The following is a 69,877-nucleotide window of genomic DNA, read 5'->3' on the forward strand; positions in this document are numbered from 1 at the left end:
ATATACATATATACATACATACACTATATACTCTATATCTACATATACATACATACATACATACACATACATACATACATACACACGCATACCTACACATATACACACATATACATACACTCATATGTGTGTGTGTATATAATATATGTGTATGTGTGTGTATGTATATATATGATATACACACACACATACATATACTAGGCAGCTAAGTAGCTCAGTGGATAGACCACTGGGCCTTGAGTCAGGAAGACAAGTTCAAATGTAGCCTCAGATACTTACTAGCTACGTGACCCTGAGCAAGTTATTGCACCAGATTGCCTCACTTTCCCAAACATAAAATGGTGATATTAATAGCACCCACCTCCTAGGGTCATTTGCATTAGCACAGTGTCTGGTACACAATAAGTGCTATGGAGATGCTAGCTATTATTACTATGACTTTATGAGCCTACGATCGAAGGTTCCTTCCTGGAAAGACAAGGGAAATGACTGGATGCAGTACACACTAAGTTCCTTCGAGGCACATGCTCTGGGTGCTGATGAATCCCCAGCGCAATCATGTCACAGTAGCGGGTGGCGAGACTACTTCCTGTTGTTGGGTTCCTTCTAGAAGAAGCTGCCCAGAGGGCCCTAGAGCTCCCAGCTGACTTCCCCTGGGTTCTGTGTTAACAGTTTGTACTTTGGCACCTGCCAGCTACCCACTAGAAGGGAGGAGGAAGGGGAGACAGGGAGGCTGACTGTACCTCCCTAGAGGAAGGGCAGGGGAAGGAGGGAGAAAACCAGATAGCCTCAGTGGGACAATGGAAAGTGTTGGAGCTGTGTGACCTTGAGTAAAATCTCTTTACCTCAGTGAGACTCAGTTTTCTCATCTGTAAAAAAGGGGTTTAAGGACAAGATGACCTCTAGGTCTAAACCAGCCCTGAGTTTATGATCTCTCCTGTCAGAGGACTTGGAACTATAGTACATTTCTATAATATATACACGAGGACAGATGGTGCTGCATATAGAATGCTGGGCCCAGAATCAGGAAGACTCCTCTTCCTGAGACCAAATCTGACCTCAGACACTAACTAAGTGATCCTGGACAAAATCACTTAACTCTGTTTTCCTTAGTTTCCTCATGAACTGGAGAAGAAATGGCAAACCACTCCAGTACCTTTGCCAAGAAAACCCCAGATGGGGTCACAGAGACCTGGACGTGACTGAAAACAACCAAATAACAACTAATATGCGTGTCTGCCTGTGTTCGTCCTCCGTTTTTGAAGAAGGCCATGACATTAGAGACATGATGACGTGACGCACTTGACTTGGTTTTGAGTGAGGGCTCCGTGTGAGTATATGTACATTACATGTGTGTGTGTGTGTGTGCGTGCTCGTGAGACACACCTATGCACATGCACTTGTTGACTTAAAAGTATATGCTTTTATTGGCACTTGTCGTCAAACCCCATTAGAATATAAATTCCCTTTTGAGCTGGGATTGTTACAGGTCTTTGTTCTTGTGTCCCAGGGACCTAGCACCCTGTCAGGCGTGCAGTGGGTACACAGCAGGTACTTGCTGAATGATTCATTTAACCTAAATTTGGCTTTCATGAAGGGAAGAGAAAACCTCATGTCAAAAGAGGAAGAAGACAATGGAATGAGGAAGAGACGTAGCGTCCAGACTGAGTGAGGTAATGAAGAGCCTGCACTGTCCTGCGCAGGCCTCAGCAGAAATGCTGTATCCAGTTCTTCTCAGCTTCTTCTAAAGACTTTGCTAAGCTGGCGAGCCTCCGGAGGAGGGTGAGCAGGCTGGTAAAGGGCCTTGATCTACATTTTCTACTTCCATTTTTCATCTCTCAATGACGTTCAACCTCTTGGAATCTTTCTTCTCAGCTTTCCCTATCCCCCATCCTACTATGGTCCCTCCCTCTAAGATCATCAGTGACCTTTTCTACTCACCAAACAGGCTTGAGCCCTCTCTGCAGCTTTGATAAGTGTGAATGAATATTCTCCCCACCATTGGCTTCAGAGCTATGGTCCTTCTCCTCACTCTTGGGTATGAATTTCCCTCAAAGCCTTGCCCCAGGTGCTGTGGTATGCATTATCCTTTACTCTCTTCAGGAGGATCAAGATTTCAGGAAGATGATGCCACGACTTGCAAGTGAATTGGATTTAAGTGAGGGAAGGCTGTGCAGGTCACCAGCCTCACTTTCTCCTCCGGAGCCATCTGGGCCTGGGATCAGGATGAGTGGAGATGGCCCAGCTCCCACGTGCTACACTGTCTGTGTGACCCTGGGAGAGGTTCTTCTCTACATCTTTAGTTTCCTTATCTGTCAATAGTCTTTGTGTGTGCGTGTTTGTCCTTCTTCCTGCCGAAGAAGACCATGACATCAGAGAAATGATGACAAGACTTGCACTTGACTTTGTTTTGAGTGAGGGAGGGCTGTGCAGGTCACCAGCCTCCCTTCTCCTCCAGAGTCATCTGGGTCCAGTGACATCAGGATGACTGGAGGTGACCCAGGATGAGGCAATTGGGGTTAAGTGACTTGCCCAAGGTCACACAGCTGGTGAGTGTCCAGTGTCTGAGGTGAGATTTGAACTCAGGTCCTCCTGACTCCTGCACTGGTGCTCTATCCACTGCACCACCTAGCTGCCCTCAATAGTCTTTGTATTTCATATCTTAATAATCTTCTTGTGGGGAAACTACTTTATCAGCAATCTAGTGCTCTAGCCAGAGTGTGTGAGAGAAGCTGAGGTGGGGGAAGGGGAAGAGGAGACCTTGATCCCGGGATCTCCATGCCGGACGTTGGCGCTCTCTTTTTAGCGTGTGAGCATTGATGGGTGCTCAGGAAAGGGGATTAAAAAGAAACAAAAGTATTTATTCACTTGTGGATCACATTCTCATTTTTAACAGAACTAGAGTCAAACCATTCCTTAGAAAACTAAGAGGGATGCGGTGTTTTTCCAAACCACCGTGTCAGGCTTAATACACAGCAGTGAATCTGAAAAGGATGTCATTTCGGACACGAACCCTCCGAAGTTTTCGCTGGGATTCAGGCAAGCTTCGGGAAAGTCTCTTGCTCGGTAACCAGGGCCTTCAGGAGGCCAGACTGTAAACATAACCCAAATCTATTGCCCGCTTCCTAGATGAGGAACCGCAGGCAGAATGGCAGGTACACCCTCCGCATTTGGAGCCCCTGGCCTCCTGTTCTGTGACCCTGGGGGATTCATCTCCTCTAGATCCTTCCTGGGGACTGCGGCTTCTTCTCCTGCTGCCCCTGGGGCTGCCCTGGCCCAGTCTGGGTCCGAGATCTAGGCCTGGAAGGACCCCGAGAGGGCACTGGGCGCCTCCTTAACAAGCGGGAAAAGGCTTTGGGTGGCTCAGCAGCGCCCCAGGGCTCACCCAGCTGATCGGGGTTAAAGCAGGATTTCAGCCCGGGGCCTCCTGACTCCAGGCAGTTCTCTCCACTCTGGGGGCAGACACAACTCTCACCCACGTGCCCCTTATTTAGGGTGTGATGTCACTCAGGGGGCCGCACATCCCCTCCAGTCACCGGCCTGGTCCCTCCGTGGATGTCCCCTTCCGTCCCCTTCCTGCCATCCCCTGCTTTGGGCACAGCAAGCACCCCGGGAAGGGGCGTCAGTCAGTCCCCAGAGCCTCTCCAGGCCCTAGTGACCCCAGCCCTACGTCATCTCCTCCTCCCTGGCACGTGGTTCTTCATAAGTGCCTTTTTGTTCATTCATTCACTCCTTCAGTCCTTCCTCCGCCCGTCCAGCCCTCGGTACACTCCAGGACGGTCCGGAGGCGGGCCCGGCAAGGCTCAGGGGGTTGGGCGGGGCGGCCGGGCGGCTCCGGGCGGGGGGCGGGGCAGGACGGGCGGGGCCTGGAGGGGCGGCTCCGGGGGGGCGGGGCGATGGAGCTCCGCCCAGAGGGGCGGGGCAGGACGGCGGGGCCTGGAGGGCGGCTCCGGGGGGCGGGGCGCCGGAGCTCCGCCCCGAGGGGCGGGGCAGGACGGGCGGGGCCTGGAGGCGGGGCGGGGCGGGAGTTCCTGCGGCGCCACATCCTCCGGCCGGTCCTGCCGCCTGCAGCCTCGGAGCGGCCGGAGCCTGACGGGCGGGCGGCCATGGCCCACCAGACGGGCATCCACGGTGAGCGCGCGTGGGGCCGGGGCGGGGCTGGGGGGGTCCTGGGGGGGTCCGGAGGCTGCCCCACCCCCACCCCCGCCCGCGCAGCCGGCGCCCCTCCCCCGCCCCGGGCCCTTCCATCTCTCCCCCCAGCACTTCCTTCCCCGCGGGGGGCCCACGCCCCGGAAGCCCGGCTCACCCCGCGGGCCCGGCGCTGGGCGCCCACGCAGCCCCCGCACATGTGTGCGTGCCTGCCCCCACCCCCCACGTCTCGAGCCCGACAAAGACGCCCACCCCTGGAGGTGCGTGGGTGTGCGTGCGTGGGTGCGTGGGTGTGCGTGTGCGCGTGTGCATGTGTGTCTGTCTGTGTCTCTGTGTGGCGTGTGCGCCCTCTGCGTCACTGGGGGCATTTGCACACGTCGTGCGTGGGGCCGTGGGTGTGCGGTGATGTCCAGGCGCGCTGGGACCACCACAGCCTACACTTTGCGCCCGTGGGTGGACCCAGGGCTCCCGGACCCACCCTTAGTCTGGGAGACTGAGGGACCCACGAGAGGAGGGGGAAGGACCCTGGGCCACGAGAGCCTCTCTAGGGCTGAGAGCTCCCAGGACAAGTGGGAAGGCAGACTCCCGTGGGCGTGGGGACGCCCCACCCGAGGGCCGGGTCCTGACTGAACCCCTTGCTTTTCCATAAAAGCCGGGGTCAAACTGGGGCAGGCCCTGGGATTTGGAGGGAGCGTGGGTTGGGGAAGAGCAGGAGCTCCTCGCGTGTTCTTGCGTGTTTTATCCACTTACATGCTGTGTTCAGGAGGGGTCCGCCCACGGCCCCCAGCACGAGAAAGGATCGAGTCTCCAGGCAGCACTCTTGACCACTGTGTGAGGGAAGGGCCCTTAGATGTGGTCTGAGGCCTTGTTTGAGTCCAGGTTCTGGCCCGTTCCTTCGGTCCCGGCTCTGGCCCGTTCCTTCGGTCCCGGCTCTGGCCCATCCTTCGGTCCCGGTTCTGGCCCATTCCTTCAGTCTGGCTCTGGCCCATCCTTCAGTCCCAGCTCTGGCCCATCCTTCAGTCCCGGTTCCGGCCTGTTCCTTTGGTCCCAGAGCGTTCCTTCGGTCCGGCTCTGGCCCATCCTTCGGTCCCAGTTCTGGCCCATTCCTTCGGTCCTGGCTCTGGCCCATCCTTCGGTCCCAGCTCTGGCCCATTCCTTCATCCCGGCTCTGGCCCATCTTTCGGTCTCGGCGCTGGCCCATTCCTTCTGTCCCGGTTCTGGCCCATTCCTTCGGTCCCGGCTCTGGCCCATCCTTCGGTCCCGGTTCTGGCCCATTCCTTCAGTCTGGCTCTGGCCCATCCTTCAGTCCCAGCTCTGGCCCATCCTTCAGTCCCGGTTCCGGCCTGTTCCTTTGGTCCCAGAGCGTTCCTTCGGTCCGGCTCTGGCCCATCCTTCGGTCCCAGTTCTGGCCCATTCCTTCGGTCCTGGCTCTGGCCCATCCTTCGGTCCCAGCTCTGGCCCATTCCTTCATCCCGGCTCTGGCCCATCTTTCGGTCTCGGCGCTGGCCCATTCCTTCTGTCCCGGTTCTGGCCCATTCCTTCGGTCCCGGTTCTGGCCCATTCCTTCGGTCCCGGTTCTGGCCCATCCTTCAGTCCCTGGACGTCTCTGGTTTCCGTCTTCATCTGTGAAAGGAGAGCCCTGCAGTAGACCCCCCTGGAGGGTCCTTCCAGCTTTGAACCCAGAACTTGGAGATCGTTCTCTGCACCTCAGTTTCCTTCCGTGTCCAGTGAGGGGCTGGACCAGCTCGTCTCTAAGGTCCACTCCAAGGTGGTTTTTCCTCCTGGGATCTATACCCTTGGTATCCCCCAGATTGAGACCTGAATCTCGTGGGAGTCATTTCAGTGGCTACTGGGCTGAGGGGTGGCTGGGCCAGTGGAGGCCTCTTAGCACACTGACCGCTTTGGCTTCCTACTGGGGGCCTGGGATCTCTAGGAATGGTAAAGGAGGTCCTTCTGGGGGGAGTCTCGGGGATGGTGCAGCTGGAGGCTAGGAGCCCAGAGTGTTTAACAAAGCCTCCTTCAGCTATCGGACTTCCAAATCTAGGTCAGGTCATGCCTGCCTCCAAGGGCTTCCTGGGGGGGTTCCCACCATTGACCCCTGAGCTGGGCTGTCAGACTGTATAAGGTTCAGGGTAAGGCTGCATCATTTGGGCCCAGCCTCACTGGCTCCTCTGGGCAGCACGCTTGGGGTCTCTGAGAAAGACAGGGAGGGAGAGCGGGCCTTTCATCCAGGAGGGGTGGCTATCTTCATGCCTTCTTTAAGTAGAGCACCTTTTGTTCTCTGGCTCCCTAGGCGGACTGCTCAGCCCTCTGCCCACGCGGTTCAGGCCTCAGGACCTCCTCTGGCCACCCCTCCTTGGAAGGGTGATCGGAGGGTGTGACAGGCTTCCCAGGCAAACTTTAGTCTCCTAAACCCAGCTATCTCCAGCTGAGGACGACTCAGGTCCCTCTGCACGAGGTCCTGGGTCCCCCTCAGACCCCTTCCTGTAGTCCTGCTGGCTGACACCCTGAGGGTTGGGACTGCAACTTGGTGGGGAATGTCCCTGCTCTCCAGCCCTCCCTCTGTCCTTTGCCGTGGCTCAGAACTGAGGAAGGTGGCAACAGCCCTCGCAGTCTGTTCTCTTCTGGCTTCAAGCTGGGGAAAGGGGGTGGGTGATTCAGGCGTTTGGAGCTGCCATCGCCTCCAGATGGGACCAGGGAGGCAGAGACGTGGAGAGGTGCCCATATCCCAGCAGCCTCAGGGGCATCCTTTCCTTTCCTCCTCCCCCTCTTCCCATTTCTTCTTTCTTCAGAAAGTTGGCCTTCCCTGCTGTGGTACAGTCTGCTCTTGCCCTAGTTGCCTCCTGATTCAAATCTTGGACCTTCCTCTCTTTCCCTCCTCCCCTTCCTTTCTCCATCCTCACCCCCACCCTCATTCCTTCACAAATACATCAGTGACTGAGAGAGGATCTGTCCATTCTTGGACTGGAGGCAGATTCAGGCCTCCCAGCCTGGGGTCTTAGCTCCCAAACTTATCCTCATCAAGGAGAACAAGTCATAGATGCCACAGAAGATCAGAGCTTGGAAAGGAATTGTAGAGACAGTCCAATCCAACTTCCCCCTCCGCCATCTTATATAGGAGGAAATTGAAGTCTAGAGAGGGGAAGGATTACAGTGAGTTAGTATCAGGAAAGACCTGGGACCTAGATCTCCTGGGCCAGGGCTTTGCCCAGTACAATAAACTTCCTCTTCTTGGGACTTTGGAGAGAGGAAATAATGTGGGTTGTGGAGATGAGGAAATCATGTTAGCTTGGCTATCTCTGGGTTTCCTCCCCTTCCCCCCCCCCCATTCTGGGCTTGTCTTCCCAACTCTTTGCCCAACCTGAATCTACATCTTAATATTTCTCTCCCTTCCCAGTCTCCAGCCCCTTCCTCCATCATTCCCCCCTGATTAGGCCCACCAGCCTCTGAGCTGCCTTCAGGCTGATCCATTGTGGGTCCAGCTCCCTGTGGAGGGAGTTGAGCCTGTAACCCAAGGAAGCTGTGCTGGGGCCTGGGGAGGGGCCCCATGAAACATTTATGGGAAAGGCTTGGAGCAGCTCAGCTCCGGTGTCCTAGGCTGGGCCTGGATTATTGATGGGGACTGACTGACTGGTGGGACAGGCCAGTAGGGGGAAGGGAACGAGATCAGTAAGCTAGGAGTGGAGGAGGGTTAGGGAGGCCAAGAGAAAAGGAGACGCTGAAAAGGCAATGGGTTGGAAATTAATGTCTATGAACAAACATTTATTAAAATGCTTTATGTACAAGTCAGGATCTGGTGGATAGAAATTAGCCATCCAAAGAAAGTGGAGGAAAGGATTGGGGGGGCGGCAGGTTAGGGGTGGGAAGGCACGAGGACCTGAGGAAAGGATGATGATGTCAGTGGAATGAGGATTGGAGAGGGGGGATTTCATGGAGATAGAGATTGAGAAGTCTGTCAGTCAAGAGATTGAGCCAGAGTGGGATCTGGGAGGCTGGGAGGTCAGGAGATCGAGGAGCCTCGTGGAATGGATTTGGAGTCTGGAAGGAGGCAGGGTCTGTAAATTTGGGATGGGTTGCTGAGGAGGCTAGGGGAGAGGGAGGGGCTATGGACCAGGGATGGGGACAGAAGCAGAAAGACTTTGCCAATCCGTCACTGAGCTAATGAGCAGGATGAGGCTTCAGGTTAGTAGGTAGAGGATCAGGGAGTCCACAGGGAAGGGATATTGGCAGGACATCAGTTCTTGTTCTTAGTGACAGGGACTTTTCCCTTCACTCTTCAGGCTACTTCCCGTCAGCCTCTTACTATTCTCTTTTCCCCCAAAGTTTGCTTGTTCTGCTCTGATTATGACAGCGAATGATTTATCCCAGGGATCGTCTAGTCCAATTCACTAAATTTACAGATGAGGAAACTGAGACCCAGAGAAGGGAAGTGAGACAGGGGTTTGAACTCAGATCCTCTGACTGAACATTCTGTACTCTTTCCACAAGATAGTAGGAGCAGCCTCCCCCTGCCTGATGGATGGGAAGAGTGGAGCCATTTCTCAGCTTTCTTCTGTCGCACCAGAGAATCTCTAGACAGACTATGGAGAATGGGGTTGGCTAGGACCCTTATAGGTGGGGTTACTATAAACCGGTCTGGAGGCGTTCCAGTGCCCTCCCCCCACACACTTTGGAATGGGATTGGGGGTCAAGGACCTGGGGGTGTGACCCTGCTTGTTTACAGCCCAGAGGGCTGGCTTCTTGCCTAAGTATAAAAATACCTGTTGACCTCAGCCCAAAAATGTGTGTACAGGATCACACAGCCTGTTAGGTTCTCATACCATGCCAAGGACCCAAGGTCAAGAGATCGCTGATCCAGACTTGAGGAAACACAGACCTCTGTGGTGTTCTTTAGGGAGGTCATTCAGGTCATCTCATTTATCCCCCTGCTTCCAGGAAGTACAGCCCTTCCCTCCATCCCTTCCATCCTCTGCCCTGCCTCCCCCCTTCATGCCCCCCACTCACTGTTTTTCCAGGATGAGAAGTCCTTGCTCAGTTTACCTGAGTCCTCCCACTGTGCTCTCTCATGGGCTCCTCACAGCTGGCTGTCTGCTGTCCAGGGCCTGGCATCAGCCAGTCTTCCTGAAGCTGCTGTGGCACATGGCACATTTTCTGAAAGACCATGGAAGGCCTTCCTTGTACCCTCCTCTCAGTTCCCCAGACCACCCTGCCTTCCCTAGCACAGCTGCTGAAGTGCTCCCCTCTTCCAGGTAGCCAGCCCTGACTACCTGGACAGAGAAAGCAGCTCTCTCTCCTCTGTGGGACACTGGAGCTCCTTTGGGGCTGGGCCACTTCTCTGAGCCTCTGGCTTGGTGTGGGCAGCCTTCGACATCCTGGCCATGCCCAGAGGCCAGGCACCTTGGCCAACAGGCTCTGTGTGCTGCCAGCTTCAAGGATGTCCTCCGTTGGTGATGAAGCTGGACAGACTTGAAAGGCTATGAGCCTGCATGGGATGTACCTGCACACACGTTATTACAATGGATGTCTGCACACATAGGTAGCTGCACAAGTATGTGTTCATGCTTGTCCTCTATCATACATACAATATCATGCATGTGTAATGCACATATGAGTACATGTAGACCTACTTGTGCAGTCCAGACAGACAAGAGCACAAAGCATATACACGTACGTGTACGCACATCACATGTATCTGCTCTGGATTGTAGAATGACTGACCTCTTTCCCCTCTTCTGGGAAGGGGGCTACAGGGATAAGAAGATGGTGGGCCAGGGGTCTGGGTGTGGACAGGAGGCATATCACCGGTTCATGTTCTGTTGTTTGGGGGGCCAAGGAGTCACGTGCCAACTCTGGGGAGCCTAGATTACGTGTAGGCAGGTGGAGGGGGACAGTGGCTCCCAGACTCTCAAGGAAGCTGACTGGGGTCACAGGCCACCTCTTTGGGAGGGTTGGGGAAACTATAGTGGTGGCCATGAGGTGGATACAACCCGAGACACAGGGCAGGAGCGTCTCCTCTGGCCTCTTTTCTTTGAGCTGTGATAGTTGTGGATAGAGGGGATCAGGGTTGGGGGGGGAGGGTAAGCCTCCTCCTCCTCCCGCTGGGTTCCTTGTCACCCGAGCTGGCCCCTGGTCTTGCCCGAGACACCATCAGCTAAATTTGGGCGATTATGTTCAACTGGCCCCGGGATCAGGTTGCCTGAATCACATGGTGGGGCTCTATTTAACTCGAGGCCTCCAGGCCCCCCCCTCCCCAACTCTGTTATGCCCTGCTCTGGCCGACTGTTCTCTTAGACTTGAACCTGCGTCTCCGTACCCCTTCCCCCTGGTCCTCGCCTGACCTGTGCCTCTGACCATCATGTTTTTGGTTCTTGTAGCCACACCTGAGCTGAAGGATTTCTTTGCCAAGGCTCGGAATGGATCTGTTAGGCTCATCAAAGTCGTCATTGAGGATGGTGAGTATCTCCATAGGGGGCAGGTCATAGGTTGTTGTCCTACGGAGAGTTGGAGGATAGCTTGGAGAGGGCTCAGCTCCCCCTTCCCCTCTCTGCTAGTTTTAAAGATGAGGAAACCAAAATCCAGAGAGGGGAAGGTGCTGGGCCAGAATTATACAGCTGGAAGATGTGGGATTCAGATCCAAGCCCCCTTGAGTCCCAAGCCAGATGCTTTCCTCCCTAACTTTTTGTAGGGTTGATAGCTGTGGGATGAGGGGGAAGCAGGGTTCTCTTCCTGGCCATTTTGAGTGAAATATGATGTGTCTCAGTGTGTGTGTGTGTGTGTGTGTGTGTGTGTGTGTGTGTCTCTGTGTGTGTGTCTCTGTGTGTGTCTGTCTGTGTGCGTGTGTGTCTCAGTGTGCGTGTGTGTCTGTCTGTGTGTCTCTGTGCGTGTGTGTCTCTGTGTGTGTGTCTCTGTGTGTCTGTGTGTGTGTGTCTCGGGAGGCCCATGTGTGTTCAACCTGCTCCTGGCCTGGTGAATTTGGATTCTCTTGTGCCCATACACCTTAGTGGTCCCTGCTTGGGTGTAGAGGCAGTGGAGACTCAGGGTCTTAGGAACCTCAAAGCCTGAGCCACAAAGAAGACCAGATCTGGGCCCTGCCCTCAGGGAGCTGACCATCTCAGGGAAGACAGGGGAACAGCTAGAGGAGAAATAAAAAGGGGTAGGATCCAGCCCCAGAGCCTCTACCTGTAGAAGAACTATAGTCTCTTTAGGTAGTCATGGAAGGCTTTGATCTGGCCTTAAAGGTTGGGTTTGCTTTAGAGATGCAGAGAGATAGGGACATGTTGCAGTGATCCTAGTTTGTGAAAAGCAGGAGTCTATGAGTTTAGAGATGAGGCTACCGAGGACAGTCAGGATCACATCAAGATGTGTCTTAAATGTCAGACTGAGGGTTTAGGACTTAATCTGGTGGGTGATAGGGAGCATTGAAGGTTCTTTAGTAGGGGAGTGACTGGATCAAAGTCGGACTTTGGGAGAGTTCCTATGTGTTACCCAAGGTCCTTAGGTTCCGGTGGAACCCCTTCCCTCCACCTTCCTACCCTGAGGTAGAGGTATTCTCTGGTATCAGGCCAGAGATGCAGGGCCAAGGGAGGGGTTAGTTAGCTATCCCTCACTTTACACAATGACCCCATTTTTGAAAGGTCTCATGTGAATGTAGCATCCATCAGACCGTCTTTTCCATACTGAGCTAAGTCAGATCTGGCTTCTCATAGACCAGACCCTATGGGGATAGAGCCCTCCGTCTTTCATTTATCTTTGTTTAAGTGGTGACTTCAGTACCTGGATTCATTTCATCATTGTCTTAAATGGGGACCTTCTCAGGCCCTAGAGAGCTGGCACGAGGTCCACGTTTGACCCAGAAGGCTGGCTGAGCCTCCTCTGTGGGTCCCACCTATGTTCTTTGGGGGATGGGACTTGCAGGGTTAAGGGGGCTGATGATGGAGGCCCGTGGAATGGCCTCTAACAGCAGGAGATCTCTGGGGCTGTCAGTTCCTTTGGCTGTGCCTTACTGCTGCCTACCCATTAGCTATTTAGGGACCCTACTGGGTGGGCCTTGGGCCCAGTAGGTCATTGGCGTGGCTCCTGAGGATGTTGGTGAGGTTGCTTGGCCAGCCGTGTTCTCAGATCTCAGTTGGCCCCTAAATGGGGGGAGGGGGCAGGCTCCCTCTGGCTACTAAGCATCTGATTTCAGCACTACTCCCCCTCGGGATCCACCGGAGCCAGTCTGGGCATTGTTGACTTACTGTCTACCGAGGGCAGGGGTGAGAGGGGGAGTGGCCAGAGCCTCTCAGGGTGCTTGTTACAGAAAGGTAAATGTCAGATCAATGCAAGGACGAACCTTCTAACACCCAGAGCTGTCCGACAGTGAAACTGGCCTTGTAAATATGAATTATGACTGCTGCTGAGATCCTCATCCCTGGCGGCATCCAAGCAGATGTCTCTGCAGTCCCTCTGATTCCTTGGTTCTCTGACTCCCCACTCAGATGCCAGGGTGATTTTTCTAAAGTGTAGTAGGTCTGAGCATGTCACCCCCTGCTCAGAGAACTCTTCTGGCTCCCTTTCACCCCCCGGACCAGGTGTTGGTCATTTAAAATTCCTTCACAACATGACCACTCCCCACTCCCTCGGTCCTCCCCCCTCCATGAACTCTACGATTCAGCTGCATGGGCCCAGGTGCTGTTCCTTGACCTTGTCCTTCCATCTTGGTCTCTGCACTGGTCACTCCCCAGACCTGGCCTCCTCTTCCTCCTCACCCCCACCTGTTGGTTTCTCTGGCTTCCTTGAAAATTCAGCTGAAGTCCCCTGCCTTCCTGCCTTTCCCAGGTACTCTTCCCTCTGGAAGACTACTTTCCATCTTCTCTGTTTATGTCTCAACTATACCTAGTCACTCACACATTGTCAGCCTGTTTAGACTCTGAATTCCTTAAGGCAGGGACCATGTTTTTCCTTTATACCTTCAGTGCTTAGCACATAAAAATGTTTTGAATTGAATTGAATCTAATTTCAATGTAACCAGTCAGCAAGTGACTAGATTAGAACTGGCTGCGCTGTGTGTGAATCTGCCTGTCCAGGGACAAGTGCCCTGTGTGTTTTTATCCCTCCCCTTTCCTGTCTGGTGTTCCGTTGCTGTTTCGTTTCGTCTCCGCTGGGGGCTCATTCCTCCCACTGCATTTCTTCTTCCTAACCGTCAACACTCAGCCCTCGCCCTGCGATATCTCTGTCAACTTTGTGAATAAGGCTATCTGTATCCTGTGTCTGTCAGTGTTAGAGTCTAGAACTGTGGACTTGGGAGTCAGGAACTAGCTGCGTGGTCGTGGATGAGTTCCTCAGCCTCTTGGGGCCTCAGTCCTCCTGTCTGTAAAATGGGGATAGTAGTACTTGCAGTGTTGTGAGGTTTTTGTGAGCTGATGTACAGAAAACTCTCGACAGACCTTAAACTGCTATAGAAGTCTCCATCATGGTTATTGCAGTAGCTGTAATACCACTTGCTTCTCCCAGATACGTTGACCAGAGGAAGGTGGAAATAAGTGTGGACCAGTACTAATTAAGAGAGGTCCTCTTGTGGGGCTGTGGACGTTGTGAAGATAAACTCTATTCTCTGCCCTCAGAACTTACCTTCCAGTGGGGGGGGGGTGGAGTGTGGGAATGCGACGTTAGGTAAGTATGGCTCACTTTTATATGCTGTGTGCCAGCGTCTGCTTCACCAGTATTGTCTCATTTTATCGCTACAACAACCCTGGAGGGCAGAGCAGAGTTGAGGAGCAGAGGTCAAGTCAAGTGACTTGCCTGAGTCACACAGCTCGTAAATGTCTGAGGCTGGATTTGAACTCAGGTTTTCCTGACTCCAGGCCCTGCCGCCTCTGTGTTAGGTAATTGTAATACAAGAAACCAAGGAAAAAGCTTCAAAAAGTTCTGAAACTGTCTGAGAAGGACGAGGTCACTTTCAGCCTCGGGGGTGGATTGGGGAATCAGGGAAGGCTGAATGAAGGAGGCGGCATCTGAGCTGATCCTGGCATGAGGAATGTGGGAGGCAGAGGTCAGCCGAGGTCAGCAGGGAGCGCAGCCCAAGTGTGGGAGACAGCTGGATTAACAGCTTGGGTGGAGCAGAGGGCGCCTGAGGGGCCGTGACTTGGAGTAAGGAATGCGGGGATGGGGATGTCAGGAGGAGAAGTTTGCAGTAAGGAGCCCCAGACAGAGGAATGACATGGTTACGCCCAAGTCAAAAGGTTATTTTGGTAGCAGCATGAGTTAGAGCATTTATGAAGCACTTACTGTATACTGGATGCCATGCTGGGCAATACAAGGAAAAAACCAGTGAAGCAGTGTCAGTCTACACATTCTGAGGGGGGAAGGTGGACGTAAAGGGCTACCAAGAGGGTTTGGAGTAGGTCTGGGGAAATAAAAGCCTGGATCCAGACAACATAAGTAAGGCAAATGCTTGCCTATCAGAGTCCTGAAAGGTTCCAGGGTCAGAGTCCAGGTTTCTGATGGGGAGGAGTTGGACATGAATACCAGAGCAGTGGAGAAAGAGCCAGTCTTGAAACCAGTAAGACCTGGGTTCGAGTCCCACCTTGGACCCATGCTGGCTGGGTGACCCTGGCTGCCCCTCTCCGAGGCTAGGTGTTGCATGGGAAAATGCTAACTTGCATGGGGGGGGATGGAGTTTTCTCGCTTTCCCAAGGAGTTCCCAGATCTAGTCCCTAGACCTGTGGAGGCTGGATTGGAGAAGGGAGAATCTCAGGAAGGGACCCCTGTTGGAGGACTGTTGGGCTAGCCTGCATGTTCCTGTCCCCTTTGGAGTCTAGCCAGGTCTAGCCTGACACTTTGGGGAGGAGGGTATGGGGCTGGCTTTTAGCACCTAGCTTCATTGAGTTATCATGTGTGAGCCTTGAGGTGAGGTCTGAGGAGGGGGGAGCAGCTGCCATCCTGCTCAAGGGGCTGACCCCGCCCTGCGCCCCCAGAACAGCTCGTGCTGGGTGCCTTCAGGGAGCCAGCCCAGGGATGGGAACAGGACTACGACGCCGCTGTCTTGCCTCTGCTGGATGAGGGCCAGCCCTGCTATATCCTGTACCGGTTGGACTCCCACAATGCCCAGGGCTTCCAGTGGATCTTCATAGCCTGGTCCCCCGACAGCTCTCCGGTGAGCCCCCTTCTTCCTGACCCACTAATATACACACACAGCATCAGGGCCCATCAGACTTCTCCAGGTCAAGATTGGGGCCTGGGACTGTTTGGGCTGAAAAGCTAAGAGGCAGGCAGTGTCCTCCTGCCCCTCTTGGACCAGAGCCCTGATTGGGGAGCCAAGGGGAAAGCCTGGATCTTGCCTTCAGAGAGCTAAGTAGACAGGAGTGTGTCCTGCTCCCCAGGGATTCACTTGTCTGAGGACAAGGTGTGATCCAACCCTGTGATCTGAGGAGACTGAGAAAGTTCTGGGAGGAGGAAGGAGGCATCACTGGCTTCTTGGTCATCAGCTAAGATGACGCTCTCTCCCGCAGGTTCGACTGAAGATGCTTTATGCAGCCACGAGAGCGACAGTCAAGAAGGAGTTTGGTGGGGGTCACATCAAGGATGAGCTCTTTGGGACCGTGAAGGTGCGCTTACTCTTTCCACATCCCCTCCCCCCAGGGCATCCTATGGTACGAGGGAGAAGTGGTCTGTGGGTGTATGGGGCTGGGCACTGCCAATGATGGGCATGCCCCCATCCCACTACCCTTTGTGCTCCAGGTTGGGGGTCTGTGCAGTTCCTGACCCTTGCCCTCTCTGGGCCTGTTTCTTCATCTGTAACAGGTAGGGGTTTTTACTAGATGACCCTAAAGGTCCTTTATGGCTCTGATATCCCTTAGATCTGTGGTCTAGTGGAAAGAGCTCTGGACTTGGAAATCAGGAGAGCTGACTTCGAATCCTGACGCTTGGCAGCTGCGGAACTCTGTCACTCAGTGTCTCAGCACCTGTTTTTTCATCTGTAAAACAGAGATAGTTATACGTCTGCTGCTTATTGCACAGAGCCATTGTGAGCAAAGCCTTTTCTACAGGAATATGGATTATTATCCCACAGTGTCTGGCACAGAATAAGCTTCTACCGTGTTCCAGGCACTGGTCTAGGTGCTTGAGATACAAGCACAAAATTGAGACAACTCTGAGAAAATGGCAGGTCCTGTCCCCTTTTGACAGGTAAGGAAGTTGAGGCCCAGAGAGGGAAAGAGACACAGAATCTCAAGAATTGGAAGGCCATCTGGTTCTACTGTTCCTTCTGAATCCTATGCCCACAAGCTGTCATCCAGCCTTTGTTCAGAGACCTCCAGGGAAGAGGCAGCCCATCCTGCTTTGAGACTGGTTTCATTGTTAGGAAATTTTCCTTAATGGAAGCTTCCTTTTACCTCTCTGCAGTTTCCAATTTCAATTTCATTCAATTCAGTAAACATTTAGTAAGGTCCTACTATGTATCACGCCCTGTACTGGGGATGCAAATAAGAAAAGGAAAACTCGACCTCTCCCTCGAGGAGTTTACCATCAGATGGGGGGACATAACCCCCACAGGAGCCTGGAAACCTAGAAAGCAGGGGAATGAGAGAGGGAATGTCAGGGGGTGCCTCGTGTGGCTCCTAAAATGTTTGAAAGATGCTATTTCCAGGTAATTAATCATTTTATTAATCATGGTAACAGATAATTAATAAAAGGGTTCAGTGGCACTTTGAATTCCAAAGACCCTTTATAGAACTCCCTCTCCGACGCTTATTTGCCCTTGGAAGAGTGGGTGTTCCTGAGGGTGGCAATGGACTCTAATTGATTAACAAGTAATGAAAGAGAATGAATATTATAATGAGGGGTGGAGATGTTCTAATGAGGGTCTGGGGACATGACTGATTCTGTCACTCGTGGACAAAGAGAGACCACCCCCAGCCTCGGGCAGTCTAGCCTGGAGGGGAACACAGTGGGTCAGATTTCACCTTAGATTAAATTCTTTATAACTTTCTTCAGGTGGGAGGGGGCCACAATTCCAAAATACCTTCTTATTCTCCACCCTGCCTACCCTGCAGAGGACTAGACTTTGACCCCATCTCTCCATGAAGAGAAGAAATCCTGGATCTCCCCCATTCTTGGTTATTTAATAATCATTTGTCTCACCAGAACTTCTCTCTAGTCTTATCTTTCAGGGTCAAGCAGACCAGACTGAATCCCTCTTTAGCTCTCCAGGTCTCTGAATGTAGGCATCACAATTCCTCTTCCCCATTGAAAGTGTTCCTTTTTTAACCAGGAAACATCCCCAGTTCCTTCAGCTAAACCCTCACGGTCCTTCATCATCCTGGCTGCCCTTTGGTGGATCCTCAAATATATGGCCCAGTACTGATGCCAGTACTCCCAGTGTGATGTGACCAGAGCCGAGGACATGGGGGGCTCTCTTCTCTCTGGCCGTAGATCCTCTGCCTGCCTTTCTTGGATCAACCCATTCATTTCTTGTGCTTAGGCAGAGAAGGGTTCTGTCAGCTCCTGGGGCTTGTAGGCCCCTAAACTTGGGTCTGGCCTTTTAGTGACTGTGGTCCAGCCCTGGCTTGGGTGTGGGAAGTTGACTTACTTGAACCCAAATGTGATACTTAACATTTTTTCTTTAATAAACTTCATCTTCCCAAGTTCAGCCCTGCTTCTAAGTCTTTGGAGCTGTTCTGGACGACTGATAATCAATAATAAATGTTCGTGATGGATTGATCACACAGAAAGTTCTTGGCAGTCAGATGAGAACCCAGGTCTCCCAACTTCCAGCCCAGAGCTTTTTCCATCTCATAGAAAATAGTTAGGAATGAGGAAGAAGAAAGAGAGGGAAAGGTGGAGGGCAGGACTACGCACATTATGTGGAAGGTACCGGGAGGCAGATTTAGGTTTGTTCTAAGGAGAAACTTCCTAGTGACGGGAGCTCTGAAAAAAGATGGGATGGGATGCCTTGGCAGGAAGCAAGTTCTTCATCCCTGGAGGTCTTTCTTTCCTCAGAGGCTGGATGATGTCCTAGCTGAATGCTAGCATCCCCATGCATGAGGTAGTTCTGGGGAAAGGCCCAGTGTGCACCACCAGGGGGCAGCATAAGCCCGTGCACTCTCACCTGAGCTGGTGAGGACTTCCAGTGTCCAGGCTGGAGACCTCTCTGCAGCCCTGAGGCTGGCCCCTCCTGGGTAGAGGAGACTGTGCAGGCTCTTCTGCTTCCATCTTTACCTCCTGCCTACCTCTCGCCCTCCCCCCCGCCCCAGTCTGCCATATGCATTCTAGCCATGAAACATGACTCCAGAACTGAGGGCCACCTCAGAGACCCTGTGGGGGAACTGAGGAAATACAGTGTGGTACAGTGGAGAGAGTGGATGGGTGAGGACCTGGGTTCAGATCCTGACTTTGTCACCCACTGCCTGCGGCTGGCGATCGACAAGCATTGATGAAGGACCTCCTGCTTGTCCAGACAGCCGCCGCCCTTAAGCTGGCATTTATGAGGTGTTTTGTGGGAGGTGCTGTTATCATCCCGAATTTTTATAGTCTGAGACGCAGAGAGACTGAGTGATATGCTTGGAGTCACACAGCTGGCATCTGCACCTGGATTTGAACTCACATCTTCCTGACTCCAAGGTCGATGTTCTTTCCCCTGTGCTGCCAAGATTTCCATTTCTTGAGCACTTTAAGGTTTACAAACCACTTGCCTCATGACATACTTGTGAGGTATAGTGCAAATATTATTTATTGTTCCGATTTCAAAGAGGTAGAGACTGAGGAAAGGAAGGAAGGGAGAGGATGCCTCCTGCCGGCATCTTTGTGGGCATCTTGTGATTCCATCAAGGCGGTCACTCTGAGCCTATCTCCTCCTTCCCCACTCACGATACTGTCTTCTTTCCCCAGGATGACCTCTCCTTCAGCGGCTACCAAAAACATGTGTCATCCTGCGCTGCCCCAGCCCCTCTGACCATGGCAGAGAGGGAGCTCCAGCAGATCCGGATCAATGAGGTGAGGTCCTTGGACAGAGGAAAAGAGCAGGTCCCATCCCAGAAAGGCCCCTGCTAAGCCTCAGTTTCCACAGCTCTCATCAAGATGCTTATTGAATCCTCCCTAATCCTTCCATGGGCGAACCTGGACAGAAGTCTTCTCATTTTATAGAGAAGGAAACTGAGGCACCGAGAAACAGTGACTCGTTCCAGCTTACTTTAGGGAGATGGTAAAAACAGGACCTCTCATTCTGTCTCAGTAGGTCCCAAGGAGGTCACAAAAGTCTCCTATCTACAGCCAGTCTACCCCCCCCAGAACTTTTCCCCTAGGGAAGCCTAATTACTGACTTCTACTATAGAGGAGTGGGCTTGATTCTGAGGGTCTGAGTTCAGAACCCAGAGATCCTAATACCCAGCCCAGAAGAAGAGCTCTGGCCAGGGCAGACCCTGGCTGCCTCGGTCTACAGAGGGTTGGACAAAGCAGTCTTGTGAGTGGTGGGGAGGGCTTTGGGGATAATGACAGATCTCTACCTGGTATGACATGAGTTCTTTAGTGGGGGCTGGTTTTAGTTAATGAAAGCTTCCAAGCTTCTCTTGGGACAGGCTGAGCAGCAGGAGTGTGTGTGTGTGTGTGTGCGTGCGTGCGTGTGTGTGTGTCTGTGTGTCTGTGTCTGTCTGTGTGTGTGTCTGTGTGTGTGTGTGTGTGTGTGTGTTGGGAAGCAGGGCTGGCTCCTCTTGCCCATGGGTTCAGGGGTGCGGGGCGGGTCTGACTGTGATTTCAGAGCCCCCAAACGATACTTCTCAGGGATGTCAGTGAGGGGATTCCCGATCAGATCCAGGTGGGACTAGATGTCTTCTTAAAGTCCCTCCTAGCTTGGAGATTTTGTGACTGTGTCACCAGCTCTGACTTCTGGCATGGAGGAGGGAGCCAGGGTTCTAAACCCCAGACGATCACAGACATCTCCCATTCTGCCTTTGTACCATGGACCTTCTCTCTCTCCTCTGCCCTGCCCCACCCTGACTGGCTCTGCCCATTCGTCTTCCTCCCTATATTTTATTTGGAGTGTATTGTGAGAGCATCTCCCAGTGTGCCAATGCTGGGGTGGGCCCAGACCCACAGCTAGGGAAAGCAGCCACCCCAAAATGAGAGGGCTGGCCTGGGATTTGGCCTTGTCTCTAGAATAGGATTCCTCGGGTGGTGGTGCTGAGACCAAGTTCATGGCTTCCTGGGCAGTGCCGTGGGGTGAGGGTGGGGGTGGAGGAAGGGCTGTAGGCTCATCCCCTTCCCTCCTGACCCTGTGGCCTAGGTGAAGACGGAGATCAGCGTGGAGAGCAAGCACCAGACCCTGCAAGGCCTCGCCTTCCCCCTGCAGCCAGAGGCCCAGCAGGCCATCCTGCTGCTAAAACAGAAGACAATCAACTATATCCAGCTGGTGAGGCCCCTGCCCTCCCCATTCCTCCAGGCTGCTGGGAGCCCTGCATGGCTGGGGCCTCTCCACTTTTCCCAGGAGATTCCCTCTATCATGCAGCCATTTGTGTGCTCCAAGAGCTTCGCATACACTTTCATTTTGAGACTAATCATGGCTGTAAGAGAGATGTAGCAGGGATTATTGTTATCCTCATTTTGACAGGCAAGGAAACTGAGGCTCCAGTGATGTGACCTGCGCAAGGTCACACACGCTGGTTCTCGGAAGGTGTGTGCCCCGTTGTGCTGCAGCCAGCTCTACCTGGCTTTGAGTGCCTGTGTGAGGGCTGCACTATCCATTGGATCACAGTGGGCAGTGAGCAAAGGATGTTTGCAAACCGCTGAGCTGGTATCAAAGGCTGGCCTTGAACCCAGGCTCTTTCTACTACCCTACCTGACCTCGTCACTGTTATTGCTGCTGCCTTCCTTTATAGACGCATCTCCCCTGTAGTGGGACTGCCCTTACAGAGACGTATTCCCCCTGTTAAGGACTTGGCCTTATGGACATGCTTCTTGTATAGGAACGGCCTTCATCGGCATCTTTCCTAGTAGGTTCAGCCTTGGTCCAATGCCGTCAAATCAACCCTGAGACTTTTCCTTAGAGAGGAGTGGCCCCTGTAGCACATAGATGGCTGCATGATAGAGGGAAGAGGGAACGCAGGAGGGAATCAGAGAAATTCTTCTGGATGTTGGCCTTACAGCATGACTTCTCTGATAACAGCTTCCTCCTTAAAGGCAGTTCCCTTATTGAGGGGAGGGTAGGGGGGTCCTTGTAAAAGAGTTTGTGGAGGAATTTCTGCAGAGGAGCACCCCTTGAAAGAGCCTTGGCTGCCATTTTGTCTGGTGCCTTCAGTCAATCAAGCACCCCTGTAGCCTAGTTTCTCCTGGGATGCTGTTGCTTCCAGGAAGGTCTTGGGGAGGCGCTGGCTGGGAGCCTGGGACACCAGGGGCCAGCCCTGCCTTGACAGGGGTTGCTGCCCCTAGAAACTGGACCTGGAGCGAGAGACCATCGAACTGGTCCACACAAACCCCACAGAAGTGGCGGATCTCCCGAAGAGAGTGCCCCAGGACTCTGCCCGCTACCACTTCTTTCTCTACAAACACTCCCATGAGGGCGACTACCTGGAGTCTGTGGGTGAGCAGGGGCTTAGTTCCAGGGGCAAGGCACAGGGATGCCAGGACTATGGGAGGGCACCCAACACCTCTGATTGGATGGAGCAGGGGAGGAAGGGGAGAGAGAGTGGTATGGGTGCAGGTGGTACCATGAGGTCCTGGGAGCTGAAAGGCTCCTGGAAGGAGGCTGTGTGCTCTGCTCTGACCCCTGCAATCTTCCATTGGCCCATCCACCCACTGCCTGCCACCCCCTGCCTGCAGTGTTCATCTACTCCATGCCTGGATACAAGTGCAGTATTAAGGAACGGATGCTGTACTCCAGCTGTAAGAGCCGCCTCCTGGACTCTGTGGAACAGGATTTCCAGCTGGAGATTACCAAGAAGGTGTGTGGGGGGAACAGGCCTCAATGGAGGCTCCAAGGATCCCCCTTACCTTGCTCTTCCTTCAATCGCCATCCATGATAGGCCATCCTAGACTGATTTCCTGAATCCTCTCAGCTCAGGGAAAACTCAGAGACTCAGGACACTTGGATTGTAACTCCAGCTCTGTCTTGATAATGTGACCTCAGGCAAGTTAATTCCCCTGCCTGGGCCTCAGGTTTCCCATCTGTACAATGGGAGAGTCCAATGGACTAGTGTGACCTTCTAGCTCTGACGTTCTAGGATGTTTCCCATCTAAGCCTTGCAGCCCAGTGAGGGAGGCAGGGCAAAGACATTAACCCTGTTTTACAAGTCCCCATCAGACAGTGTATGAGCGAAAGAGGCAGAGTCTGAACCCCGAGGTCCTAAGTCATAGCCCAGGACTCATTCCATGCTCTATGGAATGTGAAGGAGGCATCTATACAACGATGATTGTGTAGAAAGGGAAACAGGTGGGACCGAGGCGCCCTGCATGCCCCCTCTCCCCCCTTGGAACCCTCCCTTCCCTGGGTCAGAGGGACACATGCTGCAAGGGTTCTGGGGATATTGCTTCATGGATGTGAGAATATAGGGTAACTATAGGTGTTGGAAACTCCCCAGGGTCAGGGGCAGGGCTGAAGAGTGCCAGGACCAAGTGGATTCACCTTGGGGGTCTGAGAGACAGGGGCTGGGATGTTCGCCTGTCTCTCCCAAGCGGTCTGTTCATTCCACAGACCTGGTCGAAGGCCTCGTTCTGGGCCTCAGTGGGTAGCGTGGGGGCATGAGGGCCTGTCCAGTCTGAAGTACCTTCCTCTTTCTCCCCAGATGGAGATTGATGACGGGGCAGAGCTGACGGCAGAGTTCCTGTATGATGAAGTCCACCCCAAACAACACGCCTTCAAGCAGGCCTTTGCCAAGCCCAAGGGCCCGGTGGGCAAAAGGGGCCAGAAGCGGCTAATCCGAGGCCCTGGAGAGAATGGCGATGAAAGCTAGGCAAGGGCCTGGACTTCCCGTACAGTCATCTGCCTCAGGCTGAGCCAGTGTGGGCTGAGAACTGTTCTGTGTCCTGGGTTGCATTGACCGAGGCTCAGCCCCCCCTTGCACCTGGAGAGGCCCCTCCTCTGCCCCCAGGGGTTACTGTGTGTTTGCTCTTTCTTTTCTCTCTGGCTTCCTCTTTTTCTCTTTCTCTTCCCCCTCATTCACTGTCAACCCTGAGGGAGCTGTGTGAATTCCTGTTACCCATAGCTTCACGGTCCTGTCTGTGTCTCCTCACCAAGTCAGCCCTGTGTGTATTTCCGTCTCGGTCACCCTAATATCCACCACTCTCCCTCTCTGTGTCCTCGGTCTCTCTCCCCGTAGTCACTGCCTCTTGAGTTGAGTTGAATACCTGCTTCTGTGTCCTGCAGGCCCCACCGCCCTCACTTTTGTTATCCCACCCCACCCTGGACATGCCATTTCCATCTTTATCCATCCCTGCGCCCTCCATTCCTGTCCTGAATCTCTCCTGCCAAGTTTGGGAGGATAGGGCTGGGCTTTTTTTTTTTAAGGTGGGGGACAACACATCTGGAGGAGCCTCCAAGCTTTAAGAAGGAGGTGGATGTTTGCCAGGGCTGGGAAGTGGAAATGGGCCATGTCAGGGTGAATAGGAGAGGACCTACTCTCCAGGCTGGGACCTGAGCCCGACTCGACCTTCTGAGACCCCTCCAGAATAGCAAGGGAGCTCTGGGTGTGACGGTGGGAGGTTCAGGGCTTTAGCTGGGCAGGCAGGGATGGGGGGAACTGAGGGAGTGCAGGACTTACTGGAGTGAATGCTGTATTTTCTAAGGAATAAAGTATTTTTAAATCAATGCCTACAGTGGTCCTTCTGAGGGCAGCTTTCCTAGCAGGGGTAGGGTGCCGCCCTTTCCTTTAAAGGGGGGCCAACTACATCTTGATGTGTTCATGTATGTCCCCCATGCAAGTGTGTGTCTGCAAATAGAATCACAGAGTGACTGGGAGGGACTCCAGAGACCTCATTTTATGTGTTGGAAAAGTAATACCCAAGAAGGAGAAGGCTTTGCTCCACGTCACTGCTCTCTCCTCCCCACCTCCAGGCCACTTCAGGAGCAGCTTTTCACATCTGAAAACACTTTATTGGAGGTTTCTGAGATGATTCCCCAATGGCCTTCAGGGATGGTACTGACAGAGCTCGGCCTGAGGCCTTCCCCCAGGCCAAGTTTCTAAAGCTACCCCTTCCCCTGGGGGTCACTAGCACCATTGATCACAGAGACAGGGGGCCAGACACAACACAACAGAGGACACACAAACAAATTGGTGCAGAGTCTTCACCAGTAGTGACCCTGGCATGGTGTGGACCTGCTCCTGTGTCACCCCACAAAGGGAGGGCCTGCTGTGGTCAGGAGGCCCTGAGGGTGGACAGGGAATATAAAGTGAGGAGAGCTAGTAGTGGGGGTGGTGGAGTGGGCCTAGGGTCCTGGATGGTTTGAAAGGCTCTGGCCTGACCCTTGGCCTCCTGGGGTCATAGGACCATGGGGTTTTAGAATTTGAATGGATCTTAGCTGTATGAGCTAGGACAAGTGATTTGGCCTTGGTGACCTTATCTGTAACAGTGTTGAACTAGGGGATCTCTAAAGGACCTTAGAGGCCTAAGACCATGCTCTTATCTAATGGTAAAAGCCAGAGAGAAATGGTATATCCAAGGTCACAGCATCATAGATGGAGACTGGATAGGGCCTGAGGTGCCATCTTGTCCAACCCCTTGACTTAGGGAGGTAAGTGACCAGCCCATGGTCATCATCAGAGGCAGAGTTTGAACCCAGGTCTTTTGACTGCGGCTTCCGTATTCTTTCCATTGTGCCACCTCCTACCTTTAGTTTTGGAGACCAGGAATTGCTTTCTGTCCTCACTTCCCAAGATAACTGTGGAAGGGTCACAGGGTCAATGCCGAGAGCCCCCCAAGGCTGGCAGCTAAAAGTAGCAGGGACAGGGACAGTGCCTCCCCGGCCTGGTTACTTTGCTGACACCCTTCCCCCTGCCAGCCCTGGTAGCAGTGACAGATAAAGTCTCTGCCCAAGGCCTTCCGCTGCCTGGGGCCCAGTCGGCCTTGAATGGAAGCCTGGGTGTGGTTAGCCGCTGTGGCCACGTGGATCTGGAAGGTGCTGGGCTCCAGGTGCAGGTAGGTGGGCGAGTCAGGGATCCGACGGCGACAGCGTCCGTGTCCGTTGCACTGGGTCCGGCTGCAGAGGGCAGCTGCTGTGGTCACGTTTAGCACGTAAGGGCCCAGTCTGCTCAGCAGGTAATGGTGCATCTTCAAGCAGGTACTCTGTAGGGAGAGGACAGGGTGAACTGGGGAGAGGACCAGAAAGGTCTTTGAGAGACCATTTCATCGAAACCCTATATTTTACAGATAGGGAAACTGAGGCCCAAAAGTTAAAAAAAAAAAACAACCCAAGGTACCACAGTAGGTTAGAAGTTCAGAAGGTCAGAACTTCAATCTGGATTCCAAATTCTTAGTCCCGGGCTCTTTCCACTAAATTGTTATATATTTCCTGTACTTGAGACCCTCAAGCAGAGGGGCCTCCCTTAGTCACCCACAGGTTTGACTGGGAAGTTTTGTCTCCATGTCCTTCTATGAGAAGCATTAAGCATTCCTCTAGGAAGGAAGACGTGGTCTCTCTGTTGTCCAGGCACATTTTCCTAGGGGAATTGGAATGGGGAAAACCATGGGTGCTGATCCAGGGGGAAGGATCCCTATTTGCAAATCATTTCTTGAAGTGTTTCAGCCTTGGACTAGCTCTGACTCCTGCTTTTCCCTCCTGTCTCCCCTGATTCTGTCCAGGGGCCTTTGTGCCAGCTGCCAGCTGCCCCCTCACATCCTGAGCGGGGCCTGCTCTTTGGGAGCAGGATCTGGAGCTGCTGGTGGCCCTGTCCTGCTTTGCTCTCCAGCGGGCTGCAGCTCCGAGCCCTCTGAGCCCTTCTGCTTACCTGGTTCCTGGCATAGTCAGCCTCCCCCCACAGCACCACTCCCTGGGCTCCCATGGCAGCTGCTTGACCAATCGTGTGCTCCAGGTCAACCTGGGGGTAGGGGAGGAAGGAAAAACAGTTCTATCCACTTTTCAGTCCTAGTCCAAGCTACCTCAGCCTCATCTCAGCCCTTCTGTCCTGGCTCCCACCTTATTCCTTACCTCTGGGTGGGTGGGTGGGGGGGCAGTCCCAGCCTTTGACTCAGTCCCATTCCCTACTTCTTGGATAGCCAGGAGCTGTTCAGAGTGGGGCCACTGCGGTGCCTCAAAAGGCTAAGAGAGCCCTTCCTTTGGGGGACAGGGATGGGGAATTTCTATGAGTGGGAAGATTAGATTTGGGCGGGTTGAAACTCCCCGGGAATGTCCTGGACCTAGAAATTCCCTCTGGGAGGGAGCCTAGCAGGAGAACTGAGAATACCCCGCGTGTAGTCACAGGGCTGTGAGGACAGCTTCCCTTTCACACATGGCAGCTCAGCTCAGTTCATCATCCAGTCCAGGGAGATCAGCAGTCTCACTCATCCACCCACACCCAGTGCCAATCACCAGGGTCACAGCTTCATTTCTGAACCCCCGACCTAGAGCACGAGGCCCTGCACATAGCAGGTGCTGAATAAATAAAGGCTTGTGGGATTGAACCTAATGCACGGGAACCAGAGCTGGAAGGACCTGAAAAACCATCTCATCCAGATTTTTCCTGTAAATGAGCAAACTAGGAGAGAGAGGGAGGAAAGAAGGAGAAAAGGAAGGAGGGAAGGAAGGAAGGGAGGAAAGAGGGAAAGAAGGGAAGGAGGGAGGGAGGGAAGGAAGGAAGGAAGGAAGGAAGGAAGGAAGGAAGGAAGGAAGGAAGGAGAGAGGGAGGGAAGGAAAGGAAGGAAGGAAGGAAGGAAGGAAGGAAGGAAGGAAGGAGGGAGGGAGAGAGGGAGGGAGGGAAGGAAGGAAGGAAGGAAGGAAGGAAGGAGGGAAAGGAGGGAAGGAGGGAAGGAAGGAATCCAGCATTTACTAGACACCTACTATGTGTCAGGCATGTGCTAAGTGCTTTACAAGTATTATCTCATTTGATCCTCACAACAATCCTGGGAGTTGGGAGCTATTATCCCCATTTTAGCTGAGAAAACTGAGTCAGACAGAGGTCAAGTGACTTGCCCAGGGTCACACAGCTAGTAAATGCCTAAGGTCAAATCTGAACTCAGGCCTTCAGGACTTCCTCATGCCTCCTAGCTGGCTGAGGGAAGCCCAAATTCACATAACTAGTAAGCAGCAGAAGAAGAATTTGAACCTAGGTCCTGTGGCTCTTCTTCCAGCACCAGACTGGCTCAGAGGCCCCAGCCAACCCCTGGCTCTCACTTGCCCAGCATCCGTCTCTCCTAGATATTCAGTTACAGTCACACCTGCAGTGACTCTAGGTCCTGGGACAGTCCCAGTCCTTTGAGGGGCCCGGTTCCAATCTAGCTCCCCACCTGTGCCAGCTCCTTGAGGGTATAAGAGTAAAAGGGCCGGGCGTAGACAAAGACAGGCAGTGAGTAGCTGGCAGAGGGGGGCAGTTCGGCCACCCGTAGGGCCTCCCACACTTTGGCCCTCACAAAGCGCTCTCCCTGGGCTGAGCCTCGCAGCACCTCCTCCAGGTAGATGGAGGGGTACAGAGCCCGGCTCTGCTCCCACAGCCAGAGCAGGGCATTGTTGCGTTGCCGCTCGATGCCCGGACAGTGCCCCGTGAAGTTTTCAAAGTCCTCCCAGTAGTGATAGTTGTAGCAGTCAGGGAAGAGATAGTAGCCCCACCAACCCCCAGGCCTCCGTGCCCTTGCCAGACGCAGAGTCTCAGACATGAAGCGGGCAGCTGCTGTCTCAAATTCCCATTGGGCTTGGAGTTCCACCCGACCCTGGGGCCAGGTGGGGTAGCGCTGGCGCACCAGATGAGCGGACATGGTGCGGTAGACCCCCTTCTTGTCCCAATTCCGTACCCAGAGCGGACGCCAGGTCTCCCAGTCAATGACAGAAAGGCCAGAGAAGGCCCGGGAGGGAATGGCTGCCTCCAGGTCACGTTCCATGGCATCTAGGTGGGCACGGAGGCTGGCATTCTGTGGGCAGCCACCATGCACTGGAAGAGGCACTGGAGCTGGGGCTGCCTGGTAGTGTGGGTACAGCCCTAGTTGATGCTGGTAGAAGATGGTGATGTTGCCACCAGCAAAGACCTCCTGGTCATTGGCTACTACACCAAAGGGCTCAAGGGGCAGGGGCAGGCCGAAGGCTGTACGGCAGCGGGAGGTGGGAGCATTCCATACCACCAGGAAGGGTCGGTTCTGTAGCACTGGGGACAGGGACGGCTTCAGAGTACGGGGGTCCATGGGGCTGGCTGAAAGTAGTAGCAGCAGCAGGAAAAGATAGAGGCGGAGGCTTACAGGCCCTGGCTGACCTTGGAAGTCAAGTGCTGAGGACCTGGAAAAGGAGAGAATATCACCATAAGACAAAATCCCTCTTGGATTCTTCCTGTGCCCCCAGGCTCTCATCCTGACCCTCATGGCTGGGGTTATGATCAGATGGGCAGCTCCTGTTAGGTAAGTTTGGGGAGCTCCATTCTGGAGATACAAATGTTGATCCAAACCTACCTAGTCTCTCTTGCCTGTGTTGTACGGGCACTGCCAAAAGGGTCTTGGCTCCAGAACCACTCTGGTCCTTTGTCACTCAGTATTCTTGGCTGGGAGAAAGTGAGGGAGACTCCATCTTTCAGAGGAAAAGATGGTAACAGAAGCAGAGGGGACCCCAAATCTTTCTCATCATTCCTGCTGGACACCTCCCAACTCCCTGAGTCTGATTGCATGGCAAAGGGCTATCATTCTGCCTGGCTCTACCCACACATTCCCATCTCCTTGGCCCCAGGGCATCTGGTCCCTTTACACCAATCAGCTGTCCTTTCTACACCTATCTCTCCTCTCTCCCTTATCTTTTCTCTCCCCATCACCTCATTTTCCAGGAAAACACCACCAGCCCCTTCTGATCCTGGACCTCCGGGGTGGGCATCAGTTAGAGAAGGGTAACCATGGCAACCACTGTCTTCCCAAAGCCCCTAACACCCCACACCCCTTCCACCCCCGCAACCTGTGTAGGAATGTAGGTCATGCTGAGAGCGGAAGGGGCGGGTGCCTGTGCCTCTGATAGGGTCATCCCTGCACTGTACCCCATAATTCTGTGCTCCCTTGCTCTGGGTAGCGGAGTAGCCTGTCCTCCGCTTTCCCTCCTACCATCTCTGTGAGTGAGAGAAGCAGGAAACCTGAGAGTTTGGAGGAGTCACAGCTGAGTGAGGGGGGCTGGAGACAGAAGTCACGGCCACCACCCCACACAGAGAGAGCTCAGTAACCAGGGCTCCAAACTTCCCTAAGACAAAAGGTGGGAAAATACCCTCCTGCACTATCTCTCCTGTCATGCCCAGACTAATTTTCCAGTCCTTTATTTCTCCAAGGAACCCTTTTCCTGGAAAAGGGGTGATAGCTCCCCTCCCAACATGGTGAACCTTTTATACTCTAGGGAGAACAGGCAGCTCAACTTTCCCTTTCCCTGTCTCCACCCTAGGAACCTCAGATAGGGAATGGGAACAGAGGAAAAAAAGGGAGAGGATATCAGTCGATCAATCACCTAACAAGTACTTATTAAACTCCTGTTGTATGCTTGTGTGCTAGCCTCTGGGGGTACAAAGACAGAAATGGAATGGTCCCTGCCCTCAAGGAGCTTACAGACAGCTATGCGGCACAGGGTATAGAGTGCAGAGCCTGGAGTCTGAAAGACTTGAATTCAAACCCAGCCTTAGACACTTAGTGAATTGTGTAACCTTGGGTAAGTCATTTAACTTTTGTTTGCCTGTAAAATGGGGATGATAAAAACTACATCCTAGTGTCATCATGAGGATCAAGTGAGATAATATTTGTAAAGCACTCAGCACAGTGCCTGGCACATAGAAGGCATTATAGAAATGTTAGCTATTATTATTATTACACATTTTATTTGGAGGAAGAGTCAAGACATCTATAAAATACGTGCAAAATAAAGTAATTTGGGGGAGGAGGGCACCAGTAGCTGGGCGTGCGTGTCAAGAAAAGGAGGTTCGGGAGTTGAGTTTTGAAGAAAATGAAGGATTCCAGGAGTTGGTGGTTGGGGGAGTCTGCATCCAAAGCATGGGGGGAGGGGACAGGTAGTAAGTGGGCAGTGGAAAGGGAAGAAAGAGTTCTATGCATGAAGAGTAGGAAACAAAGGACCAATGTGGGCGGACCTGAGTGTGGCAAGGGGAATGATGTGTCACCAAGCTGGACAGGTTGAGGCCAGAGGCCAGTTTTCTATTTCATGTGGGAACACTAGGGCATATTGCAAAGTGCAATGACATTTCTGGTCTTTAGGTAGATTACTGTGTGGAGAGAGATTTGAGCCACCCAGACCCATGAGGAGGTGGCCACCATAGCAAGCGAGAGGGGTGATGGCTGGCAACACCGAGAAGAGGGGATGGCTTTGAGAGATACAGAGGTTACACTAGGAGGAGTCAGGAAGACCTAAGTTTGAATCCTGCTTTAGACTTCCTCTAAGTGTGACCTTGGACAAGTCACTTTAACTTCTTTCTGCCTCAGTTTCCTCCGATGTGAAATGGGGTCAACGACCCCATCTACTTCACCAAGTTGTTGTCAGGATCAAATGAGTCAATATGGAAAATACTACTCCAATGATACAGGTCTATGAAAGTGTTTGCTCCTGCTGCTCCTTCTACTCCCACCATATATGGGCAGGGGAAATGAACGGAAGTCAAGAAGAATGTCTGGGCTTCAGATCTATTTCCCTGAAAGGATGGTGCCAGCCTTGACAGAAATAAGGAAGTTCCAAGGAAAGGGCGGGTTTTGGAGGAAATACCCTGGGTTCTGTTCTAGGCATACTGGGTTTAAGATGTTCAGGAGGCAGTTGGTGATAGGGCCCACGATGAGCCTGGGGCTGGCTGTATCTAGGCGTTATCAGCAGAGAGTAGAATGGAAGAGGGGAATTATTGAGATCTCTAGGTGGAGAGGAGAGAGAGAGGAGGATGGAGGGGGGGAGTGTTGGAGCACATCCACAAGTAAAACTCAAGATATCAGTGATAAACCAGCAAAGGAAACTGAGGACAGTCAGATAGGTGATGGGGTTACTGTCATTTCAGACTTTTCTTGATCCCATTTTGGGGGTTTCTTGGCAAAGATAATGGAATAGTTTGCCATTTCCTTCTCCAGCTTATTTGAGAGATAAAACTGAGACCAGCAGGACTAAGTAACTTGCCCAGGGGCACATGGTAAGTGTTTGAGGCCAGATTTGAACTCCTGAAGATAAGTCTTCCTGACTCCAGGCCTGGTACTCTAGCCACGGTGCCACCCAGCTGTCCCCCTCAGATAGGTAGGAGGATAATTGAGAGAGTAGCACCACAGAAACCCAGAGAGGAGAGACTATCCAGAAGGAAGGCCATAAGAAAGAGTATCCAAAAGGATAAATACATTTTCTCTGAGTACTTTAATCCTTTTATTAAAAAGACCAGCAGGTTATTAAAAAAAAGGACAGTGATTCGTGTCTCTCTGACTAAAGACCCCTAAAGTCGGTGGGGTCAGAGTTCATATGCCCTTGAAAGAGGAGGTATTCCTGAGGGGTGGTGATCAGCTCAGATTGGTTAACACAAAGAGAGGTATGGGCTATATTAAAGAGAAGGTCTTGGGGCCCATGACTTGGGTCACTCAAATCTTGGTTAAAGAGACGTCAATCTCCATATCACCTGCCTTGATAATAGAATGAACCTTTCCCCTGGACTGTCTGAGCAAACCCAGTGAGAAGGTATACATACACCCACCAGCTCATACTGAGAATTTCTTTTACTGTCTGATTAGATCTTGGCCTGGGTAAATCTCTGAGAGGAATTCCCCACACTGGTTGGTGTCTGGATGAAGAAACAGAAAAGGAGAAAAATGGTCCTAATACAATAGCTATTTATGAAATATTCATTTCTCACATTGTCCTATTTGATTCTAATTGAGAGAGGAAGTCTTATCAATGAAACACTAACTGATATTACAAACGCTTCATCAAGTGTTAACTATGAGGCTTATGATGGGTAAGAAGGAGAGGGGAAAAAGGGGAGGAATTGATTGACTCAGTGACAGAACCAAAGGGGGCAGTCTGCTTTAGTGCGTAAACCTTACAGATCAACACACCCAAAGAGAAAAATTAAACAGTAAAAAAAAAAAAAAAAAAAAAAAAAAGTCCATTAAGGCTCAGAAGTCTGGTCTGATACAGCAGTCTGAATCTCTGGATACCATCTGATGCAGCTCTCTGGTCTAGGTGTCGAAAGGATAAATACTGAGATAAGGCTATCAGATTGGAAAAGGGGGTGAACAGAAAGGTGGAGAACACTGAAGGATAAAATGGGCAAGCCTGGCAGGCAAGAGATCACTGCGAACTTTGGAGAGGGTGGTTTCAGGTGAGCGGTGAGGGTGGAAGCTGAATTGCAATAGGCTGAAAAACAACCGAGAGAAGTGGAGGCAATGACTAGAAACATATTTTTCTACCGTTTTGTGAAAGATAGGAGAGATGATAGCTTGAGAGAATAGAAGGATCTAATGAGGGCTTTTTGGTTTGTTCTCAAGGATCTGAGAGATGGGAATATTTGTAGACAGTAGGGAAATAACAATAGATGGGAGGTTATGCAGGGACCTTGTTGGGGGCAATTAGCTCTAGAAGATGGGAGGAGATGAAATCAAGGGCACAGGCAGAGGGGTTGTCCTTGATGGGGAGAAGGCAGCCTCTTCATCAGAAAATGAAGTTAGGGAGTGGAGAGTGGGGGAATGATCTCAATGGAGTTGGGGTTGGGGTTGAGATGAAGAAGACAAGGAAATAAAGTCAGCAGCCTCTACTTTCTCAATAGAGTATGAAAGGAGATTCTCAGCTAAGTGGGGGAACTGGGTGATATGGAAGGTTTGAGGAGAATCTAGGTTTGGAACAGCCTCTTTGGGCAATGGGATAGAGAATCTATTAGAGAGGAACCAAAGAATTGCCTTGCCCTGGCGCAGATCCCCTGGAGATCAGATAACAAAGCTTTGTAATGGGCACAGTTAACCTGGTGTCATGGCTTCTAGCTTTGTTCAGTAGCACATGAGTAGGAGCAGAGGAAGCCATGGTAGGACTGATCCAGGGTTGGGGGTTTGGCCATATGTGATGCTTGGCAGGAAGAGGGAGCATGGGATTGGAGAGTATAGGACCATGGAAGGATGAACTGGTTAACTATCCAGATGGGATTGGGAAGGAAGGAAAATGAAGTTTGAGCAGGGATGGTGGCCTGAGAGAGTAGCAGAAATGGAGGGACAAGTGCTGGTAAGGATGAAAGGGAGGAGCGGTGAGACAAGGGGGGAGAAGGGAGTCTGGAGATGTGAGGTGGAAGAGAAGGACAAGGAGGGAGAAAGGGTGAGAACCTCCTCACCCAAAAGACTGTGTGGCCACCTCATGCTTTCTCCAGGGGAGGGGCCTCAAGGCAAAGACTTGCGTCTAAAGATTCCATGAACCCCAGGCAATGTCCAGTTTTCTGGCCCTGACTTTGTTCCTTGACCTTGACTCATCCCTTAGGACACACACACACACACACACACACACACACACACACACACACACAGAGGATGCCTAGCACTTAATATAGGTCATAGACTAGGAGACCCAAAATTGGAAGAGCTCTCTGAATATATTTTTGTCCATTCCTCCTCTTTTACAGACGAAGGAACTGAGGCCCAGGGAGGTTGTGACTTGCTCAAGGTCACAGAAGTATGTGAAGTGTGAGATTTGAACCAACTTCCTCTGAGTCCAGAGTTTCCCCTTCTTTCCAATGTACAACGATACTTACTATCAGTATTTGTTGAACCGAATACAATTGAGATGACAGACACCATCCCAGGCACATCCATCCACACACAGAATCCCATAGCACACATATTTTCCAGCCAGGCTCCTTCTCCCATCCTTGTCCCTCCACCCCCACCCCACACATCCCTCTGCTGGACTGGCTCATCTTGCTTTTTTAGTGCTCTCTCTTTTATCTCATCCAAGGTTCAAGCCTTTTAGGGAGACAAGTCTCCTCTTCCTCCCATTCCCCTTCACCCCCGCCATTTCAACCCATCCCTCCACCTCTCAGCATGACCGATTGATTCCAGCCCTTGCCATTAGGAAGACTGACCTGTTGTCCCCAAACCTCCCAGCCTCCAAAAACAAATTCTGAGTTCCAGGGCTGCTGACCATGAACTAGCTTCTCCTCACTCCCTCCTTCTTTCAGGAGCCCGGAATCACTCCCTCTATCCCTACAGGGCTCTCATCCCCATAGGTGGCCCCCACCCCACAGAGCCCCCTTTCCCCCAGGGATGTGTTCCCATCTATCCCTGTGGGCATTCCCAGTCGTCAGCGCTGACCCCCATCCCTAGAGCTGTCCCCAGTCCCTGAGAGTGTCCCCCATCCCCACGGGTTTGCTCTGCACCCCCAAGCTGGCTCCCTGCTTCTAGGTTTCTCCACCCCCACAGGTGTCTCTCGTGCCCACCAGCGTTCTTTATGCCCACAAACGCTCACTCTGGGAGCAGGTCCTCCCATGCCCACAGGTGTTTCCATCTCCAGAGGGTGCCTCCACCTCCACAGGTGTCCGTCATGCCCACAAGTATTCCCTATTCTCATGGGTGTTCCCATCTTCACAGGTATCCCCATTCCCCCCGCAGGTCTCCGCGCCCCGCTTCTGGCATCCCCACAAGGGCCGGACTGGGGGCTGAGGAAGGTGGGCGAGGTAGCACCTACCGGAGCTGTCCCGAGGCCATGGCCTGCCTGGCCCCCTCCGCCACCCGCTGCCTCAGTTGCCCTCCACGGTCTCGCCCAAGCCCTCACCGGCTCGGAATCTCCTGCCTGCCTCTGCCCCGCCGGCGTGACCCCCTCCCCACCCTGTCGAGCCCGCTCCGCCCCAGTCAGTGGTTGGATGGCTGTGCTGGGGTCCCGGGGGTCTCTGGAGCCGCCCCTGCCTTGCGCTTCATGCGAGTCAGCCCTATCAGCGAGGCCTGGGCTCCCTGGGTGCTCGCAGAGCGCTCCGCCCCCACCCCCTGCCCCCCTAGCCCCCCACTGCCCCCAGCCCCGGCCCCCCTATCCCCCCACTGCCCCCAGCCCCCTGCCTCAGCCCCCTAGCCCCCCATCGCCCCCAGCCCTAGCCCCCCGCTCCGCCCCCAGCCCCTGCCCCCCTAGCCCCCCACCGCCTCCATCCCCCTGCCTCAGCCCCCTAGGCCCCCACTGCCCCCAGCCCCCTGCCTCAGCCCCCTAGCCCCCCATCGCCCCCAGCCCCTGCCCCCCTAGCCCCCCACCGCCTCCAGCCCCCTGCCTCAGCCCCCTAGCCCCCCACCGCCCCCACCCCTAGCCCCCCGCTCGGGTCCCAGCCCGCCGCCTGCAGGTGTTCGCTGAATGAATGAGTGATCGACCGCCTGAGCCTGTCCGAGCCGCTGACCGCGTGTTCCGGGCTGTCTGTGACGGGCAGACGCAGGATGTCAAGCCTGAAGGGACGGGAGAGACCGCTTGGTCCTGCGCCTTCATTTTACCAATGGGGAAACTGAGGCTCAGAGGTGAGGAGAGACTTGGCTCGTGAGTGGCGGGACTGGGCCTGGAACTCGGATCTCCTGAGTGTGCTGGCTGTCAGGGGCTGAGCTTCACCTTGGCTATTCTGCCCACCTGAGGTTGGCGCAGTTCCTTGATATCACTGGGTACATGTGGTCCATAGAGCTCACTTCCCCCACCTTCTCCTTCCATGCCCCCCAACTTTGCTCGGCTGTCCCTCACTAGACTATTTGTCCTTCCCTTCCTCTTGCCCTTCCCCCCTCCCCAACCCTAGCTGCTCACTCTAGCTCTGGAGCCAACCACGGCAAGAAGGAGGGGAAGGGAGCGAGAACTTTGAGCTAGAAGTTGCAAAGGATGGAGAGAACATCCGACCTGGAGTCGGGAAGCCCTTGGTTCAGAGCAAACCTCAGACACTCACTAGCTGTGTTGGCTTGGGCAAATCACTTAAGCGCTCCGTGCCTCAGTTTCCTTTTCTGTAAAATGGGAGAAATAGTAGTACCTACCTCCCAGAAGAGTTAGGAAGACAAAGTGAGATAACCATAAAGCACTTGGCTCTAACCTTAAAGCGCTATATAATTTTAGCTATTGTTATTATTGTGAACGTATGTGCACCTAAGCGGGTTCAATGACACACTCGTCCCCAAGAAAGTTTCAGGGACTCGTGTCCATGTTTCATTCAGCTATAGGAGGCTTTGTACAGAAAGGGGAGAGAGGAGATGGAAAACCAGACTCCAAAAAGGGGACTTCAGAGCTGGGGGAGAACTCTTCCTCCCATGGCCAGCGCCTGTGATTCCTGCCTCCTTGGCCCAGGGAGAACTGTCGGGTGATCTTCGTCCTCAGGTCTGAGCCGAGGAACAGACAGGTCAGGGTCTCTCCCCCCTTTCACGCTCCTCCTCTGCCCCCCTCTCCTCCTTAGTGCCCAAATGAGATCTGGCACAGAAAGAGACACATTGCTCAGCTCCTCCTCGCCAATCCCCTGCTCTCCTGATGGGAGAGAGCAGACGCTGCCACCACCCCCTGCTGCCCGTGCCAGAGTCTCTGTCTGGGCTGGGCTAGGAGGGAGGGGGCAGCTGGGGGCTCCTGGGGAGTGTGGCATGAGTGAGATGAGCAGCTTCGAATGGCGGCTCTGAACTTTCTTTGTGTTGCAGTCTGGGGAGCTTACAGACCTCTTTTCGGAATCATGCTTTGGAATAAAGTAATTCAGATTTTCACAGAGGAAAACTATTAAATTGAAATCGTTATTCATATATTAAAAAAAGATAATGGATCCCAGGTGGAGACCTCCTTCCTTGAAATAATGTAATAATAAAAAGTGCGAATATTTTAAATATTCAAATACAAATATTTAATTATAAATTATAAATGTTTAATCTAATTATGAATCATATCATAATTAGATATATGTATAAATTTATGTATTATATATTATATTAATTATGTCACATAATAATTAGTTGTATAATGTATAATATAAATTTTAAATATTCAAATATAAACAAAATATAAAAAATTAAAAATAATAAAATTAATTTAAAACTTTAGGATGATAGAATCTTAGTATAATAATACCTCGGAATCCTAGAGTCTCAGGTGCTGGCCCAGGAGAGCCGGGGGCAGTTCTCTTATACCAAGGGCCCCGTCTCTGGGTTGACATGGACAGGTCCAGTGCTGACAGGTCCAGTGCTGACAGGTCCAGTGCTGACAGGTTCAGTGCTGACAGGTTCAGTGCTAGGGTGACCTGACCTCTAAAGAGAGAAGTCGAACTTTCTCATCATCTTTGGCTCTTCATGCCCCTAACTCAGAGAAAATCACTTCAAGCTTATGTTTAACTCATGTCCCCAAAAGGGACTCCATATACAATGCAGATCAGGTCCTTAGGATAGCCATTTATTTATTCTACACAAAAACAATGTTTAAAATTTTAAAAAATGGATGGGCATGTGCTGCCTTAAGTCAACAAACCCTAACCTATAATTCAGGCACTCACCATGAGCTCCCTCTTCTCTTTTCCTCAACACCCCTTAATATCATTCCCACTCCCTCCTTCTTTCAGCCAGTCTGTAATAATGAGGTTGTTGTTTCAGTCACGTCCAACTCTTCGTGACCTCATTTGGGGTTTTATTGTCAAAGATAAAGGAGTGGTTTGCCATTTCCTTCTCCAGCTCATTTTACAGATGAGGAAACTGAGGCAAACAGGGTTAAGGGACTTACCCAGGGTCACACAGCTAGTAAATGTCTGAGGCCAGATTTGAACTCAGGAAGATGAGTCTTCCTGACTCTAGCCCTGGCACTCTAACCACTACATCACCTAGCTACCCTCAAAAATGAGGTAGTCAAGACCAATCCTTCATGTATGCCCATGATCCCAACCCTTTCTGTCCTCTCCAGAAGATTTCTCCCTCAGTCTTTGCCTTCCTCTCTAATCTTCAATTTTTCCCTGTCTACTGATTCCTTCCCAAGTACTTTAAAATATGCTCAACTCTCCCCCTCCTAAAACTCCCACTTTTTTTTAAACTAGACAACACCTTCAAGGTATCATCCTATCTATCTTCTCTTTCTTCAGCCAAAATCCACAGAAAAAAACTGTCTCTACACATTGACTCCAGTCCCTTGTCATCTACTTTCCAACCTCTTCACTCAACTGCAAATGCCCCCTCCAAAGTTAGCCATGATCTTTTCTGTACTGAATCAGACAATCTCAGTCCTTATCCTTTATGGACCTTTCAGCTGCATTTGACACACACACACACACACACACACACACACACACACACACACACACACTAATCATCTTTTCCTCCTCAATGTTCTCTCCTGAGTTTTGTTTCGTTTTTGTTATGTTACTTTCCCCTAGTTCTCCTCTGTTAACAAATGACTCCCAGGCCCATAAAGGGACCTGAAATGAAACAGAATCCAATATACCAATTAAATGCATTTATTATCTGAGAAAAGGCATGTAGGGGAGAGAAGATCCTAAAAGGGAACACAGAAGGAGAGTTCTCATCTGCTCAAAGGGGAGAGAAAAGAGACAAGGCAATATAGATTCTGGAGGCTTTCAGAGGGGGAGGGAAGGGTTAAAGGAGAAGACATCTGTAGAGATGATAAGCCAGGGAGTAAGGTGTTTGGAATGTCCAGAATCTGCAGCTGCTGCTCAAGGCCACCCTCGAGTCATTCAAGGCTGGTCAGACCTCTGCAGCCATCTTCAAAATCATCTAGAGTTCACTTTGCAAAGGAGCGCTGGCATGTCAAGCAGCTCTGAGGCTCGGAAATCCTTCTCATTGGCTGGTTGTCGTGTAATTCCTTTGTCTTGCTCCCCTGTAAAGAAGGGAACTTCTAACATATAGTATAGTCCAGGGGTGGGGAATCTATGACCTTGAGATCACATGTGGCCCTCTAGGTCCTCAAGTGTGATCCTTTGACTGAATTCGAACTTCACAGAGCCAGTCCCTTCAATGAAAGGATTTGTTCTGTAAAGCTGGGACCTAGAAGGTTACATGTGGCCTTGAGGCTGCAGGCTCCCCACCCCCATATAGTCATTATGAAGTTCATGTCCACATCTCCTACCTATCTGAACATTCTTAACGCTCTTTTGCTGGGTCAGCATCCATCTCACATGTCCCTAACAGTGGGTCCTGTCCTGGGATCTTTCTGTTGGTGACTTCATGAGCTGTCATAGGTTTAATGGTCATCTCCCTGAAGATGACTAGCGTATCTACATATTCAGCCCCAGTCTCTAACCTGAGCTCTAATCCTCTCATGACCTTTCGGTAGTATCAGTTAGAGGCAGCTAGGTGCATGGTGGATAGAGTCCTGGAACTGAAGTCAAGGAGACTCAAGTTCAGATCTGACCTTAGACCCTTAGTAGTTGTGTGACTACAGGCAAATCACGTAACTGCTGTCTGCCTCAGTTTCCTCACCTGTAGAATGGGGATCATAACAGCCCCTATCTCCCAGAGTCATTGTGAAGATCAAATGAGACAGCGTTTGTGAAGCACTTAGCATAGCGAATGACATATTGTAGAAGCTTAATAAACACTTGTTCCCCTTCTCCACTGGACGTTTCAAACTGGTGTCCCATAAACAATTTAAACTCGACAGATCTGAAACAAAACTTATTATCCCTCCCCACCCCCCAAATTCTCCCCCTTCCAAATTTTCCCATTTTTTTGAGGACACTACGGTCTTTCCATTATCCTTTGCTCCTCACCCACCCTCACTCCATGTATTGAATCAGTTGTTGAATCTTGCCAATTCTACCTTGACTCTATCTTTCTGAGCTCAAGCCTTCTCTTTGCTCACACAACTGCTTCATTTTAACGCATTCTTCTTCTCCACACACTCTCTGGACCAACCATAATGATGTACTTGGTATTCCTAACACATGATTTGATCTCTTATCGAAAGCTCAAGGCATAAGGACTGCCCTCCCTCTCCCCCATGCAGGGAATGCTCTCCCTCCTCACACTGTCCCCCCAATAAGACCTGAGTTGACTGGTGCTTCCTTCAGGAGACCTTTCCCTCGAAGACTACCTTCTACTGTAAGAGGGCAGAATCATTCTGCCCCAATTATGCCTATTAAAAGGTGGCACACTTTCCAAGAGAATACTGAGATCCCAAAGAAAGAGGGCCTCAGACCAGCTTGGTTATGAATAGGTTTTATTAGGATTAATTAGGCTCACTGGGGGAGTTTGCTTACAAGAGGCCAATCATCCTGACTGGGTGGCAGAAAAACAAAATGATGGCACCCCACACCAACCCCAAGTCAAGCCAGGTCTTACATATAGAAACACAACAAAGAAGGCCTGGTACCAGGGAGGACCCAGGGCCAATAGGCAAGCTTTCCCAGGGGAGAGTTGGAGCTTCTCTTGCTGTTTACGTTTACTCAAAGTAGTTTACATTCTCCATGAATCTTGAGATCACGTCCTAGACTGGCTACCACTGTCTACTTTACTTCTTTTAACCTGCTCATAGAATCTTTCCAATAATATCTTCTGCAACATTTCCTTAAGCAGTGCACACATGGTTTCATTAACATGGAGGAAGCAGCGCAACTGACCCGATGAGTTACATCAGAGGCACAATCCACAACAACAATACAAAGCGGAGGAGGGAAACAACACAATCAATTTCAAGAAAATGACCCCAATTGTTCTAATTTTATTCCATCCCACCCCTAGCGAGGCAAAGAAGAATCAATGGCCTTTGGTGATCAGTGGAAAAATTGGATGTCTAAACTTAAGTTATTACAGGCTGGCTGAATCTCTGTACTAAGTTCAGACACAAAGAAACATGACTTGGGCAATTTGACAACATATTGGGGGTGATAACAGAATGGTTTCAATTACAAAATGGGATCCAAGTCATTTGATTTTCTCAATTTCCCCTTTTTGTCAAAGAGAGACTTGTCACCATTTCCCCTGACAAGTTAATATAAGAATAACAAGACTGATCAACGACAGCACAAACCATAGTAAGAATGTCTAAAACCATGGACTAATTTGACATGACTGCAAGATAACTGAGAGGTCTGTGAAACAGAAAGAGTGAAACCAAAAGCCAAAGTAATGTCCGATGGCCATCGGCATCAGCTAACAGCAGTCTTCTTATACTTTAGTAACCTGCTCCCACGTCCATTTAATGAACACATTTCATCTTGGATGTCAGATGTCCCATGTAGTTGTGTGGTCTCTGGAAACATCTTTTCCTGGATGTTCTGGGACAGGTCTCCTCTTTAGGAGGTTTGCTTCTCTGGTTCCAAGTCACTTAAAGAGACTCCGTAGACATTCCTGCTGAAATCGTTTACAAAACAGAGCTCCGTACAAATCAGTGCAGCCTCTCAAATTTTACTTCTCCAGTAACTGGTTCATGGGGTGAAAACCAACTGGAACTTTATGGTTTTGATCTTATCGACAATAGCAAATCTAAGGGGAACACTGAATTAGAAACTCATTGTTCACCTGAAACTTCAGAGAATTGAGCTGCTCATGTGCACCGCTAGAATCATTTACCTTTGACATACAGGAGTGGCTGATCTTGTTGGCTCAAAAACTTTTCCATTGCAATGAATTTCAATTCCTTTAGGAGGAGCAGATGCTAGCAAGGATCTAATCCTATACATGAAAATATAGGTAACAACAATTTGCAGGTAGATACTTTCCACCCCTAGGTTCAATTACACAAATGAATTTACTTACAAGGAATTGATTTTATTCCAAAAGACTTGGGTGGAATGTGTAGACACACTTATGTAATTAACTCGCAATTGTATACAGAGAATAGTGTATATCAAATGGGTTGCCTATAGTAAAACACGTTCAACTGTTAACTATATTCAAACGGAATAGATATTACACAAACATTACTCTCTACTAAGATTACTGATTGCAATGAAATCCTATTCCTTAAAATCAAACAGAAAAGGTTTTTGACTTAAACCTCACAAATTAATAGATTCATAATTTTGTTTCACCAGCTTATGACCTTTGTCCATTTGTCACCATAGCGTTCTGAAATAACGAACAATTTCAGGGACTTCATCTTATACATGACGATATAAGTATCAGCCAGCAGATGGCGAGTCAAAGTATTAACTCATTTAATTGTTTGGGATATGGAATAACTACACATGTATGGCAGGATAAAGCATCTATAGCTCTGACTTCAGGTAAGAGTCATGGTTGACCACCAACAGTGCAGTAATGATTCCACCTCACAGTCAGTCTCAGGAATAGCCAGGTGGAAAACATTCCTGTTCAAAAGGAAGTAACACAATGGGGAAACTGAGCCAAAAGGATCCTACCTTGGGTGGTGCTTTTTCCTCTCAGTTTTTTCTCAGATATAGACCTCCACATGTAACAATTCGATATCACTTTCCCTCTCAGTAGCTTGTGGCGCGTCTCTCAAATGGTGGACTACTGACTTAATGATACGTCAGACAACTACACTTGAATTCAAAACTCAAAAACAAATCATTCACAGTCTCAAGAGCTTTTACTGCAAATGAGAAGCTTCACTAATCACAGCTGAGGGCTAGATAGAATTATTTTTACACTCATGGAGTTGCAATAAGCAATAAAAGTTTATCAGGACTCATATACATGTAAAAGATTTCACTTAACCTCATTCACTTGTTTTTTTCTTCATCTTCTCCAGTTTAAACTCATCTTGGTATAGAGATCAATCATTAGAACTCACTTCTACATTATAAACAAATTCATAAATTCTCAGTAACTCAGTTTCATTGTTTAGGAATTCCATAATCCGTAACAAGCTCTTTTCCCAGGGGTGATGAGATGTATGACCTTGCCCAAACAGATGGTTTCTAGAAACTTGGCAAGTTTACAAATTGGGGAAGTCTATAAGGTCTTTTCTTGCATCTTTCCCCACAAAATAATCACCATTTCCCCCAATTTTGCATAATTTTTCCTGTCCTTACCAAGTCTTAGCATTCATTCAGTAATGAAACTGACTGGCAAGATTTTCCCCAAGCTATTGAAACTCACCTATCTGGATAGGGTTTGGGGCTTGACACCCCCCCCTTCACTTAAATAAGCTTCTATTCTTGTAGGGAGGAAGCGAGACAGTTCTAAAAATTCATATTGCACATAATCCATTACAAAAATGGGTAGAAGTTGTATACAATTTATGGCCAAAATTTCCAATTTCAAGACACACAGAAATTTAAAAGTTATTTTAAAATTGATCAGTACTTTAGTTGGTAAGACTCACTAAATATGTAATTAGATGTTCCAATCAAACTCAATTATTTTAAGTTGTTTCCTGATTTACAAATCTTTTCTCTTCTCATGAACCAGGAAAGAGTTAACGATAATATAGGCAGGCAGTTTCTAAGTGCCAAGTCTATTTTTTTCCCCTCTGAAACCTCACTGACACTGCCCCCAAACCTGTCTCTCAATCTGTCAAACCTGTCTCTGTCACCTCACTGTCAATCAGTGAGATGACCTCTCACTGTAAAACAATAAATCTGTCTTTCTAGGAGTGGAGAGTGGGATGGGAAATGCTCTTAATTCCCTTAAAACAAATTCTAAAGAATATTAATCCAATTTCTTGCTAGCATTTATATCAAAATTTATAAGAACATTCAAACCACAATTTAGATCAGAGAGGATAAAATTTCTTCTCTTTTTTTTTCTCATCTATCCTTCTATACTCCAGAACCTGGCCACAGTTCAGGAATGTAAAAAGAGAGAAAGAATCTTTCCGAAAATTTAAGAGAGATTCATACTAGTTAACAAGACACAGAGAGATGGATTTGCCAGCAAAGTTTTTTGTTCTAAATTCTGGGATTAAAACTTGATTATAATAATAAGCTGTTAAAAAATAAAATGAAACAACATATACAATGCAATGCAATAAAACAACATATATAATATAATATCATATGATACATATATAATACAATAAAATAAAATAAAAACGAGTTAAAAAAGGAAAAAGAACCTGACTGTAGATAGCTACTTTGGTGAAAAAGAAGGTCTAGGTTCTTCTTCAGAGGAAGACAGTGAGGTTAAAAAAAGCCCATTATACTTAAATTTGATTCAATTCAGTTGCATCTAATAAACCCTGATTAAGCTGATTGCTATTGCAAGGTCTTCTGCCAGGTTGTAAGGATGCAGACGTAACAATCCAGTCTCCACTTTCTCTGGAAGTTGCTACATTTGCTACATTTGAGGGAGGAGCCCCGAGGGGGAGGAGCTGGTTTGATTCATGGTGTAAGCCCACAAGTCCCCACTGATGCCCTTCCCCCCATGATTGTCAGTTATCAGTCACCTAGATTGAATTAACTTTAGGAACAGGTATTTATTACAGAAGTATAATCGGTACAAAAGAACCCTCCAAAAGCCTCACACTCCAACAAGTATACGTGGAGTCAAGGGGGATTCAGGGTCAGATTCAGTCTGTCCTTACCTCTTAATGTGAACGAACTCTGGGGATAGAGAAGGGAATAAGCATTACTAAAGGGCCTACTATGTGCCACACACTGTGCTAAGTGCTTTTTACAAATCTCATTTCATTTAATCCTCACAATAGCCCTGGGAGGGGTTGCTATCATTATCCCCATTTACAGATGGGAAAACTGAGGCAAACAGAAGTTCAGTGACTTGCCTAGCGTTACACAGCTAGGAAGTGTCTGAGGTCAAATTTGAAGTCATTTGTTCCTGACCCCAAGCCCAGGGTTCTGTCCACTTTACCACCCAGATGCTAATCTGTGGATGCTTCTGGGACAATGACAGGAATCCCCAAATCCTTAGAATCCTTAAAAATTCACCAGGTCCTGTTCCATTAAAGTGGAGGGACTAAGGCTGAGATTGAGACCCTTCTCTGCCACCACCTCAGGAGAAGACTTCTGTCGCTCAAATTGCCAGACTTGGAAGCTTGGCTTCTGAGCAGGTCTGCTGTTTTAGAGATGATCCATAGGACAGGGACCAAGTTCCTTCCATTAATCTGAACACACTCCCTATGCAATGTCGTTCCAGTTCATTCCATAACTTTCAAAGATGTCTCAACGGATCAAGCTCTTTTTGCCAAACTTCCTCTCAAATCTATGATTGACAGATTCCATCAGAAAGTGTTCTTACCTGCTTAAGGCATCTCCTCAGTTACTCTAAGTGGGATGGTGTGATTGACTCATTCATTTCCTACCCTTCACAGGGCCTCCTGATGCGGATGTTCAAGCGCCTTCCCAGCTCTGACATTTGGTTTCTGTGGTTTAAGTTTCCTTTAATTTCTCTGATGCTCTATGGCATCCCTTCCTCAAATTTTCTTAGCCCACTTCATCTGAATCTCTCTTTTATTTCTTTTACATAATATCTACCTACTTCATCCCAATGCATGGGGTAGATCAGGGGTCTAGGTCCTCAAGTGCAACTCTTTGACAGAATCCAAACTCTGGTCCCCACTCCTGGGGTAGTCAGTGTCTGTCCTGTCTTTCTAAGCTGGGAGGGGGCTTGACTTTTAGATGAAGTACGTTTGGGGAAGAAGACCCTCTCTTCAGTGGAGACTAGTGTTGCTTGAGTTCCCAGGTTGAGAGTTTGGGAGGGAGAAAGGAGGGAAAGAATTATATAGTATGTGCCAGGGATTGCCCTAAGTACCGTTTATAAGTGATATCTCATTCTGAAACCCACAACAGCCCTAGGAAGTAGGAACTATGGTTATTATTATCTCCATTTACAAATGAGAAAACTGAGGCAAACAAATGACTTGCCCAGGGCCATACAGGTTGATTTGAACTCGTCTTTCTGATTGCAAACCTAGACTGACTCTAAGTCATTGAGCCACCGACTACCTCTACTCTGGAGCTCTGATCCATTTCTTCTTGGCCAGCAGTTCCTGGTCCTAAACTTAACCCTGTAGAAACTGGACTCATTTGAGGCATTTCTTGTAGCCTGACTTTGCCACTCGCCTACTCTATTATCTATAACATGTTAATTCTCATGTCATAATAATCCCCTGTTTACCCTTTCTCCCATTAGATTATGAACTCCTAGGTCTGTGGCAATTTCTATCTTTGAACCTCCTGTACTAAATAGGTAGGAGATTGTCAATAAATGCTGACGGAAGGAAATGGAGTTGTACTGTTAAGTCTCAGACCTTGTTCTTAAAGCCCAGTCGAACCACGGTTTGGAAGGTGCAAGACAGAGAAAGGAAGTGAAGAGAAAGGGGATATTTCAGGCAACTGCTGCATAAAATGCATGCAAATTTACCTCACTCTTCATTTTCCACATTCTGGGAACCAAATGAGCTGTCCCAACATCTCCAAAAGAGACTCAGTCTGGGTGAGACACTTCTGATGCCCCCAGGAGAGCCTAGAGCCTGGCATTAGAGCAAGAGAGCTCCCCAGATCACCTAAGGGCCTGGTTTAGGGAGAGAGGGGTTTTGGGGGCAGACATTGGTAGAACTTCTAAGGGCTGAGCCAACTTTTTCACTTCCTCTTGCCCTTTGAGTGAGCCAGACACAACCCTTCTCAGGAGCTTAGAGCATGCTATCTTATGCCCTTGGCCACCAGATTTGCTTCTTGGATCTGAAATTCTGCTGCGATCAGATCAAATTTTCCTCAGCTCCAGAGAGCCATGGTAAGATTTCAAATTTCAGCCACCAGATTGGCAGTGCCTTGGCCTCTGCTTTGCCTCTAGAGGAGCGTGGTTCTTGGCATATGGGAGAAAGGTTCAGGATACACAGGGGAGTTGGTTTCAGGAGGTTTGAAGGGGAAAAGGGAAACTAGTTAAAATAGCTGATGGACGTTCTGGGGATTTTGGAAGATATGCATTGAGGAGATTCTGTTGGGTTCCTATTGCTCATGCCCTTTGATTCAAATCTGGTTTTCTTTTTATTGCACCAAGATGGTTATCAATGACTCAGAATGGAAGCATCTTGTGTGTGTGTGTGTGTGTGTGTGTGTGTGTGTGTGTGTGTGTCTGTATGAGAGAGAGAGAAAGAGACTATGAGCTAGGGACAGTTTTCCCTTACAAAGTAGCTCCAGTTCATCCTCAGGGCTGGTGGGGGCTTAAGGTGTTAGATAGCTGCCTGGGACCCTGACTATGAGGTGAAATAGTTCAAGAGTGGAAAACCTTCAGCCTCAAGGCCATATGTGGTCCCCTAGGTCCTCAAGTGCAGCCCTTAGACGAAATCCAAACTTCACAGAACAAATCCCCTTAATAAAAGAATTTGTTCTATAAAACTTGGACCTAGGACCTAGAAGGCCACATGTGGCCCCGAAGCCACAGGTTCCCTGTCCCTGGGTTGGTTACTCCATGGGCAGGCATCTCGTGGGCAGAATGCCTCTTCTCAGAGACAAGCTGGAAGCATCCTTAGTTTTCCTTTCCAGTTGGTACTTAAGAGAAAAGGACAGGGATGGGGGCCCATGGAAGAGGTAAAAGCTCAAGGGAAGAGAAATGAGTCAACCCTTTGACCACAGGGAAACAGAAAGCATCGAAACTTAGATGGGAAAAGAGAAGTAAGGGATAAGAAGGAAACTTTACTCTAGCCCAACCCTATATCTAAGAAACACTAAAAATGGGAAGGGAAGAGGCCTCATCTGAGCAGCTCAGCAATGGAAACTGAGGTCAGAAGCCTGGTGTGGTTTTCTGAGCTTCTTCCACGCAGTTCAGGCAGCTGCTGTTTCTCTGTCTGCCTGGCTTCAGGGAGGCTTCTCTTGTGAAGCAGCACTGCCTGCTTACCCCAGGCAGAGCCACAGACTGAATGAAGAAAGTTGTGGTCTCAGCAACAATGGCCCCTTCCCACTGTTCTGTTTTTCTTAAACCAATCTGGTCAGTCAGGAATGCTTGGGCTCTCTCTTAAGACTGTGGGTAAAGATGCCCTTTGTATCTTTGTTCAGTCATGTCCAACTCTGTGACCCCACGGACGGTAGCACACCAGTGGGGTTTTCTTGGCAAAGATATTGGAGTGGTTTGCCATTTTCTTCTTCAGCGGATTAAGGCAGAGGTTAAGGGACTTGCCCAGGATCACCCAGCTAGTAAGCATCCGAGGCTGGATTTGAACTCAAGTCTTCCCGATTCCAGGCTCAACACTCTATCTCCTGAGCAATTTAGCTGCTTCTAAAGATACTGGGCTTCCAGTTCCAAGTCCAGTGCCTTCCAGTTCTAGTTCTTCAGTCCTATTCACTTCAGCATTTACTGTCTACCATGGGCAATGCTCAGGAACGTTGTCAATAATAATGATAATTAATAATTAAAGCACTTATATAGTCATTTATGTATGCAATTCCCTTTTATCCTCGCAACCACCCTGTGACACAGATGCTTTTATTATCCCCGTTTTATGGATGCAGAAACTGAGGCCGAGAGAGACTAAACAAGTTGCCCAGGGTCACACAGCTAGTAAGTCAAGGAGGATTTGAACCCAGGTCTTCTTGACTCCAAGTGCAGCACTATGTGCATTGTGTCCCTCCTTGCCTAATTCTCTCTTCCTGAGTTCCTTATTCGGATTTAGCCTACTCTCTCCACTGCCCACAGAAGGAAGCAGTTAGTTATGATGTCCAGTATGGTAACTGTTGGCTTCCAGGGGCAAGGTGGCACTGGAACTGGAAACCAGGACATTTAGGTTCTAGCCTGGGGTGTTCCTGAACAAATCTGGACCTCAGACCCCGGCTATATACAACGACGGTGTTGGATTGGATGCTTCTCTAAAGTGAAAAATTCTGTAGGGATGGGGCTGAGACCCAGGAGAGCCTGAGGGAGAGTACCAGGAGCATTGGGATGTTCAGGAGCGGAGTAGGGTTTAAGGACGCAGAGGAAGGCTGGAGCTATTTCTCAACCTCTCACTCTTTCCTTCCTGATTTGACTCCCCTGCAGGGCTCCAGATGTGATTTCCCAGGTTTTCGGTTTTGCCTGATCCTTTTTCTGGCCCTAGCTTTGGCTCTGGCTGACACCAACTTCCCGCAGTTTCTGCCTTGCGAACTTCAACCTTCTGGCGTGGTGGACTGTGATCGACGGAGCTTAGGCTGCGTGCCCTCCTTTGCTGGAACCACTCCGACGGCCTTGGCCAACGTCACAACCCTCCTTCTCCGGCACAACCACATCAGCCACCTCCAACCCGCTCATTTCACACATTTGCGTAGTCTGCGGCAGCTCTTGCTCAGGTGGAACTGTGCGCCCACCAACCTCACGGCCCTCCACCTGCCCTGCCGGATGGTCATAGAACCAAGAACCTTCCTCGAGTTACCCAAGCTGGAGCATCTCGACCTGTCAGGAAACAGCATCACGTCCATACCTGACCTGCCGCCGTCTCTGACCCACTTGGTCATCAGTTACACCATGATCCTTGCGCTGGACTCAGTCACCTTCTCTGGACTCAGTGGCCTGCGCTCCCTCTACATGGATGGCAACTGTTACTATAAGAATCCTTGTGAACGGGAGGTGGATGTGCCACCGGGAGCACTGGCCAACCTGCACCACCTCACCAACCTGTCCCTCAAGTACGACAACCTGACGTCAGTACCTAAGGGGCTGCCTGCCAGCTTGCAGATGCTGCTGATTTCCTCCAACCAAATTGTAAGCTTATCCCACCAAGACTTTGCAGGCTTCCCAGCGCTGCGAGTGCTGGATGTGAGCAGGAATTGTCGGCGTTGTGACCATGCTTACAACCCGTGTAAGGAATGCCAGGGTGGGTACCTTAAGGTGGACCCAGATACCTTTAGCGATCTGGGAACATTAGAGGGCCTGGTACTGAGTGACAACTCTTTGAGTCAGCTTGACCCCCGCTGGTTTCAGAACCTGGGCAATCTCACCGTGTTAGACCTCAGTGAGAACTTCCTCTCCGAAGACATCACCAACACCACTGCCTTTCAAAGCCTGGGCAAACTGAAAAAGCTCAATCTGTCCTTCAACTACCACAAGAAGGTGTCCTATGCCCGGCTCCACCTGGCTCCCTCCTTCCAGAATCTGACATCCCTGGAGGTGTTGGATATGAGAGGGATATTTTTCCGATCCCTCACCCGAGCAACCATCGAGCCCTTGTTAGGACTCCCCTCCTTCCGGAAACTGCTCCTGCCCATGAACTTCATCAGCAAGGCTGATCTGTCAATCTTTGGCCACTTCCACTCTTTGAAGTACGTGGACTTGTCTGAAAACAAGGTCACAGGTGTAAGCAATGTGACAAGTGTGAACACAGAGCCAACAGCCAGCACTGAGCTCCTTCTAGGGCTGGAGAGAACCTCCCAGAACCATCCTCCTATTTCTGAGGACTTTATGCCCCACTGTGACTCATCTAATTTCATCCTAGACCTCTCCCAGAACAACCTGGTGACCATCCAGCCAGAGTTGTTTAATCAGCTCTCTGCTGTTGAATGCCTGAGGCTGTCCAGCAACAACATTAACCAGGCAGTCAACGGCTCCCAGTTCAGCCCTCTGACCAGCTTGTGGCTTCTAGACTTGTCTCAAAACAAGCTGGACTTATATTATAGCAAATCATTCACTGAACTACCCCACCTCAAGGCTCTGGACCTCAGCTTCAACAGTCAGTCCTTCCGAGCTCATGGCATTGGCCACAATCTAAGTTTTATAAGTCATCTCCCTAAGCTGCGTTATCTCAGCCTAGCTCACAATCAGATCTACACCAGGGTCTCTCAGAGGCTCTTCAGCAACTCCTTAGAAGCCCTCGACTTTAGTGGTAACCTGCTGAGTCGCATGTGGGCCGAGGGGGAGCTCTACCACCATTTCTTTCAGGGTCTTAGCAGGCTGTCCCGGCTGGACCTGTCCCAGAACAAGCTTCGAACTCTTCCTGACCAGGCCCTGGACCATCTTCCCAAGAGTCTCCGCCTGCTCTGGGCAAAGGACAACCGCATTACTTTCTTTAACTGGAGCAGCTTGCACTTCTTGCCTTCCCTGGAAGTTCTTGACTTATCTGGGAATCTTCTGGGCCACCTGGCCACGGGCCACATCCCCAGCAACACCCAGCTTCACGCCTTGAACCTCAGCAGGAATGGCATCAGCTTCATAGCCCAGGGCTTCTTTACCCCAGCCAGCAAACTGCGGGTACTCAACCTGTATGGCAATGTTCTAAAGACCTTGGACCGAGGCTGGTTCGGGAGTCTGGCGCTCTCCCTGCAGGAGCTGGACATTGGTGCTAATCCATTGCATTGTGAGTGTGATGCCACCTTCTTAGATTTCTTATTGGAGATTCAGGCAGTAGTACCTGGCCTCACCAACAAGGTGGTGTGTGGGAGTCCGTTCCCACTCAACGATAAGAGTGTCTTCATGCAGGACCTGCGTTTGTGTCTGGATGTGAAACTGGCCTGTAGCTGCTTTGCTTTCTCCCTGTTGGGCACACTGCTGACCTTAGCCATGCCCACCCTGCAGCATCTGTTTGGCTGGGACCTCTGGTATATCTTCCATCTGGGCCTAGCCTGGCTGCCTTGGCGAGTCTGGCAGAAGCAGAAGGCCTCTGCTCTGTCCTATGACTACGATGCTTTTGTGGTGTTTGACAAGGCCCAGGAAGCTGTGGCTGATTGGGTATACAATGAGCTGAGGGTACGCATGGAGGAAGGGAAGGGAAGGGGGAAGGGGCGGCTTCGGTTCCGTCTGTGCCTGGAAGATCGGGACTGGGTGCCTGGGAAAAGCCTCATTGAGAACCTTTGGGACTCCGTGTACAGCAGCCGCAAGACAGTCTTCGTGCTGTCTTCTCGTGGCCCAGTGGTCAGTCAGCCTGTCAGCGGCCTGCTTCGTGCTACCTTCTACTTGGCCCAGCAGCGGCTGTTGGATGACAAACAAGACGTGGTGGTGCTGGTCATTCTGAACCGTGCAGCCCGCAGGTCTCGGTATGTCAGGCTCCGCCAGCGCCTCTGCCGCCAGACTGTCCTCTTCTGGCCTCATCAGCCCAGCGGCCAGGACAGCTTCTGGGCCCAGCTCTGTACTGCTCTGGCCACAAACAACCGGAGCTTCTATAACCAAAATTTCTGTCGGGGACCCTGAGATCTCCCTGGGAGGGTCAGTGGGGACAAAGGCCAGGTTCCCAAAGGCCAGGGGAAGCCCTTCTGGGTTAAACAATCAACAAGCATGGATTAAGTACCTACCATGTGCCTGTCATTGAGGATACAACCTGAGTGAAACAGACCCTGTCCAGTGCTTAATCAATGCTTATTGGCTGACTGCGCACGAGGACTTTCCATTCTGTCGGGAGGAGACAACTGTACATAGATAAAGACAAAATCGATTCCAGGGGATGGGAATAGGGAAGACAGTAGCAGCTGGACACATCAGGAAAGGGTGGTGAATGAGCTGAGTCTTAAAGGGAACTGAGGATTCTAAGAGATGAAGGGAGGGCCTTTCATGGGGTCTTGCTTGAAATGAGAGGAACAGAAGGGACATGGGTTGAGGGTCACTTCTGAGGAAATAGGGAATGGGGATGGTTTGGGGTAGAATTTCTGGGAAGGGTCAGGAAAAGGAAATGATTTGGGGTTAATAAAGGAAAAGGAAAGAGAATTCATTGTTCTTAATTCATGGTTTGTATTCATGGGGGTCCACAAACTTGGATGGGGAAAAATTAATTTTACTTTCCATTAACCTCTAATTAAAATTTAGCACCACCTTCAATTATTTCAGGACCTTATTCTGAGAAGAGGCCCATAGACATTACCAGGGCTCATGACCCCAAAAAGATTAAGAACTTCTGACCAAATGATAACTTGCAGTTGAGAAACAGAGAAGGAGAGGGATGTGTGGTGATAAACCTCACTTGAGAGGGAAGGAGGATTATTTGCGGATCACTTCTATTAGATAAAGAGAAAAGTGAAATATTTGGGGATAACTTATTTTTTCCCTTCCTCCCCAATTCATTAATTTATTTATTTTCAGTTTTCAACATTCACTTCCATAAGTTTTAAATTTTCTTCCCCTCCCTCTTCCCCTCCTTTCCCAAGACAGCATGCAATCTTATATGGCTCTACACATACATTCCCATTAAATGCATTTTAACATTAATCATGTTGCATAGAAGAATTATAGCGAATGGGAGAAACCATGAGAAAAACAAAATAAACATAACAAAAGAGAAAATAGTCTACTTCATTCTGTGTTCCTACTCCCTGGCTCTTTGAATATGGATGGCATTGTGCATCACGAGTCCTTTGGAAATGTTTTAGGTCCTTGAATTGCTGAGAAAGGCTAAGACCATCAAAATCAGTCCTCAGACACTGTGGCTGATTCTGTGTCCAGTGTTCTCCTGGTTCTGCTCATTTCACTCCACATCAGCTCGTATAAGTCTTTCCAGCTTTCTCTGAAGTCCTCCTGTTCATCATTTCTTATAGCACAGTCATATTCCATTTACATTCACATACCAACTTGTTCAGTCATTCTCCAATTGATGGGCATCCCCTCAGTTTCCAGATCTTGGCCACCACAAAAAGAGCTGCTAGAAATATTTTTGTCTATGTAGCTCCTTTTCCCATTTTTATGGTCTCTTTGGGATACAGCCTTGGAAGTGGTATTGCTGGGTGACAATTTCTTTTTTAGAGGGGGGTTCTTTTCCACTGACAGACAGAGAAGGAAGATGATGGCTTATGGCTTATTTCAGTTGGAGAACTGTGACAGAGTTTTACTCACAGGGCAGCCCCTTGGGACAAGTAACACTTATAAAGGCAGCAGGATGGCTTAGGGACCTCCTGGAAGGCACTGTCATGGATAGACAAATGACACTTACTGAGTCCTGACTTTGCATCCAGCACTACGCTCCTCTTCTCACCTTTACCTGACTCTGAGATGTTTAAGAATCAAAGTGCGTGCGTGTGCGTGCGTGCGTGCGTGCGTGCGTGCGTGTGTGTGTGTGTGTGTGTGTGTGTATTTTGAGAAGGGGAGTCAGTCTCTCGGCCCATAGTTTCAGTAAGTGCGTCAAACATTTTGTTGGGACTGGAGACAGAGGACATCAGGAGGCCCATGGCTGGGTGCCTGGGAAGGGAGGGAGTAAGGAGTCCAAAACAGACCTCTAAGGACAATATTCTGGTGTCATAGTTTCACTAGTAAGGGGCCCTGTGTGAAAATTATACCCAGATCTAGGGAAGTATTAATTCACCTCTGGCAGGGGGTGAGGTGGAAAGAATCCTGGTTATTAGAGCATAGGATTTAGAATGAGAAAGGGCCCTCCAGCACGGCCTTTTTGCTTTACAGAAAAGGAAACTGAGGTCCAGAGAGAAGGCCACAGGTAACAAGTGGCAGGAAGAAGTCTGGGAATCTGTCTCCAATGCCAGCTCTAACTTTAGCTCTGAGGGACTCGGTCACACAGATTCCCCCTCCATTCCTACCCCTTCCAGGCCTCAGTCTCACCATCTGGTGGCAGATAAATAACTTTTACCCTGTCTGTTCCAGGTTGTTGTGGAGAGAGTGGACATGAAGAGAATGGACAGAACCTGGATGGCAGCATAGGAGGGTGCCCTGCCATGCTCCCAGGACACATGGGGACAGAAAGGACAAGGGCCTCTGAGTTCAAGTAGGAGGCTGAAACTGAAGAAACACAACAACGATGATCATTATGATCTAAGAAGCTCTAGATGTGTGGTCAGGAGAGCTGGGTTGGAATCCCAGCTCTGACACCCGCCGTGTGACCTAGAGCAAGTCACTTTACACGCTGAGTCTCAATTTTCACATCTGAAAAATGGGGGAGGGTGGGGCTCAGCAGTGTCTAAGGACCCTCCCAGCTCTGGAGAGGATGATCCAATTAGGATTCACTTTAGATGTCCCTCTGACTCATCAAGTGCTTCCCCTGGCTGATCTCATTTGATTCTCCTGGCATCTCTGGCGTAGCAAGTGCTCAGGTCTCCCAGAGAGGAGAATGGGATTTGGTCATGTTAAAAGTTGATAATTGAGAAAATTAGAACAGGAGTACTCCAAGTCCAGAGCGTAATTCAAACTGCCTTGTAAGGCAATTTCTCCCCAACCCCAGGCCTCTGGAGAGTCCTGGAATCCAGCAAAAGGAGAGGAGGAAAGCAAGGCCTTTTAAGAATCATATCTTGCCTGGCTGTGTTCCTGGGAGGGGCCGTAGCACTATCACCAGCCTCCAGGCTATAGGTCCATCTAGCTTTCATTTTTAAGGCCCTGTAGACATTTGCCAGGAGAGTCATATATGTGTCTCTGGAGACAGGCCTCAAAGCTGCCATGCAGCTGATTGGCACCAGGAAGGAAAGCACTGAATCTTGTAACATGTTCATATAAAAATACCGTCATGGATCCATGAGCCCGTCCTTCCGGGTGTCACCATCCTTCCTTGACGTGCCACAACTAGGTTCAGGAAGCCAGGCTGTGATCAGCATCTTCCTGGGAAAGAAGGGGAGAATTGGGGGTATAAGGGGGGGTGTTTCAGAGCTGGGGTGCCAAGACTGAATGGGCCCTGAGCTTCCTCAGTGATGAGGGGGATTCCAGGACCTGGGAGCTTGAGGGGAGACAAGTTCAGCACGTGAAGGCATGCTTCACAAATTCAGAAGCATGATTACAGGACTCCTGCCAGGCTTACAGCCCCAATCACAGCTTCTCCTTAATCCCCTGGTCTTCCCAGCTCTCGAGAAGAGTGCTGGATGCCTGCTTTAGACCCTCAGTGCATCAAGCATCTTTCTTAAAACCCCTATGTCCTCAGATTTGTGTTTGCCTAAGACAGAAGTGAGGATCCTGGGACCTCAAGGCCACATAGGTTCCCCACTCCTGGATGAGAGAAGAAACAGACCTGAATCTTGCCCTTGGGAAGACAGAGGAGAAGGGGAGTGCCCCACTCTTGAAAAGTTCACAGAGAAAGAAGAGACCAGGGTCCCACCCTCAGCAAACTCACAAATTTAGGGGAGACCAGGCTCCTCCCCAGGAAATGGAACAGGGCAGGAGAAGATTGAGACTAGAGTGTGTCACGAGCCTCCTGCGAGGATTCAAGTTGTGTGCCCACCGCCATCACTGCTTTTGACTTTCATAAGCCTTTCTCTTTTCCAAGCTTTCCCCACTGGCAGAGATGAACTCCACCCTCTCCAGTCCCCCCAGGAGGCCCTTTACCCACTGGGGCTGCTAATGAAGTCTCTTCCTAATCCTAGAGGAGGACTGTGTAATGAGTTATATAACCTACCACTATTGCCAACAGTGCAGCTCATGCCCCAGCTCCAGTTTCAGGGACATGATCCTGCCCTAGGCTCTGGGTCCATTTCTGACTGTCACTGGCCTTTCTTCTCCCCCTCCCCCATTCTTCATCCTAAAGTGCCACCCCTATCTCTGGCCAATGGGTCTTAAGCCTCCTTTCTCCTGAAGAAATAATGAGTGACCTCCCCCGTGAAACCTCTGGGACAGAGTTACCTTTTCTCCCGAAGTTGGCATGGAAATATATGAACAACTTCCGCTCTGTGTCTGCTATAGAATCTCAGGACATCAGAGCTGGGAGGAGCCTTAGAGACTAATTAGTCTAGTCTGCTCATTTTATAGATGAAGTGACTGAGGCCAAATGAGTGAGTCAGGGGTAGACCAGGTTCTCCTTCTCAGTCCAGGGAACTTTCTCACATACTGGACTCTGGGACCTGTCAGCTCTCCATCCCACCAGATGGACAGAATAAAAGACAAATAAAAGACTAAAGGTTGCTTCTATTTTATCTGGTCTTTCCTGATTTTACCAGTCCCTCTGCAGGAAGAAGCCCCAGGCAAGAAGAGCCAGTTCCCTGGTTATGGGTGAATGGTACTAAAAATATTTCTCTGGCCTTACTCACTGACTTCCTTGGCTACAGGATGTTGGTGGTGGAAGAACATTATGAGGCTAGAATTCTCCCTTTCTTGTGGTTTTGAGGAAGACTAGAGAAATCACCCAGCCAGGCAATCGTCCGTGGAATCTTTTGGGGATGGGCAGAGTGATGGAAGGAGAAAGGAAAAGGGGGCCAATTCCTGGTGCCTCTCGTATCGGTTAGAAAGCATTGCATCAAGTTTACATGGAAAGAATTACAAATCGAGTGTAACTGCAGTGGAATTTTCCTTACAGCAGTGTCCTAAAGTAACTTCTACTGTTGGTCTCTTTGCACGTTATCATTTCTTTGGGATCATAGAATTTAGACAGAGAGGGTCCCTAGAGATTATCCGCCCCAACCACTTCATTTTTACAGGTGAAAACTGAGGCACAGAGATGTTAAGTGACTGTATCCAAGGTCCTATAGGTAGCAAGTAGAAGAGCAGGGATTTAAATCCAGGTCTTCTGATTTCATATTTATTGTTCTCCTTACTATAACAGGTTTAATTCCTTTTCAGCTAGACATGGGCAATGGCCTTGACCCCTAAAGCCCAAGAGTGAGGCAGCCTATCTCTTTAAGCTGAAAGAGGTAGGGCATTTTCAGAGAGGCAATGGGGCTGTATGGCATTTTAGAAAATCCTTTGTGCCCCAGTTTGGGGAATTACTCGATTATTTTGGAAAACTGGCTGCAACGTGCATAGAATAGTGGTTTCTCTACCACTGACTCCTGGGGGAGGGTAGAGTTATGGCAAAAGATCTACACTCAGTCATATATTTTCTCAGTTCATAGATGATAATAATATGAGTTATTTATTATCCTGAAAAAAATTTGACGTTTAAAAGGGGACAAATGTTGGAGGAGCTGTGGAAAAACAAGCACGCCAGTATACTGTGGGTGGAGCTAGTCCAGAAAGCAATTAGAAACCACGGCCAAAAAACCACTAAACGGGCCCTGTTCTTTAACCCAGTCATACCTCTCCTGAGACCCAAAAGTCATACCTCAAAGAGATGGAAAGAAAAGGAAAAGGACCTAAAACCTCTTTGCACAAAAACATTTATAGCAGCTCTTTTTGGTAATAGCTCCAATCTAGAAACAAAGGAACTCACTGGGAATGGATAACTAAATAACGGTATCTATGAATGCAATGGAATATTAAATTGTACCATAAGAAATGATGAAAAGAATAACTTCAGAAGAAACTGGGAAGACTTCTGTGGATGGACGAGCACAGCTAGGAGAATAACTTGCACAAAGACAACAGCATTGTGAAAGAAAACAACGAGAAGTTTGAGAATTCTGGTCCAAACCACAATGCTGGAGGACCAAAGGTCAAGCTGCCGCTCATCTCCTGCCGGCGGTGATGAGTGAAACACAGAATGGCCAGCGTGGGACCTTCTCTTGCTTGAATGTATACATGTTATGAGGGTTGTATTTTATCTTTGTTAATTGGGGAGAGGGGAGGTGGGAGTGACAAATAATAAGTGTGCAGAATAAATAAATAATTGCATTAGTTAATAATTGAATGAGCAGCTAAATAAATGAAAGGATTCCCTATTTTAAATCAATCAATAACCATTTATTAGGTATCTCCTATGTGCCAGGCATGGGGATACAAAAAGAGGCAAAAGAAAGTCCCTGTCCTGAAGGAGCTCCCAATTTAATGGGGAAGACAACATGCAAACAAACAGATACAAAATAAGCTATGTACGGGATAAATAGGAAATAATTGATAAAGGAAAGGCACTGGAATTAAGAGAGGCTGGAAAAGGCTTCCTATAAAAGATGAGATTTTAGTTGGGATGGAAAGGAAGCCAGAAAAGTCAGAAGGAGAAGTTGAAGGGGGAGAGCCTTCCTGGCATGAGGGACAGCCAGAGAAAATGTCCAGAGTTGAGAGATGGAGCGTCTTGTTTTTGGCTGATCCAGGTGGCCAGTGTCACATGCTGGGGAGTCAGGGGTAAGGTGGTTGGCAAGGTAGGAGAGGGCTAAGTTGTGAAGGACTTTGAATGCCAAAGAGAGTATTTTGTATCTGATCCTGGAGGCTACAGGGAGTCCCTGGTGTTTATCGAGCATTTTAGGAACATCACTTTGCTGGCTGAATAGAGGACAGACTGGAGTGGGGAGAGACATGAGGGCAGTAGATCCACCAGCAGCTATCACAGCAGTCCAGATGTGAGCGATGAGGGTCTGTGCTACAGTGGCGGCAGTGTTGGAGGAGTAAAGGGGACATATATGTGAGATGTTACAGCAAAGGTCTTGGCAACATCTCAGACATGAGGGGTGAGGGATAGTGGGGAGTTAAGGATGACGCCTAGGTTTCCAGTCTGAGAGACTGGGAGGATAGTATTGCCCTCTACAGTAACAGGGAAGGTAGGGGAGGTGGAGGCATTAGGAGAAAGATAATGAGATCTGTTTAGGACGTACTGAGTTTCAGATGTCTACTGGACATCTAGTTTGAGACGTCTGAAATGCAGTTTGAGATTTGAGATTGGAGGTGGGCAGAGATAAAGGTTAAAATTTGGAAGTCACAGGACTTGGACTCAACTGATCCAGACCACAACTATTTGCACCCCCTAATACTGACCTTGGGCAAGACATTTTTTTGTCCTTGTGTTTAGTTCTTTCAGTCATGTCCAACTCTTTGTGATCTCATTTGGGGTTTTCTTGGCAAAGATACACATTACCCCCTCTCTGATCTTCAGTTTTCTCTTCTATGAAATGGGAGATTTGGTCTCTGCCTGTTGAGCAATATTGTTCTATGAGTCTACATGTGGAAGAAGAGGTACATGAGGCTTCTCAACTTCCTTGTACCTATTATTAAATTAAAAAAATTATTTATTATTGATACCTTTGGTTTTTTTTCCATCATAATCATTTCTAGATATAGTCTTACCTCCTTCCAACTCTTACTCATCAAGCCTCTCTTTGGTACAAAGATTAAAAAAGAAAAAAAAATCATTCAAACCAACCGACATTACCTGCATCTGACAGCCTAGCCAACATTTCATGCCCATCGACTCCATCTTTTGCACTGAAAACACTTTTTTTCCACCCTTCTTTAGCCCCAAACTGAGTCACTAGAATTATACACATTTCCTTTTGTCTGATTGTTGTTTCCAGGGATATCGTTGTGGTCCCCATGTAGGTTGTTTCCCAGGTTCTAGTTCACTGTGCATCAGTTCCTTTGCCTTTTTATGCTTTTAAAAATTCTCTGTATTTGTTCTTTCTTGGGGGAGGGGGCAGTATTTCCCCTACATTCAAGCGCTACTGTTTGTTTTATTATGGTTGAGTTGTTTCTCACTTTGTGACCCCATTTGGGGTTTTCTTGCAAAGATACTGGAGTGGTTTGTCATTTCCTTCTCCAGCTCATTTTACAGATGAGGGAACTGTGGCAAACAGAGTGAAGTGACTTGCCCAGGGTCACCCAGCTGGTAAGTATCTGAGGTGGGATTTGAACTCATGAAGAAGAATCTTTCCTGACTCCAGGCCCAGCACTCTTTCCACTGCATCACCTAGTTGTCCTATCATTTGTTTAGCCGTCCTTTAATGGCTTGGCAGCAGTTTTTGTATCTAGCTCTTCACCATCACAAAAAATGCTGCCATGCATATTTTGGTACATATATTAACTTCTTTTCTCTTTCACTTCATTGGATTAGATGCTTAATGGTGGGATCGATGAGTTTGGGGGGGAGGGGTACATTTTAATTACTTTCTTAAATCCAGATTGCTTTCCATAGTAGGTTGGACCAGTTCACAGTTCCACCAATGGGGGATGGGTATGGCTGACTTCTTGTAGTTTTTTCCAACATTGACTATTTCTATCTTTTGCCACCTTTTGCCAATTCTCCCTGCGGGAGGAGAAACCTCAGAGTCGTTTTGATTTTTTATTTCTCTTATTAGTGGTTTGGGACAATCTTTCATTTGTCTGTCAATTGTTTGCAATTCTTTTGAGAATTGTTTGGTTGTATCTTTGATCGCTTAAGATGTTGGGCAATCTCCCTTGCATTTAATTTCAGACGCACAGCTTCTGTTATGTTCTCAAGGTCCAAGGGATAGTAGGATTTAGAGCTAGGAGTGACCTTAGGTCAACTCCTCTATTTTATAGATGAGGAAATTGAGGGCTGGAGAGGGGAAGTAACTTAGCTAAGGTAAAAAAAAAAAAACCTAGTCAGTGGTAGAGCCAGATTTCAAGTCCATTTTTCTGACTAAATCCCATACTCTTTCCACTAGAACACAGTTTGGTAAAAGTGAAGAGACATGGAGTATAGAAAATATTACTTTACTGATAGCATAGTGGGTAGGGTTCAAGCATGGAGTCAGGAAGACTTAAGTTCAAATCTGGTCTTAGACACTTGCTAATTGTGACCCTGGGCAAGGAAATTTGCCTGCCTCAGTTTCCTCATCTGTAAAATGGGGATAATAATAGCACCTACCTCCTAGGAGTATTGTGAGACTCAAATAATAACTGCAAAATGGCTCAGTGTCTGGCATGTAGTGGGCATTATATAAATTTTAATTATTGTTATTATTAACAACGATGGTCATCATTATCATCTTCAGTTCCAAGTCCTTCATGAAGCTTTCTCTGATCATTGTCAGTACCAGGCATTTCTAGCTTCCATTTCAGGATTCCTACAAACTACTTTAGCACTTCTTTGCAACTACCTTGTATCATCGTTAAACTTTTTGGTTCTGCCTTATGTTCCCAACTAGACTTCAGCTCAGGGCAGGGAATGGGAGGGAAGGATCGATCTTATTCCTCACCATCTCTTCCCAGCATAGCTAACTAAGCATAAGACCCTCTCCATTGAATGGCAGAAGTTCCTGGATATATGTGAATGGGAATCTGCCCTTTCTGGAAAACAAAGTCTTTGGAAATGATATGTTCTCTCTCATAATCTTTCCTGTATTTGAATCTCAGTTTCTTCCTACTCAGAGCATGTGGGATTTGGTGGATGTGAATTAAGTTCAGCATTCTCTAAGGAGTAATTCCTTCTCATGGGGGGAAAGTAACCCCTGGCTGTAATTCCATTCTGTTTTCAGTGTGTTATGTACATGCCCAGAAGAGAATGGGACGGCGTTCTCTGCTCAAAAACACAAATGAAGATGTACAACTTGATGCAGGAGAGTCAGAATGTAGGCTAAGTTTTCCCTACAACTCATCCTTTAGCCCTAGGGATCCATTAAGTGATCCAAGTCCTTAGCTGTTCCTAGAAAACTCCCACAGTCTGTCAATTTTTAAAAATAGATTTGCTTGTTAAAGCTAGGATTCTCATTTTTATCTAAATATTATTTCTTTTCTTTCCTCTTTCTTTTCTGGAAGATAATCCTGGCTCACACTCTTCTCTTGCTTAAAATATATAGCATGTACTTTATCATAAGGAGTACTGAACTGGAAATTGGGAGACCTGTCCTAGTCTATCATGAGACTAATTGTACTATCAGTTCCTGTTACCTAATTCCCACTGGGTCGTTACTGTTTCGTGCCAATCCTTTAACTCCTCCCTGATAGACTCCCTGCTATACTTCCTTATTGCATATTATAAACTTTTCTTTTCTCAAGCCATCTACGTTATTCTCTACCCCTTTCCTCAGAGCAAAGGACTTAGCCTTATACTTTACCAAGAAATTGAGGTCATCTGTCACAAGCTCCTTCTTCTCAAGTCTATACTTAAAATATCCTTAGCATCCTCCCACTTGGCTCTCCTTGGCTTTCCATCCCTCTCATCTCCCATCCCTCTCCTCCTGTGCTTCCGTTTCTGAGGAATGGGTGGCCCTCTTCCTTGCCAAGGTCGATCCTTCTCCTTCCACTCTTAAAAATCCTATCCTTCCTGTGTCATTGATCATCCCTCCTTCTTCCTCATACTCACTCCCTTTATTACCTAGTTCCTTCTTTGCTAATTATAACCACGTCCAGATCTCCCCCATTGAAAAAAGATTAGGTTTCAATGAACCAAAATGTATTTTCTCTCTCTCCTGAACTCATTTCTATTTAAACAACAATAAACACCACTATTCCCTGTAACAATGACACGTAGTCAAGCAAAACTAATTACGCCACTGGCCAAGTCCAAATATTTATGTCCCAATTTACGCCCGAATCCCTCTCTTTCCTGTTACAAGGTGGGTAGCATGTTTCATCACATGTCGTATGGAATTGTGCAATGCATTTAGCAGAGAGCTCTTAAGTCTTTCCAAATTATTTGTTTCTACGATATTGTTGTATAAAATGCTCTCCTGGTTGTTTACTCTGCATCAGTTCATACAAGTCTTTCCAGGTTTTTGGAAACTGTCCCCCTTCATCATTTCTTATAACACAACAGTTTTCCATTAACATATCACATTAGTCACATTACTTATTAGCATTTCAAATGGTATTAATTCATGTAATTTATTCAGTCATTCCCCAATGAGTGGGCACCCCACTAGTTTTCTAGTTCTTTTCCCTTTTTGGGGGGGTAATCAATCATTTTATTAATCATGCTAATAATCTCTAATAAAAGTGGTCAGTGCTATTCTAGAATGCCAAAGACTTCCTCCTTTCTTAAAAAATAAAAACAATAACTTTTGACTTGACTCTACCATCCTCCAGAATTCTATTTCTCTCACAAACTAGTTCATCTCCATTTCATTTCCCCATTCCCTTCCTGTTCCCTTGCAATCTGTCTTCTAACCCCACATTTGACTGGGACTGACTTTCTAATTTATAAATACAGTGGCCACTTCTCAGTTCTCATCCTTCTTGACCTTGGTGGCTTTTGATACTGTCAACCACTCCTTCTCCCTGATATTCTGTACTCCCTAGATTTTTTGACAGTTTTTTCCCTTGGTTCTTCCTTTGGATTGCTGTTTCTTAGTCTCCTTTGCTCGATTTTAATCCTTGTCCCATCTTCAATGTGTGGAAATACTCAGGGTTCTGTCCTGGAGTACTCCTCTGTCTGTGATTCCATCAGCTTCCATTCATTTGATAATTATTTCTCTTCAAGTGATTCCCAAATCTGCACCTCCAAACTTGATCTTTCTGAACTTTATTTCCACATCATCACTGGTTTGTTGACCGTCTTGGTCTCACTTAACTTTTCCTCTAAACACACTCCTCTGCCTAACATCTTTATTGCTGGTGATGGAATTATCACCAGTTACTCATCCCCAGTCCCAACCTTTATTTTTTCCTCTCCTTTCCTCTTTCCATATCTAATCAGTCACCAAGTTTGGTGGATTCTACGTTCACAATCCTCCTCACCTCTATCACCTCTGTCCCACTCACAGCCACCACCCTAGATCAGGCCCACTTTCCCTCACCTAGATGATTGTGACAGCCTCCTAATTGGTTCCCCTAATCACTCAATCATCCTCTCTGGATGGGTCTGACCAGGTCACTCCCCCACTCAGAAAGCTCCCTATTGCTTCTAGGACAAAGCAGATTCTTCTATTTGGCATTTAAATCCCATCACGGTCTGGCTCCAGATTGTTTCAAACCATCAATCTAGCATTTGTTAAGCGCCTACTATGTGCTATGCACTGTGCCAGGCACTAGGATACAAGGGGGAAGGAGGGAATAAGCATTTATACAGTACCTACTATGTGCTAAATGCTCTCTAAATAATCTCATTTGATAAAAGAATGAAATAATGCTTACCACAAGACGCTTTTATCCTAATGGGGAAGATAGCAGGGACACACAGAAAAGTCCATACACAGAATAGCCACAAAGTAAAGAAATACAAAGCACTTTGGGAGCGAGGGCTCAGGAAAGGACTCCTCCACACTTTGATACCTGAACTGCCCTTGAGTCAGAGGCTGGGAGCGAGGGCTCAGGAAAGGACTCCTCCACACTTTGATACCTGAACTGCCCTTGAGTCAGAGGCGAGAAGGGACTGTGATCTGACCATGGGGGATAGCCAGCACAAAGACACAGTAGATGGAATACTGTGAGGAATGATGGGTAATTTGACTGGACTGGGCAGTGCAGGAGGGAGACTAATGTCCGATGGGGCTGGAAGGGCAGCTTGTAGCCAAGTTGTGAAGTGTTCTAAAAGCTAAACAGGAGAGTTGAATTTTGATTCTACGTGCAATGGGGAGCCCTCAGCATTTATTGAGTCCGATGTGCATTTAAAGATCACATTGGCCACAGTGTGCTGGACGGACTTTTGGCAGAGAGGCAAAAATCTAGCTGAGAGGTGATAAGGACCTGGGATACAGTGGTAGCTATTTTGAAATGAGAGAGGATAATGCTGTGCAGGTAGAAATGGTAAGCTATTTGGCGAACGACTGGATCCATGGAATAAAGAAGAGAGTGAGACAATGATTTCCTATTACCCTCCCTCAAGAACTCCACGTACCAGCCCAACTGACCCACTTGTGGATCCCCATACATGATACTTCTTCTCCCACACCTTTGCACTGACTCTCCCACAAAGCTCAGTCCATTTAAGGCTCACCTGGCATCCCCCAAAGCCATGATTTCTACCGACTTAATCTGTGTGTTTTGTTTTCCCTTCCCAGTAGAACACGAACTCCTTCAGGGCAGGAACTTGTCACTTCGGTTTTTTGCATTGTTTCCCAGGAGGCAGCACACATTTCCCAACTTGTTGCCTCCTCTGTAGTCACAGGGTTGAATTAGAGCAAGGGTTATTGTTTTGTGTCATGAACTCCTTGGGTGACTGTATAGATGCCTTCTCAAAATAAGGTTTTTAAATACATAAAGCACAAATATAGGATTAAGAAGGAAAATTACACTATGCCTGAGGAACCAGGAGGCTGGTGTTAGCCCTCTACAGTAACAGCTATATTGATACCGATCGAAATCAATATCCAAATCATGATTGAAAAAACCCAAGTTCACAGACCCTTGGGGAAGAACCCTAGATTTCTAAGCTTCTGTCTAGGAATGAAGCTTGTAGCTTTCTCTCCTGACAGTAAAGGGCTGAAGGTTTTGGGGATTTTGTCGGCAACTGCCAGGACAGGGTAGAACTATCGTACAGCAGGTACCCTTTGGCTAACATACACAGTAACAAAACATAGGAAGCAAGATTTTTGAAGGAAAAAAAGCCTGAAAGAAATCCACATAGAGAATTTCTGTAACAATGGGCTAAGCCAGGATGAATGTCAAGGCCTGTTTCCAGGGCAGGAGAGTGTGATACTGACTCCAGCGGTACCCTTGGCTGCCAGACTATCCAGAGTTCAAAGGACTGTTGTTAGGACAAACAGGAACAAGGCTAAAAGTTCCTGCTTTGAAGAGCAAGGGTCTTATAAGATCTGCACCAAGTGGAAAACTCCTCGTCACCTACTTGGACACAATCCCACTCTTTCCTACCTTCTAAATGTTGGTGCCTCTCAAGGGTTCTAATCGCCTCCTACCCCCAGATACTTAGGCTTTTGTTTCCTTTGATAAAATAAGCAGTCTGTCGAAAAGGCAGACAGTGTTTTAAAGGCCAGCCGAACACTCTTTAACTCAGTCACCTATTAACGCACACCTCCCTTCTATTTTGAGACATCCAAAGGGAGCTGAGGAACTACTGACAATGGTGACAATGGTGACAACAGATCCAAGGCTTCAGTCCCTGCCCCAGCTACAAGCTTAATGCCACATTCAGGAACATGCTTTAGGGGAATCTTTTAGCACAGTGTGAATATGAGAGCTCTCTGTACCATGACGGTCTCTTCAATGCAGCAGAAGGCAGTACATTTTGAGGGGAATGAACAAAGATCTAACTACTACTAATAATCATCCATCATCTTAATTATGTCTGAAGAAAATAGCCTTAAAGATTTGACTGGCTTCTGTAAACAGGGTCAGAAAAAGGTTGATTTTTATTATTAATTAGCAATAATACAGATAGATGGGAAAGACAAGTGGAAGAGAAAAAGGCCTAATTGATTAGTCTGTGCTATCACACCAAACACCCTCACGTTATAGAATCAGACCATGATGCTTTAATAGGAATTTATTTTCAGAACTATGTTTCTACTATGGATTAAAATTTAAGATAAGTTAATTCATATATAAAGACTATGGAGACGACACAGATGGGAGACTGGGGGACATCAGGTAGAGATATGGAGGGCGGATTCAGGCACTGACAGAAACCAGTTTGCTCATGCCCTGGAAGTAGGCTTTCTCTCTCTCACTCATGACTTCAAAGTGAAGGGGTCTCCTACAGAAGTTACACTCTGCCGAGGAGTGAGGCTTCAGGTCCAGCCCAACACATTTCCAAGTATCCAGCAGGTTCTCTGTGAAGGAGGAAACATTCAGAATAAATGCTTAAAAATTCTCTAAAACCAAATCCAATTCCCTTGATGAAAGGTTCTTTTAAACCTTGAAGCTGAGATTTAGGCTGAACTCAGTTAAACCTATACAAGCATATAAAAATCCAACTCTACTAGACATTTGAAACGTTCATGGCAGAGATGGCTTGCAGTTAAAAACATAGCAGTCCACACTTCAGGTGGCTGACTATGTTGAGGACCAATTCATCACTAGGTAAATGTGGCACAACCACTGTATCCGCCAAGCTTGGTACATACAAGAGGTGCTCAAAGTTAGGGACTAGGAGGAAAGGGGAACAAAACAGCAGAGATCCATGGAGAGCCTTTAAAAAATTCATGGAAACACACCAGAAGTAATTTAACTGTAAAGAGGCAGACAGGGGGAGGGCCTGGACCTGACTTTTCCCTGGATTAGGGCATTACTCAATCACTGCAGGCTGGGACTTCTCTGCCACTTGTGGTCTTACGAGCTGCCAAAGACAAGGAGAAGGGCAACTACTTGCCCAGTCTGTGTCTGAGGCAGGCCGTCTGCCCAGGGCATCCTGGTTCTGAGGCCGGCATGCTATTCATCATACCACACTGCCTCTCCAAACACGCACAGAAGGAGATCTGCATACTCACTCAGGAAATAGTTCATCATCTGAGGGGTGTGATGAGGGGTCGGTGCAATGCGGAGTAGCTCTTCTCCCCGGGGGACCGTGGGGTAGTTGATGGCTTGGACATAGATGTTATGTTTGCTCATGAGTTCATCACAGATCTCTGTATTTTTAGCAGCATCTGCCACCTGGATTTTATGACAAGGAGTCTGGATTAAGTCTGTGTCTCACTTGGGGCACATGGACACAAAAAGAGCTGCCTCCAGAATGAGAAGCTCCCAATCCCCATCAAAGTCAGAGCTCACTGATCTAAGTGTACCCAGTCGTGAAACACTGGGATACAGCAGTCACAGAGCATGAGAGCTTTCAGTAATAGAGGAAAGGAAAAAGTTTGCTCCGACTTCTCAGTTTGAAAGAATCATAATTTTCATGGAAATGTAGGAAGAATTACGTGCAGAGCCTGGCACAAAGTAGGGCTTAATAAATGCTTGCACCTGTATGCAACCAAACTGTTTACCATCTTAGAGAGACGGACGTGAGGGAAGGAGAAAATGTGGAACTCAAAATTTAAAAAAAATGTTAAAATTTGTCTTTACATGTAATTGGAAAAAATAAAATACTATTTAAAAAGTGCTTGCACTGCCCGCCTCCCAGAATTACTGTGAGAAGGGTTTTGTAAATCACAGAGTACTACATAAGCGTCAACTGTAGACTTCTTGTACCCATTACGTGAGATTTAAGAATGTTCCCACTGTTTTGGTCAACCCACTGAGCAGGCCTTCAAGCAGGTATGTGTTGATGTCACTGGGAATCAGTTTCCACAACAGGGAATGTTACTCACTGCCCTGTTGGCCAAAACACACTGAGGCACAACGCTCTTCACAACAGGAGCATGTGCTGATCGCTCTTCACATACGGAGACTTCTACAATGGTTTACAACTGTTGCAACAGCTGACTCCAAACCAACATAGAACAGGGCAGACCTACTGAGAAGTAAATTCAGCCCCAAACTGGCCAAGCTCAACCTTCCAGAACTCTTAGGACCCAGCCATGTCCATACTCCTAAGCATCGGCCCTCTTAAGAGGATAAGCCCTTTGGGCCCAGGACTCTTATTTTCATGGTAAAGTCATTCTTATCTTACTCTTGCCAAGCAATGTGGCAGACAGGCGGCAGCAGCAGCAGCAGTGGTGGTGGTGGTGGTAGAAGCTGTCTGCTACCTTACACTGTAGCCAGCCTAAGGATGACATTCAAGTGTCTGGCGCTGGACTGTCTAGCAGGGGTATTTTCCAAAGCACAATTCTACAGGTCAAGCTGTTATTACCCGGATTGGAATGATGTGGCTGGGGCAGTGAACCACAGGGAGCCCGGCGTCCATTAGCATCTGTCTCATAAGTTTGACATTGCGCTGGTGCTGTCGGCGAAGGGCTCGGCCTTCAGCGCTCTTTAAGATGCGGACTGATTCGAGGGCACCCGCCAGAAGCATTGGGGGGAGGGAAGTTGTGAAAATGAAGCCAGCTGCGTAGGATCGCACAGTATCTATCAAAGAACCGGTGCTGGCAATGTAGCCCCCAACACAACCAAAGGCTTTGCCTGAAGGAAAAAGCACAACGGGGTCAGCCACGAGTTCTCCAAACTCATACACATTAACTTGTCTCTTTCCATCCTCACCATCTCTCTGAAGTTCAGCTGATACCAACATCAAGTACAGTATTGCCTGACTCAGCCTTTGGACCCAGTGTCTCAAAGTACAATTTCACGTCTGACCTTGAGTCAAACAGATTCGTATGATTCTATGCACTCCAAAGCAAAGTTCTTTGTCTCCCAGTGCCTCATCCTCAGAGGCTTCCAGGGTTCGTCTCTTCCAACCTTCACCCCAACAAGAATTTCCCCTACAAAAGCACATCTGATGGATGCAATAAAACCCCAGGAAAGGAGGCACCTACCACTGTCAGGCCTAAATCTGCCTTCTTGCAACTCCCACTCAGTGGTCCTGGTTCTGCCTTCTGGGGCTGCTTCTGACGGCCTCCCTACCAGCGATCACTGGGCATGAAGCTCTCTCTCCTGCCTGCCTGGGAGGGGGTCGGGCCCCAGGGAATATTTCCTG

General features: G+C 49.0%; 4 protein-coding genes across 6 annotated transcripts in view; 2 read left to right on the forward strand and 2 right to left on the reverse strand.

Moving 5' to 3' along the window:
- The first annotated feature begins 3,996 nt into the window (after positions 1–3,996).
- Positions 3,997–23,920, forward strand: TWF2 (twinfilin actin binding protein 2). 2 transcript variants are annotated; one of them, XM_072650245.1, is made up of 9 exons: positions 3,997–4,131; positions 10,524–10,601; positions 15,105–15,283; positions 15,639–15,734; positions 19,015–19,119; positions 20,405–20,530; positions 21,547–21,697; positions 21,937–22,058; positions 22,899–23,920. In XM_072650245.1, exons 1-9 carry the CDS (start codon positions 4,107–4,109, stop codon positions 23,064–23,066), a joined length of 1,050 nt encoding a protein of 349 aa, XP_072506346.1. In that variant the 5' UTR covers positions 3,997–4,106; the 3' UTR covers positions 23,067–23,920. The 2 variants fall into 2 exon arrangements, with proteins under 2 accessions (XP_072506346.1, XP_072506344.1); XM_072650243.1 differs by lacking the exon at positions 3,997–4,131 and adding an exon at positions 4,298–4,409.
- Positions 23,921–24,183: 263 nt separating this feature from the next.
- Positions 24,184–35,019, reverse strand: LOC140531099 (hyaluronidase-2-like). Its single transcript, XM_072650241.1, has 4 exons — positions 34,904–35,019; positions 27,553–28,528; positions 26,058–26,147; positions 24,184–25,395 (listed from the first exon to the last, which is right to left on the reverse strand). Exons 1-4 carry the CDS (start codon positions 34,921–34,923, stop codon positions 25,003–25,005), a joined length of 1,479 nt encoding a protein of 492 aa, XP_072506342.1. The 5' UTR covers positions 34,924–35,019; the 3' UTR covers positions 24,184–25,002.
- An 11,656-nt stretch (positions 35,020–46,675) lies between these two features.
- Positions 46,676–53,288, forward strand: TLR9 (toll like receptor 9). Its single transcript, XM_072650248.1, has 2 exons — positions 46,676–46,794; positions 49,033–53,288. Exons 1-2 carry the CDS (start codon positions 46,792–46,794, stop codon positions 52,147–52,149), a joined length of 3,120 nt encoding a protein of 1,039 aa, XP_072506349.1. The 5' UTR covers positions 46,676–46,791; the 3' UTR covers positions 52,150–53,288.
- Positions 53,289–66,701: 13,413 nt separating this feature from the next.
- Positions 66,702–69,877, reverse strand: part of ALAS1 (5'-aminolevulinate synthase 1) — a 13,056-nt gene continuing 9,880 nt past the window's right edge. For both annotated transcript variants that reach the window (XM_072650254.1, XM_072650251.1), the window contains exons 9-11: positions 69,095–69,363; positions 67,797–67,959; positions 66,702–67,139 (exon numbers count right to left, since the gene is read on the reverse strand). In XM_072650254.1, the coding sequence (XP_072506355.1) occupies positions 66,979–67,139; positions 67,797–67,959; positions 69,095–69,363 (593 nt within the window). In that variant the 3' untranslated portion in view covers positions 66,702–66,978. The remainder of the gene's footprint in view (positions 67,140–67,796; positions 67,960–69,094; positions 69,364–69,877) is intronic.

Source organism: Notamacropus eugenii, chromosome 1, assembly GCF_028372415.1.
Source record: "Notamacropus eugenii isolate mMacEug1 chromosome 1, mMacEug1.pri_v2, whole genome shotgun sequence".
NCBI lineage: Eukaryota > Metazoa > Chordata > Mammalia > Diprotodontia > Macropodidae > Notamacropus > Notamacropus eugenii.

Coding starts and splice junctions, on each gene's coding strand:
- LOC140531099 (XM_072650241.1), bottom strand. CDS start 34,923: ATGGCCTCGGGACAGCTCCG. Junction 26,148..27,552: donor CCCTCAAGGAGCTGGCACAG/GTGGGGAGCTAG, acceptor CCCTACCCCCAG/GTTGACCTGGAGCACACGAT. Junction 25,396..26,057: donor CTGACTATGCCAGGAACCAG/GTAAGCAGAAGG, acceptor CTCTCCCTACAG/AGTACCTGCTTGAAGATGCA.
- TWF2 (XM_072650245.1), top strand. CDS start 4,107: ATGGCCCACCAGACGGGCATCCACG. Junction 15,735..19,014: donor AGCTCTTTGGGACCGTGAAG/GTGCGCTTACTC, acceptor TTCTTTCCCCAG/GATGACCTCTCCTTCAGCGG. Junction 22,059..22,898: donor AGCTGGAGATTACCAAGAAG/GTGTGTGGGGGG, acceptor CTTTCTCCCCAG/ATGGAGATTGATGACGGGGC.